This window comes from Aphis gossypii, chromosome X, assembly GCF_020184175.1.
Source record: "Aphis gossypii isolate Hap1 chromosome X, ASM2018417v2, whole genome shotgun sequence".
Lineage (NCBI taxonomy): Eukaryota > Metazoa > Arthropoda > Insecta > Hemiptera > Aphididae > Aphis > Aphis gossypii.
In genome coordinates this window covers 34,429,949-34,502,037 of record NC_065533.1, presented here as the reverse complement: position 1 = coordinate 34,502,037, position 72,089 = coordinate 34,429,949, and the positions used below count along the sequence as shown (strand labels likewise).

At 27.9% G+C, this 72,089-nt stretch overlaps 3 protein-coding genes across 8 annotated transcripts in view; 2 read left to right on the top strand and 1 right to left on the bottom strand.

Annotated features, from left to right (window-relative positions):
* The window catches only part of LOC114126521 (pyridoxine/pyridoxamine 5'-phosphate oxidase-like), an 11,166-nt gene extending 6,231 nt beyond the window's left edge, over positions 1–4,935 (top strand). For both annotated transcript variants that reach the window (XM_027990497.2, XM_027990489.2), the window contains 3 exons: positions 221–320; positions 1,640–1,917; positions 4,630–4,935. In XM_027990497.2, the coding sequence (XP_027846298.1) occupies positions 221–320; positions 1,640–1,917; positions 4,630–4,753 (502 nt within the window). In that variant the 3' untranslated portion in view covers positions 4,754–4,935. The remainder of the gene's footprint in view (positions 1–220; positions 321–1,639; positions 1,918–4,629) is intronic.
* Positions 4,936–11,653: 6,718 nt separating this feature from the next.
* LOC114126410 (talin-1-like) lies at positions 11,654–33,892 on the top strand. Of its 2 annotated transcripts, XM_027990355.2 has the most exons (32): positions 11,657–12,140; positions 12,237–12,372; positions 13,510–13,607; positions 17,040–17,169; positions 17,262–17,432; positions 17,609–17,751; positions 17,830–17,957; positions 18,017–18,185; positions 18,273–18,530; positions 18,594–18,670; positions 18,816–18,907; positions 23,316–23,404; positions 23,488–23,631; positions 23,700–23,808; positions 23,884–24,071; positions 24,146–24,406; positions 24,485–24,696; positions 24,784–24,944; positions 25,034–25,179; positions 25,262–25,484; positions 25,749–25,873; positions 27,114–27,239; positions 27,315–27,431; positions 27,652–27,837; positions 27,912–28,128; positions 28,190–28,317; positions 28,424–28,552; positions 28,688–28,933; positions 29,149–29,285; positions 29,369–29,524; positions 29,934–30,109; positions 31,440–33,892. In XM_027990355.2, the coding sequence occupies exons 2-32, from the start codon at positions 12,237–12,239 to the stop codon at positions 31,571–31,573; spliced, it is 4,812 nt and encodes a 1,603-aa protein (XP_027846156.2). In that variant the 5' UTR covers positions 11,657–12,140; the 3' UTR covers positions 31,574–33,892. The 2 variants fall into 2 exon arrangements, with proteins under 2 accessions (XP_050064019.1, XP_027846156.2); XM_050208062.1 differs by lacking the exon at positions 29,934–30,109 and having other exon boundaries at positions 11,654–12,140.
* LOC114126430 (protein quiver) lies at positions 33,877–69,220 on the bottom strand. 4 transcript variants are annotated; one of them, XM_050208064.1, is made up of 5 exons: positions 69,006–69,219; positions 61,000–61,149; positions 51,612–51,659; positions 46,481–46,627; positions 33,877–34,498 (listed from the first exon to the last, which is right to left on the bottom strand). In XM_050208064.1, exons 2-5 carry the CDS (start codon positions 61,016–61,018, stop codon positions 34,287–34,289), a joined length of 426 nt encoding a protein of 141 aa, XP_050064021.1. In that variant the 5' UTR covers positions 61,019–61,149; positions 69,006–69,219; the 3' UTR covers positions 33,877–34,286. The 4 variants fall into 4 exon arrangements, with proteins under 4 accessions (XP_050064021.1, XP_050064022.1, XP_050064020.1 ...); XM_050208065.1 differs by lacking the exon at positions 51,612–51,659 and having other exon boundaries at positions 69,006–69,220; XM_050208063.1 differs by lacking the exons at positions 61,000–61,149; positions 69,006–69,219 and adding an exon at positions 51,929–52,112.
* Between the last annotated feature and the right edge of the window lie 2,869 nt (positions 69,221–72,089).

Sequence of the window (72,089 nt, the reverse complement as noted above, 5' to 3'; positions counted from 1 at the left end):
GTATTTGAAATACTAAATAGGCATATAAATCTTGTTTTTTTGTCTAGTTTAATAATATTTCCATAACGTAATAAAACAGATAAGAAATAATTAATTTAGTTTAAAATTTAAATTAAGATTCAAAAAAATTACTGACTAGCTACTATAAATATTTTAATGCGAAACGTGCACGACGTTCTTAAAATGAGCAATAATAATTTATTTTCATCTTGGGTTTCAGCACTGGAAAGGTATCATGCCGTAGTTTAATATTACGACGCTTAGATGAAGATGGATTTGTGATGATGACGGATGGAAGAAGTAGAAAATCAAAGGATTTGGTAATTTAATACCAAATATAATATTTTATTCACCACACACGTAGTTTTATTAACGAATTGATAAGGTTATGAGAAAACTATCTAATTTATATAGTTATAAGAAAATATAAAGGTACAACTTATGAGACGAATTTTAAATAAAATAAAAATAATGATAAATGAATGTTGTAAATAATCGTGTCAGAGAAAAGTATTGTTATATAACATAGATAGTATAGATACCTATGTTCAACTATTTTGTTTTAATAGTAAATAATGATTATTAATATTATTAATATTAATACTCAAACTCATAATATTATTATGTTATGTAATGCCGTAATGGCATGATATACATATACTATATTACATAACATAACCTTCAGTTTCAAAATATTTCTAGAAAATACATTATGCAAAATACAAGTAAAATTGGTAGATATGGTTTACAATATTCAATAAAAAAAATACTAATCAGAACTATTTAAAATTAAAGCGGAAATTATTTTCAGGTTTTACAAAGAATCAAATTCGAGGTATAAAAAAAAAAATAAATAAATAACCTTATTACCTACCCATATTGGCCAAATTCTACAAGTATAAAATAGTTAATATAATATTTTATTATGTTGTATAATACATTTCACATAAGTGTTATACGTATATTGTATATACTATATACTTCTAATATAAATATCAAATATCTTATAGGTACTAACATTTCTACATCAATGATTTAGTATTAATGGAAATTTATCAGTTTTGAAACCTATAACATCATTTAATTTTATCGTTACCTATTTTTTTAGCTTACAATAACCCATTATAATTTATCTATCGGATAGTTCAGAAAGTTTTATCAGTTTAACCTACGAGTGGCGGTCCCTTTTTATTAAGGTTACGACTAACTATTTTGCTTTTCGGTAATAAATTAATAATGAATTGTGCACAAATCTTTTTCTTGTAAAAAAATTAAATTATCATATTAAAAGTGAAAACTCAATTGCCTAATAAACACAAAAAGTCGTTTAGTATAATTTCAAATAAAATTTAAAAATAATAAAAGTAATAAAAATCATACTTAGCATTTAAAAAAAATCTGTTAAGTGTTCAAAAGTGTCGTCAAAAACATGGTTCTTAAAAAAGGGTTTATTTTTATGTACTTATTATACGTATTATTATGCATACATTATACATATAGGTATTACGAATATACCTACTATTATATTACAATATCGATTTCAACTTGTTACATTTGAAATATATACTATACTTTAAGTCTATAAATTCAGTTTGTTTTAAATATTATGTAATAATGCCAAAATGTTTTTTGTGTATAGGAGGAAAATCCGCAGGCTTCCATGGTGTTCTTGTGGTTGGATCAAACGTCAGACAACTTGCCCCAGACCAGGCAAGTGCGTATCGAAGGTACCGTAAACAAGCTGACCACGGATAACATGAAAGAGCTGTACGACATTGAACCGCTGTTTTGTAAGATTCGTGCGCAGATCTGTGAACAAGGAAAGGTGGTAGAGTGGGAGCAACTAAAGCGCGATCACGATCAGTTGTTCGATAAAGTGACCAAGTACAATGTCCAGCTCCCTAAGCCCGACCATGTGTAAGTACCCGTATTTTTAAAATAAATTGACTATACGTAGAATAATATTAATGAAAGGTTTACCGAAAGAGTGCATGACTCTAAGCATATATAAGCCACCCAGAACATAGAGAGGTAGATTGGACAGAAACGCATGAATTTAAACATAGTAGTTTTATGGAAAATTTAAATATTTAAGCAATACTTATACTAAACATTTTTTTAACTAAACATGTAGTAGATACTTATTATATTTTATCTTTAAAGAATTTTAAAGTTATAAAAAAAAATTCCACAATTTTATTACTTACATTTTAACAATGATATATTATGATAATATCTATAGAAATTAATACCTAACATAAACTATGAAGTATAGGAGTCTACTGTTTTTTTAAAGTTTAACTCACACTTCACAGGGTGTGGATTGCACAATAAAATTGGAGACTGAAGTAATTTTTGTAGAAAATATCACATATATAATATAATAATAATTATTATTATATTTTGTTATTACCTATTAATTCAGTCAATATTACTATACATTTAGGTACCTTAGAAAAATATAATTTCTTATTGCATTAATTTAAATATTTAAATATTTAAAACACTTATAAAAAATAATTATATATACAAATATGTTTATATACTACAAAATACAAATATATAACATTTATAAAAAAAATCGTAACTAGGTCACCAAGGTATTTTCGATATTTTTTAATTTTTATAAGCATAACTTATATCAGGAAACTTGTATTATATTTTTAAACTTTTATACTTATAAACAAAAATTGTATTACTCAGGTATATAAATAATAAATAGAAAAAACTCAAAAAATTCAAATATTTATAAAAAACAAGAACTAAATATTTTTATATTTAGATCAATTATATCCTAGATCTATCAAAACTAGTTTTGCGTACAAATTCTATTTATCATTATTTTTTTTATCTATGTTTGACTTGATTATTTTTAAAAGTACTGAATTTTTTTAATGTTTGACTTCCAAGGTTCAAACAAAAACAATTTTTTATTAAAAACTACCCTCAATATTATATCATATTCAGTTTATTCAATTTTATTTAGAAAATCTGTATTCAGATACATACAAATACGCATTGTTGTAAAACCGTTCATAAAGATATTGAAAAAATAGAATTTATTCAAAATTTACTATGTTCTGTGATATTTTGAATGTTTATAATGTGAATATGTGATAGATTTATACAAGAGACTTCAATGTGTGAATAATAATTATCAGTTATCTTTAAATACCTACCTATAATGGTTAGTATTAATTTGAAATTGTTAATAACTTATAAATTCACAAAAAATACATAAAAAAAAATATTTCTTTTATTTAAAATTTTTGTAAAATAACGTTTTTAATAAATTATGCAACAAGTTATATGGGTATAAACATTTTTTATAATTTGAATAGTTATTGCCGTTATTGGTATAACTTATTGTAAAAGGTAGACTCCGAGACTCGTATTATCGAAGTACCATATCATAAATTTATTAACCGTGACTATGTCTATGTGATTAACTAATCATGTTATCATGATAATACACGCATCAAGATAAAGAATAAATGTCGACGAATATAAAAAAAAATATTTCTTTTATTTAAAATTTTTGTAAAATAACGTTTTTAATAAATTATGCAACAAGTTATATGGGTATAAATATTTTTTATAATTTAAATAGTTATTTCCGTTATTGGTATAACTTATTGCAAAAGGTAGACTCCTAGACTCGTATTATCGAAGTACCATATCATAAATTTATTAACCGTGACTATGTCTATGTGATTAACTAATCATGTTATCATGATAATACACGCATCAAGATAAAGAATAAATGTCGACGAATATAAAAAAAATTATTAGAAGCTTAAATATTATATACTTAAATATTCCTTAGGACTATAATTATTATAGAATGATTGAATGGGTTTTGCTTTGTTATACCTAATTAAGTTGTGTTTATTTAATAAGTAGGTACTAATTCTTTAAATTGTCAATACTGACATGTAGGTTTATAATAGGTAGGTATGAATGTATGATAGACGTGTAGCTGATCATAATATTATAATGGTTAATATAAAATATTTAATGTATATGTCTTTTTTAAGAGAGACATTCATCAATCGTTAATATTAAAAGCGTCTCTAAATTATTTTTGGGTCCCTATTGATTTGATTGATGCTTAATTGCGTAAACAATAAAGGTATATTATACTTTAATACTTTATATTGTATAGGTACAAATGTTGTTTACACACTGTGTTTCTGCGTTTGCTAAGGTAATAAAGTGGTGGGACGAACCAATGGCCACTAATGTTGATTAGAGTGTTTATAACGATTAAAATTTATATTATGAATGGTACTATACTACTATACGGTACAAACTTTAATATAGTTGTCGATAAAGTAGTACACAAGTGTAACAGTAACTCTACAAACAATCTAAGAACTCTGGAGAAATAATTTGTCTCCTTGTTTGACTATTTACCAAATGCAATAACAATTATTTTCATAATAATAATGGATGCTATGAATATGAAATAAAACTAAATAATTTTACTCGAGTTATTGCTATATTATATTGTTAAAAATTATATACATATTTAAAATAATAAAAAAAGTTCACAAGGAATAACTATAAAGTTCCTAACGATAATTGACGTAAGTATTATTTATAAACACATATTTTTTTTAATTACAGTGTTGCTTACAAACTCGTGCCCGACGTGATTGAATTTTATGAAGCGATTGGCCAGAAAATCGGTGACAGATTATTGTTCACCAAAGATGGAATTTCATGGCAACCAAAACATATAGCTGCATAATAATAACATTAATAATAATACGTATTTTATTACAGGAAATGATTTAAAAAAAATTGATATGAGTGAATCACGCACCACGTTTGTTTAATTTTTGTACACTTCAGCTGGGGATATAGATTTTCTAAGGATATACAATACATTTTTTTTTTAATTTGAATATATTATTCACTTTTATAAACGAACTACCTATGTTTTTAATATCATTTGAAATTTAAGAACATCATATTTTGCAGGTTGTATGATAATTATAACTGCATGCTTGACAAATAATTGTTTTTAAATTATGCGGATTATAATAATGTATACACTTAGCATGATACCTAAAGTTATTTTTCAGTTTAAAATACATTACGCATTTACGATAATACACCACCGCACCTATGAATACGCAACATAATATATAAGTAAAAATGAATAGTGCCATACCCATATACCGTGCGAATACTATATGTAGGTACATTTTTATAAAAATATTTAAAGATTACGAATAGGTACCTACTGTTAATGTTTACGTCTGTAAAAAAAATTAACATGCTTCAGATACTCTCGTTATTCATTATACTATATATTTTGTTTATTTTTATTTTTTATATAGGTTTACACTGCAATAAAAATTGTAAACAGCAGATTTATTTTATTCTCCTGATGTTTTTAAATTGTTTTAAATTATAAAACAAGACGATATTGATTTAACATAACTATATAAATTGTTTCTATTATCGATTGGAAGTTAGATATATTTACTAATAAAATTGCAATAATACGTTGAATACATCAGAGTTGCGAAATTCTGAATAATTAAACAGCTATTATAATTAAAACATATTTTAAAAATAATTTTATATAAAAACTTGGTATCGATTTATTTTATTTTTAATAATAATACTAATAATAGTAATCAAATATTTAGATAGGTACCTATAATGTATTTAAGGTATGCAGGCACGGCACTAGAATTTTTTTCCAGGGGAGGCAGAGTGGGGCAAATATTTTTTTTACGTGGGCTAAAATTTTTCAACAAATACTGAGGTTATTTTAATGAAATATAAATATTTTCGTATCATATAACATAATATAGCTATTATCTATATAGTACATACGTTTTATATTGTATGCTCTAAGAGTCTAAACAGATAATATATACAAACTTTTGAATAGTTAAAAATGTTTTAAGAATAATGTCAAATATTTTTTTTTGTACCTTATGTAATAAAATGTCTAATCACAGACCTTCAACAACTATATTCATAATGATGACATGATACACAAAAATGATAAGTTCTTTATGACTTTAATATTACATACCTTTGTGAATGAATAATTATGTTTCTTTTACTTACCTACATTTCATAAATATAAATTAAAGTAATTGTGTTTAGTAATGAACAATTTGTTTCAATCATCTTTAATGCAATGATTTGGGATACGTTTATTTGTTCATTTTCATCTAGTAATTAGTACTCAATAAAGGTAATAAAAAATAAATAAAAGATTTTTTCTTATTTTACAAATTTCAAAACACATTTTATTGAAATTGTAGTAAATTTTTTCCTTATTAGACAAATAATAAATTTAATTTATTCCTCAATTTTTTTAGTTGTGACAAATATATTATATAAGCTAAATATTGATATTTTACACAATATCGTACATATTTTTTAGTGGGGGGGCTGGCGAAGGGGCTGATTTTCACTTTTTCACTTTAAAAAATAATTCATCCGAGTATTTTTTTATTATTATTATTATTATTTTTTTTTTGAATTCAATTACAATTTAAAGAAAACAAATGTCCTAAACTATTGATTAATCATTTTTATGCTAAATCATAAAATATTATTACAAGGCGAATTTGTAAGTTCCGTTTCCGGCATTATGCTATTTATTTTTCGCCTGTGAGCTTGCCAAAACACCGGAGTAACCTTACACTGCATGTTTATTTATTTCATAAGTCTAAAATAGGTAGACACTATTTTTTCCAGTTATAAATACGTAAACGAAATCTTAATATAGTTGTTATTATAGAGCTAGGTTTGATAGGTATATATTAACTATAGGACTATAGGTACCTATTAATTTATTATTTAATTATCCTAACCAATTATGATTGATTGTTTGAAATATAGCTACCTAACAATTATTTAAATATAACATTATCACCTAAAATCGTGGATCCGAATTATATTGTGTAAGAGAAATTCAAAATCGTGTATTTTTAAATTATGCCTTTACATACATTTTTAGATAAGACTGCATATTTAAAAGAATGCGAAGATAAATGCAATTTTGTTTTAGTACCCAGATAATGTGTATCCTGGTATCGGGGTATTAATGTAATGAAACATACAACTATTTATGAATAATAAATACTGATATCGTAGAGTAGTCTTACTCTATGACTGGTATTCAGCGGGATTGATAATACTGTACATTTTTGCATCATGAGATTGTGAAAATTGTCTATTAAAATTGTTTAATTTTATGTGTAAGATCTTCGTGGTATACGGTCACTGGTCAGTATATGATATAATTTAAAAGAAACTTCAAGTTCAAATAGGTAAGTATATCAAACTATACTAAAACAATAAAATGAAAATCACATTAATTTAACTATTATGTTGAATGGGGGGGGGACATTTATAACTATTAAAAATATCTTATAAATGAATATTCTTTACTAATAACTAGATATTTCTAGTTAGAAGTTTAGCACTACATACCATTATTTTTTATTGAGCAAACATTATAAATATAAAATAATACTTTATTATTACTATTCATATTATAAGAATATATTAGAATCCACTTTTATTAGTAACTGATAAAAGCGTTTTAACATTGACAAAAAGGGAATATTTACCTGAGAGAGACTACTTTTTGACAAAATTGATTTTGTTTTTTTTATTGTACTTATTCAGAAAGGAACAACCATAGGTGCATTCAATTTGTACCAAATATTTGTATTACATTTTCCATGTATATAATATATAGGACAATTATAGGTATTAGGTAATTACGAAAATTTACAAATTATCATACAGTACCTAATAATTATAAAACATCCAATAAACAAAATACATATCAAAGGCTATAGGTTAGGTTCAGTGGCGCAACCAGGAATTTTTCATGGGAGGGGTCTAACAAAATAAACCATCTTAATTTTTATAAAAAATACATGTTTATATTAACAATATATTTTTTAACTAGTATTATTATTTTAAATATGAAATAAGTACTAATATAGACATTTCTCAAAGAAAAACCAAAGTGGCGTTTTATTTATTAATTTATAATATAATAATTAATAATACGAGTCAAGAGGAAGGTCCGGACCCGGAGTCCACCCCTCTGGTTGCTCCACTGGTTAGGTTAAATGTATAAGAGGTTTCATATAAATTTATTTGAATAAATTTAAAGATATGAAGTATAAATAATCAATTTTTTTTTAGAAGAATTTGAATTTTGAATTTTAATATAATTTTATATTTAAACGAAAAATATCAATTTTTTTTAATATCTCTATATTTCAATAATTTGAAAGCTTTTAATCGTCGAGAATTGACATTTTTTGTTATAATATGTTTATGTAGATATATATATATATACTTGTATATTATTATTTTCTATGTTATACACAATGACATTTTCAAAATATTTTAACTAACTTAAAGCGTTTTATACAATTAATCTAATATGCAAATCATTGTACTTATTCTTCTTTCGATATATTGTATAATATACTATATACATTTTAATCACCGTGATTGATACTGGTATTTATGAATTATAAATAAATAATAATTATTAACACGTATATGGTTTATTAGTTACTGTGTTAAGTGTGTCAATTATTCAAAGATTAAATTTTTAATCTTAAGTAGGTATTTACTATTTAGTTTATAAGAACGACCAATGACCATTTCCAATTCTATATTACACGAACGCTTTATTTAAGCTGCAGCTTAACTTCAGTGTTTAAGCATTGTTTGTGGATATCTTATTATTTATTATCGATAATTGATTTGATACCATTGAAATGGTCTGAAAATAGTCTATAATATACAAATAATCTAAAAAGAATTTAACAGTTTGAAACCGGTCAAATCATACAGACACTTCGCACTTATTACATTTAATAATAATTTACTACAATATTATTTATTTATTTAATAATAATAACAACGGGCAGAGCTCAATTTGTACAAAGGCATGTTTTGAATGTATACATACAATTATGTTAATATGGTAATTTGTTTATAAGCAGGTATTTCAAAGGTAAATTATACACGTATGTTGTAATTTATAGTGTACCTACCTACTACCTATAAGTACATTATAAATTATAATATAAGTTTTTAAACTTATATACCTATACAAGTATAAAAATCAATATAAGGTATAATATTACAGACATTACAGTACCTAAATACCTAATACTGCTTATATAATGTGTTTAATTTTCATTACATACTTATGCCTACCATTCTACCAGCATAGTTTTCAATAATATAATAAGCAAAAAGTATCTTACTCGAGATGTAAAGTCGTAGATGCATGTAAAGAGCATTTTTTTTCAGAAATTTTAGACTTATAAACTTTAGTAGGTATATACTTACCTCCTATACAAAACCAAGCTTTTATAGGAAAATAAATTATAATAGCGTTATTATAATAATATATTAGAATAAAATTTAATAGTTCATTGAAGAAAAAGTGACAAATTTGAAAATTATAATAACACCCTAATTATAGGATGCAGTTAGGTTTATTTTGTAGTTTGAAAAAGTATTAGTTCGATATTTTTATAAGACATTATCCCGATTTCCGGATTCCGTTAAAAACTGAAGCTTATGTTTATTTCTTTACAATTTTTAAATTGAAATAATTACCTACTATATTTACTAGGTTTTGCAGGTATCTATATAGGTACTTATAAGTTTGATCTATGTTGAACTTCAGATTTATATAATGTTTTTTGAGTTTTCTATTAATACTTCTAAACTTGGGGAATAAGCTGTATATATATATATAACAATATATTATGTATATTTTTTCCTAGTTTTATAAGTATGAAATAAGTTACCGTCTATTTTTATGACATAATAGTACAAGTTACTATACTGGCTGCTGCCCGCTGGGCCGGTCATTTAGTAAGGTTTGCTTAAATTTGACTTAAATAATCGACGAACATCGTCAATTTGTATATAAAAAATCAAGTTTCGATTTAGTACATTATATAAAATACAAGATTTTGTATACACCTCGATACTATGTATTTAGAGCAAATACGCTCAATATAGGTATACTATTGCTATAATATTATAGTGGTTATGTTGACTGTTGACTATGCTGAGGTAAAAAATAACTTGCCCATAAATACTTATAGGTGAGGTCGGCCGGTTTGGGTACTATGGACGATCGGCATATTATTCTGTCAGTAAATACTTACAGAGTTATCACAATACTGGATATAATTTAATCAGTTTCATTATAATAATAGTAATAATAATTTTATTTAAACTTTAAGTCACGCTTTAGAACGTGGATCCCATGCCCCACTCAGAAATATTTGATGTATAAAAATAGTACTTAGTCACTTGGTTATGTTTTTATGGAATATACTAATATGTACAGATTAAACAAAGTTTTTTAGAGCCTACTCACTCTCGAATTAGTAGTTTTGAACCTTTAAGTATTAAACTGTTTTCGTAATTGATATATTATTATTATCTTTGTTAATTCGATCGGTACCTATGTACGATCAACACTAAAATTAAAATTGAAAATTTAACTGAAAATCTATTTGTTTCATCGATATTTAAAAACTTTGCAGATATGAGTTATAACTCGCATAGTCAGATATAATCGTGTAGAATGTATTAAAAATTAAATTTGCCATGTTTATTAAGTTTAACAACCGCTGAAGGTCAATAATTGTTCTTAATAGGCATTTTGTTTGATATTTACAGTATCTAATATAGTTAATTAATAGTTCGTTAGGACACGATTGATTATGACTTATACGCATGATTCTAATAAAAAATTAAGTAGGTATCGTTATTTTTCAATGCCCAAAAAGGTTATTTGATAAATAACTATATTGGCACGTAGGTAGGGATTCCTGTAGACTCTATAGCAGCCTATAGGTAACCTATATATATTCGAGTCGGCAAATATTTTAATTATTGTTTAAGTCTCTAGCCGCTGCAGGTGTCTAGGAACGGGGTTTTTTTTCCGATATTAAATAATGACCGTAAATTTGATGGAAAAAAAAACGCTTTCGAGATGACAATATTTTTTTCGTGATCTGCAGATCGCTTTTGCTATTTTCAGGTGCCTACCGCCTATCACACATCACCAGGTACCCACCTGATTTTTCAATAACTCTCCCACCTCCGCGATAATTACCGCATTTGTCAACGATGTACGTCATCGTAGAATATGTGTTTTTTTTTTTTCATTGAATTCGTAACGATAGTAATAAATATACTAATGCTCACGTTATAATAATATTACGTATAAGGTTATTCGTATTGCGCGTAGAGATGATCATTGCGCTATCGGTGGTCGTAACTATCGTTTGCCCGTGCAAATCGTGCCAATCCGATAAATATTAATAATAATAATAATAATAAGACGGCGACGTGTGTTATTGAAAAGACGGCCTCCGCCGGACGGGGCCACGCGTTCTATTTTTGGGCGCGCAAAGACGACGGTCGTCGTCGACAGATGTTCCGTTTCCGCGTCGTCGTCGTCGTCGTAGTCGGTACAACACGCGCGCGAACGGCGGCGCAACAACAATAATAATAATAATAGACGCCGTCGATCTGCTGCACGGTGGGACGGGACTCGCGGCGAACGGCGCGGGACGGATCGCGGTGTACCCGCCGAGTTCGGTGATAATACGCGCGCGAGTCGATGCTCAGTTCCGCCGCCGCCGCAGCTGTAGTTGTCGTGTTCCTCGACTTGACGTCGTACTACGACCGTAATCACTTGTGCGCGTTCGAGATCCGGTCCGCGGGCAGGAGGGGTAACGGGGTCGCCGCCGCCGCAGTAGTCGTCTGCAGCTCTGTCGTCATCGCTCTCTCGCTCGTCGTTATCATGCGCCGCCGCTGTGCGATCGTCGTTGCTGCCACCACTGCCACTGCTCGGACGACGACGACGACGGATTCCTGATCGATTCGTCATCGCCGCAGCCGTTGGCTTTTTGGCCCGCGAAAAAAAAAAAACGTTTACTTTTTTATTATTTTCACACGTCGTCCGCCGAGCGCGCCCGCACAAACGCGCACGCAGTGCCTGCCAACGCGTCGCCGCCGCCGTCGCCCGTAACGCCGTCAGCACACCCTGCCCGATCGGGTAGCAGTCCGCCGCGCCGGACGAGGACTTCACGGTGGGTACCCGCCTACCATCGGTGGTGTGGGTTTGTGGGGTCGCGCGTTTTAGTCGCAAAACGCTGATCTAGCCCGTGCACGTTTTACGCTTTCAGATGGCGACGCTATCGCTGAGGATATCCATCGTCGAACGAGATGTCACCAAAACGATGCAATTCGATCCCACCATATCGGTGTACAACGCGTGCCGACTGATCAGAGAAAAGATATCCGAGGCCAATCTAGATCAACGTGAGTTCCGTCTCAAAGTGGACGTTGTAATATTATATTCGCCTATTAGATAAGCTTATCACAAACGCAGAAGTTAACTCTACGTCCCCTCCGTTACTCTGCAAGTGTGTTTCATTCAAAATATGTGTCTACCTATCCCTTAAACCTTTGGGATAATTGTAAACTGTCGGATCAATGTTACCAAAGTTTCCATCTCGAAACCACAAACTCTAGATCTTAACTAATAACCATGTACCTACCTGTAAACCTATGTATTGAAGTTATTGTAAAATTATGGTGAAACTCTGATAAAATGATTTTTTTCTTTTTCAATCTCATTAGATCTCTATTCCTCCTCTAATAATCATGGATATCTCAGATTTGACCCGCTGTAAAGAAAATGGTTGAAGATCCCCGCTCTGGAGAATACCTATGGCCAAACATTAAATATCATGTTCAATATTTTAATCGATTTCTTATTTTCATGTTTAATTTGGACCTTTGATATTATAACCGGCTTTATTTATAATTGTCATGTTTGTATAGGTAATTTCAGGGGTAATTTCATTACCTATTTTATATTTTACTTAGTAAAAATGATAGTTTATTACCATATCAAGACTATAATTTCTATGCTTAAAAATGTATTAATAAAAATGATTTTGATGTAAATTATGTAGGTGAAATAGAAATAACTAAAATTTTAGTACATATTTTTAGTAGGTATGTTGAATAATTTTACAATTAAATTATTAAATACAATATTTGCATACTTTTTTTTTGAGTTTTTAGATTATTACTTTTTTATTCAAGCCCTAAAAACTTTCAGTACATTCAATTTTGTTATTTACCTAATTATAAAATACAGTTAAGTAAGCACTTAAATTAGTATAATTAATAAGTAACAATTTGTTTACAATAAAATTCATTGATTTGGACTCCGCCCATACTTGTAGTAGGTACCTAATATGAATGTCATAAGGAAATTATATTATTACGTTTTTTATTAAGTTTAGATTATATAAAATATTGGCTTACTCAGCATTATGAAACAAATGTTTCTTATATGTTTTTTTTTAAATTTAATATGTGCTAATTGAAAATGTAAAATGCATTATTGTGAGATGTAATTGTTTTATTTATTTTTTACTGTTTCAGCAAAAGATTATGGATTGTTTCTCGCTGACGAAGATATAAAGAAAGGAGTTTGGTTGGAACCTGGACGTAATTTAGAATATTATATCCTGAGAAATGGGGTAAGTCAGTATTTTTTTTTTTATAGTTTTGTTTAATATACAGCTTTTATCAGTTAGGTATTATATATTTTATAAAAATGTAAATGCTTTATGAATTTAAAAAAATGAACTATCTATTTTGGTAAGCTTATAATAATTAATAGTAGATATATGACCTATACAGTTATTATAATTATAATAACATATTAGGTTCTTTTAACACAAAATAGTAAATCATTACTATTTAAAACTCTTAAATTTGCTTAGTCAATTCAATAATAAACCTATAGGCTGTGCTTATAGAAAACTGTAAATACCAGAAACTCTCAAAAAATTAATACGCCATATTACATCCTTATAATATAATACATGTATAATTTTTTTGATATTGTCAGGTTTTACAATCAAAATTATTAGTCATATATATATAATTTATGTATACACAGATAGTATAGTTCTCAGAATAAATAATCAATAGTGACTATGGTCTTGGGTTTAATTATCAAAATTAATACTTGTATTTTCTGAAATTGTATACTCTATGAAAAGAATTATTAATCATTTTAATCTTCTTGATTGTAATACCGATGGAAACGCCTTACAGAGAAGCAAATTCTAATTTCACCAACTAGAACTGAAGTAAAAGTTAATATTTCGAACCAAAATAATGTTTGGTGCATTCTGGTCTTTTTTGAGTACTACCTACTGGATTAAAGATTCTATTTGTGATATTTTAGTTGTCATTATGATTAAAGCATTTAAACTGTTAAAAGTGCGATTCAGAAGTTTAAAAACAATGGAAAATGTATGGTGTATTTGATATTTATAGTCTTATGGACTACGTTAAATCAATATAATATTATGTAAAATAACATATGTCATGTCTTTAAAACTTTCAATTTTTTACAAGGAAACTCTTTGATGTAGTGCTCTGTATTAATTGAAGAAAATATTTTAAAGAAACTTTATTTTATTCTAGGTACATTAAAGATATGTACCATATTATATATTCATTACAAGGATGATACTACTGAAGCTCAAAAAAAATTATAGGCTTGCAATAATATACTCATAAGAGCTTCAGTTTATTTTTACCATATAATAATGAATAGTGATTAACATTTCAGAAGAATAAATAATTTAATTGTCTTATGATCTTAGATTATTAAGTATAAAAAAAATTTAGTTCAGGTTTAAATTTCCAATTTTTTTCATAAGATTTTATCACTGTTTTATTATTAATTGTATTATTATTATTGTGTTTTCTCAAACTAATGACTTAAAATATTCAAGATTTAGTTATATATATAAAGTATTACAAGAATAATCAATCAATTTTATTTCATAATATTTTTTAAGTTGTACTTATATTTACAAAATTGTATAGATTTTTTTTCATTTTTCTTGTGTTATTTCCTCAAAGTTTAATCTTATTAAAAATTATATAAGTAATATTTCATAATACCTCAAAAGATTGACTTATGACTGCTTACAACCAATTATATTTTAAATATTTAAATACTACATACACGTATAATTTACATTAATAGACAATAATATAGAAAAAATCCTTGAAAAAAAATTATACGTCCAAAGAAAAATAGCTGACAGAAAATTAGTACAACAAAAAAAGCCAAAATAGAATAAGATAGTAATCATTATTAAAAAAATAAAAATAAATTGTCTAATCAATGAAATTTTATTAAAATTTTCATGAGTTATTTCGATGACCAATAATATAATGCGAGATATAATGTATTATTATCCACATAAATTTCAATGATATGTAGGACAGGAAATAATAGCTATTAATCACTATTTGAAATGGACTAGTAGACAATTATCTGTTAAATTTCCTCCTTCATTTTTTAGTATCAATAACTGAATATCACAAAACAGTGATTGTCCAACCAACCAAACTAAAGTTGAAACCATTGATTTTCAAAAATTTCAGACAATCAATCATATGCTATAGAATTTAATATTAAAAAAATCAATTTTGGATATTACATTAATAGAGTGACAAACAAACTTATAATTATGCAAAGTAATATTATACAACTTTCCTCCTTAAATATATATATGTATTATATATGTATAGAAATTGATTATATAGAGTATATTGAGTATAACAATAACCAAAAACCAAGCCAAAAACATTTTTAAAACTTTAAAATTAAAAAAAAATATATTTTTGTAAATAAATATTGTATTATATTATTATTAATAATTATTAATTAAGATACTTATACTTTTATCTAAATTAATACTTGTTTTCTCTTTCAAAAAAAAAAAATTAATTTAATATTATTTTAAAATATTAAAAGAGCATCATTAAAAATTATTATATCTACCTAATATTTTATTTTAATTATCCAAAAATCCCTAATAAGTTTCATTAACTAAAAAAAAATCATTTTTAAAGTTATATAATAAAATAATACACATAAGTTATTAAATTTATTATTCATACCTATGGTATTAGAATATCTTTGTTTATTTATTAAAATTTTTTTTTATATATAATATATATTAATGTATCCAAAAATATATTAATATAAACTATAATATTTTTCTTTTATTGGATTATGATTGAAATATTGTACAATCAAAATAACATAAGTATTTGGAAACTAATTAAGTCAATTAGGTATCTATATTTTTTTTAGTAATTATTTTAGTAATAAACGGATTTTTATTAACCTGAATATAATTATGTGCATATAATATACTATATTTGTATATCTAATGAATAAAAAATATATTAATCATTTTATTTTGATTTTTGGTTTTATTATTTATGTACACAAAAACTATGTAAGATAATAAATTGGAAGTGGTAAATTGTTTACTTTGTTGTTTATCATATGTACAATATAACATGACTAGTGTTATTAGCTTTTTCATAATTACTTAAAATAAATTAAAAAATTTTAGAAACAGATTTCAGTAATTTGAGTTAGTTCAACTTCTTACATATTTTATTATTTTTATCTCATATAAGTCATACCAAGAAAAATGTTTAATTTGATTTATTCAATACACAATTTAGTATATGCAAAAAAAAAAATATATCTAAATTAATTAATAAAAATATAAGGGATTTGATTTAAATTTTAACACAAATTTAAATTTGCTTTTAGAATCTTTATTGGTATAAATTCTTTAATCTCAAATGAAGATGAATAGTCACCACAATATATCACCACTTTAATTTTTCCTTTATTAAATTTACCTTCAAATTTTTTTTATACATTATGGGGATATTTTTTAAAGTTTTTTTTGTGTATCTATCAGTTTGTTTATACATTATTATTTAACAACCATGTATAGGACGAAAACAGTTTTATTTATATATTATTTAAATATTTTTGTATAAAATAGATAAAATAAACTTCTAAATGTAACTAACTCTGTCTCATTTGTGGTTTATTATTTTTTTTTATGGTTTAGGACCTGTTGGAATATCGAAAAAAGATGAGAACGTTAAAAGTACACATGCTTGATGGAACATTAAAAACCCTTCTTGTTGATGACAGTCAACCAGTAGCAAATCTAATGGTTGTTATTTGCACAAAAATTGGTATGAGTTAAACAATTTTTATGTGTTAATAAGTTATGTTATTTTATTTTGACTTAAACATAATACTATGATGGAATTAAATATATATTTAGGAATCACCAACCATGATGAATATAGTCTTGTGAGAGAAACTCTAGAAGAAGAAGTTGAGAATAAAGCTAATTTTGGAACATTGACTTTAAAAAGACGAAAAGAAGACCGAGAACGTGAAAAAGATGCTAAAATGGAACAATTGAGAAAAAAATTAAAAACAGATGATGAAGGTGATATTAATATTTATATAACTATATAATTATAATATTTAATAATAAATCATAATTATTCATTATTACAATTTTTTTTATACAGTTTAATATGTATATTTGCATTGCCACTATTAATTTATTTCAATCTTCAACTGAATAGTTTTATTAATGTAAGTATTATATTATTATTTCAGTCAACTGGGTTGATCCATCTAAAACTCTAAGAGAACAAGGCATTGATGAGGGTGAACCTGTATTGTTAAGGAGAAAATTTTTCTTTTCTGATGGTAACATTGATTCCCATGATCCAGTACAATTAAATTTATTATATGTTCAGGTAATTGACTTAACTGTATATTATATTAGTATAATATTATAAATAATAATTAATATTGTTTTGTTTCTTAATTTGTAGGCTAGAGACGCAATTTTAGATGGAACACACCCAGTAACAGAAGAACTTGCTTTACAACTTGCTGGTATTCAAACACATATCCAATTTGGAAATTACTGTGAAACCAAGCACCGTCCTCCATTTTTAGAGTATAGTTTATTATTTATATTAATTGATGAAATAGAAATAAATATGTATATTTTTTTAGTTTGAAGGAATTTTTACCTCAATCTTACACAAAAATAAAAGGTATAGAAAAGAAAATATTTTCTGAGCACAAAAATCATATTGGTTTATCTGAATTGGATGCAAAAGTTCTTTATACAAAAACTGCAAGATCATTACCTACCTATGGAGTAACATTTTTCTTAGTTAAAGTATGTTAAATGTCTTTATTTCAATGTTGTTACTTTATTAAACATAATCTTGTTTATATTTTCTTAAATAATAAATTTTGTTCTTAGGAGAAAATGAAAGGAAAAAATAAACTAGTTCCTCGTCTTTTGGGAGTGACAAAGGATTCAGTTTTACGTTTAGATGAAAGAACCAAAGAGATATTAAAAACTTGGCCTTTAACAACAGTAAGGAGATGGGGAGCCTCTCCAAATACATTCACATTAGACTTTGGGGATTATTCTGATCAATATTATTCTGTACAAACTACGGAAGCTGAACAAATACTTCAATTAATTTCTGGTTATATCGACATTATCCTGAAAAAAGTGAATGAATACATGATTATTGTTTACTAAAAACATTCTTTATTTATAATTTTCTTTTTACAGAAAAAGTCTAAAGATCATTTTGGTATTGAAGGAGATGAAGGTTCAACTATGGTAGAAGATAGCATTTCACCACTTAAGTAAGTCTTTGTATGATTCATTTATTATTAGAATAATTATTATCTAATTTACTAAATAAAGTTTTGTAATTTATATTATATACAATTTTATTGTTATTTAGTTCTTTCTTTAAATTAAATAATGTAAAAACCATTATTGTTCTAGGGCTACAATTTTACAACATGAAAGTAGTCAGTTTGGAAAAGTAAATACTGAATCAGTGGCAAAGCCTGCAGTAATGCGAGCTGGGGCTGAAGGTGAGTTAATTTTGAACATTTATGTCAGAAATAAAATTAATATTACTACAATTGCACCAGGACTAATGTTAATAATCACATTTCAAACATTATTTAGAAGCTTATAAATAGTTTACAATATAAGCTTTTATTATGCTTTTTATGAAAATTATACTAGTTTCATAAATTTGCAGACAATATAAAATGTAATATAACAAAGATTTGTGAAATATAATATTTTAATTTACATCTATAGTATTTAACTAACACCTAATATTTGAAATTTAATCATTAATAAAATATCTAATATTTTATAAGTTAATATTTACACAATATTACACTTAACATGCTCGCTTTTATTTTAATAATAATAATTCAAATAAATTCTGCTTTATTCTTGATCATATCCAATAGATCGTATTTAATTTTTATTCAGCCAAATTTGATTAAATTTACAAGTTATACTATTATAATTAGTTCTAAATGTACGGAAGATGATGCATATTTAAAAATCGATTATTGTTTAAAATAATTGGTATTTATGAAAACAAAAATTGAACAGTTATAAAAGATAAAATATATATATTATAAATGTCGTAAATCATAATAAATAATGTATATTATATAGCAAGATAATCTGAGTGAAAGTATTTTTCCTGTTGTATATAATCTATTGTTGTCATTACTATGTTATTGTTTGGATGAATAAAACATATTTTAGAGTTTAGTCTTGTCAACTCAAAGTATATCTAATATCATGTCAGGCATATTAATAAATTTATGATTGGGAAATAATTAAATTATTTTATGAAGGTTTATACTGTTTTTTTTTCTTGTATTATGCAAGTGTTGAATATTATTTTCTAATGCTGCTTGTAATATTTTGATTTAAATTTCAAATTTCACAAAATTTATTTAACAGTAAAAATAATTTGAATTTATTAGTTGCATATATTAAATAAAGTACATCTTATTCAATTATAATAAATTAATGAGTATTTCATCTTCTTTTAGAGATATAAAGTTAGTTGATCTATTTGTTTATTCCTAACATTTTTCCAAGTATTATTTAAAAACATTCACATTACTTAATAATTAATATTTATACTGATTTGTATTTAAATTATTTTTTGAAATAAATTCATCACCCGACATTTTGTGATTAGTCGTATCAGGATGAAATTATATACTCCTCTTAATATTATAATTCTGTTATAAGTGCTTATCCATTCAGTCCATAATATGTTGAATGTTAGTGTAGACACAATATCAAAATATTCACATATGATTATTTATATGCCATATGACTGGGCCATCAATACCAGATTTATTTGAATATGTAAATACTTTGCATAGCATTAGATTAATAATAAATATTTTTAGATGATGGTATAGAAAAGAAAATTTTGCATCAAATTAATTTAATATATTAGCTGCATTAAACATATCATATTGTTATGTACATTTAAAAAATATATATCAATTATTATTTTATTTAAATAAAATTAATTAATTGTAGTCAATTTTTTAAAAGAACATTGTAAACAAATATCATAGTTAGAAGTTTCAACATTTTCAGTTTGCGCGATGAAATTAATTTTATATAAGTAACTATTAACATTAATATGTTAGTGACAATTAATGATAAAAAAAGATAAATTACTATTGAAACCACAACATTTTTACAGTATTTTTAAAATAATTACACTTCCCATTGCATTGTAATTTATCCACCACAATTTTAAATACCCCAAAATCTATTACCAACCGACTTAAATTAAAATAGTTAATGTATTGCGTAATACTAATATTTGTAATTATATACCTTTATATTTTTTATTGAATTCAAGTAATGCATTGAATTACAATCACAGTAGATATTATTTATTTATGTACACAACAGTTTATCAACTATAGAGTTTATAATAATTAGCTTTATAGAATGATCAGTAACTAATTTTTATAAATTAAATTTTTAAAAATTAAAAGTTTATACTTATTTTTGCCAAAATTTTTCTTCTGTTTTCTGTTAAAATTGATCACACAAGTAAAAAGAGTTTTATTTTAAACTTAATTATCTTCTATTTTCTTATTATATGCATTTATATTACTATACGAGTACAAGTAAAAATTTTATTTTATTTGTTTGAAGTATTTAATTTTCATTAAAATTAAATTTTTTTTCTTGAAAATTTATTAGAGTATTAGAAATCATTGTTTAATATGTTTCTGTTCAATTATTATTGAAATATTATGTATATAAACACATGAGTAATTGCTGGTTTAGTTTATATGCACGATTATTAAACGGTGTAACTCTTAAAACCACACACAAAAAAAAAATAATCATACAACAGATGAAAAATGAGAATATTTAAAGTAAACTTGCTGAATTTAATGTATTTACAAATAATAAAAAATAATAGGTACATTGTTCAAAACTTTGGTGTTATGTAGGAGTATATACATCATTATTTTTGCTCACTAAACATTAAATACAATTTAGAAAAAAACATGTTTTATTCAGGAATATAAGGAATATAGAATTCATGGCACCGTGTTAAAAATATACACCGTAATGCAGACAATCTGGAGCTTTAAAAGGTAATATTGATTGATTATCAATCAATGAATGTATATTTTACCATTTCCTCATTGTTATTCATTTGCCCTCTTCAGTTGTCCATTGTTATGTGATCATAATATTCTTGTAGGTTTCTTCAGAACTTTTTTTCTTAAAGTTGTTGATTGTTTATCATCCATTGCATATATATTCATTATACATATATCTGTAGCTTAGTGTAAATACTGTATTTTATATTTGTAATAATATTCACAAATACGTCAAACCATTGATTATAAATATTAGTATTTAAAATCAATTGTAAAAATAGTTTGACATAACAGTATGTTTCGAGAATGTGAGATCTATTGAATTAATGAATATTTTTATTGTAAGATTTTTATATGTGAGCTATTTAATACTTACATGTTATACATTTTAATACAACCAAATATGAACATTTAAAAAGTTAAATAAATAGCTGTATAAATATATACATTATATAGATTAAGGATTTAGGAAACATACTGTATTCTCGAGTTTAAATTCTTAGCATATTCTAAGTTCATTTTTTAACATAAATATTTTATTAACGATGCTTAAGGTGTAATCAATCGCATGGTTTTTTTTTTAAATATTTTAAACCAATTTAGTGCATGTTTTATACTTATTAGTTTAGTAACCAATTTTAAATTTTTATCCATGTTGTGATTATGTGATTTTGATTGTTTAATCTTTATTTATTATTGTATTTATGTGATAAACTTTTAAAAATAAAAATTTTGTTTTAAAAATGCTTTTAAACAAAGTAATTAAGTATTACATTGTATAACCTCAACTAAGTAGCCTCTTGTCTACTAGATTTTAAAGAACACTTTAAAAGCAATTTTATATGCATTATTTCATTGGTCATACAGTTATAAATGGTTATAGTTATTATGGTTATGGTTATTAATTGTAAATGGTCATTACTCTTTAGTATAGATATAGTAAGTGTAAGATGACTATTTTATTTATTCTTATTTAAATGTCAACTATTCATTTTGTGACCACAAAAAATATTGTACTTTTCACTTAAATTGAAATGACCAAAGAATAATCAAAGAATTTTTTTTTAGTTAATTAAATATTTTTAAACCCTATTAAACGATATGTACATTTTATAAAAATTCAAACAATGAATTTTATAAATTAAAAGTTTTTGACTTAAAATACAATGTATATGAGGCCCTTTAATATAATTTGATACATGCATTTTTGTTATTTTTTTTAAATTGTTTAGTAATATATTTATGTATACTGTCAACAGTGGCGTATTTACGGGGGTGGTTTTCGGGTTCATACCCCCCCCCCCCCCGAACAAAAAAAAGTTACTTAATGTTAGATAAATATTTTATTACGGGTTTTTTTAATAATTTAACTATGTAGATAAGATGTAGACTGTCTTTATAACTATCTAAGACAGGTTAGTTGGGTTATTTTGGTGTGAAATATCGCTGCGTTATCTTAATTGCAATTTGTGTTACCCAGATAAGATTTTTAAAATTTGAACCCCCCAAGAAATTATTGAAAATACGCCACTGACTGACAAATTATTGATTTTTTTTAAAAAATCAGTGTAAAAGTATAAATTTAATCTCTTTGAAGAGTTACTATATTTTATGCATAATACTTAAACACATTTTTTTATGTCATTTCACTATTTTACTATTGTTGACTATATAAATATTTTCTTATTAAGGAGAGTAGTAAATTGTGTTATTATTAGCTTACTATTATGTGTTGTATTCTCATTAAAAATTTGTAATTTTTTAGTTGTGTGATTTATTTTTAATTATTATTCTGAATAATTTATTTTGGGTATAGGTGCTCGTCCCTATGGAATGGGACACGTGGGAAATGCTCAGTATACAACAGTCAGTGGACGAATAAATGTATCCCATACACCATCAGTGGTATGTTTGATTTGTATTATTACTTAATATTAGGCTGAAATTTTACAAATTTTAAAATGGTGTGTTTGTGTATGTGTATGCAGGGACCACAAAATAAACAAATTAAGGTACTGAGTGCTCCACAAAAAGCATTGTGTATGACAATATCAAATAGTCAAGAAATTATAACTACTATTGAAAAAGAGTTGATATCAAAAGCCGTTATTCCTGAGTTTGGTAACGATGCAGTAAGTAATAATGTAATAATTTTCTATTACGTTTGACGATATGAAAAATTAATTTTTTATGTTCATAGGCTTCAACTAAACTGAAAGAAACTACAATAGACTCTAATAAACAAAATATCAGTTCCCAGATTGCAGCCATGAATGCTGCTACAGCTCAAGTAGTCACTTTGACTTCAGGTAATTATTACATGTTTCTTTAGTTCATTTTATTAAAATAACCTGTTTCTATTTTTTTTTTTTTAACAATTTTAGGAGATATTGACTATTCTAGCGTTGAACAAGCTATTACATCTATTACTACCAATTTACCAGAAATGAGTCAGGGTGTTCGTGTTTTGGCTGCTTTAACCCCTTCTGGTGATCATTTGTTAGATGCAGCCCGTAAATTATGTTCTGCTTTTACTGACCTTTTGAAAGCTGTCCAACCTGATTCAAATACTGTATGTTAAGATTTATCCCAAGCAGTATATTAGCGCTATGAATTTTATTTTTAATAGCTATATAAATGTTTTAGGGACGCCAAAATCTACTGAATGCTGCTAGTAAAGTCGGTGAAGCTTCTCAACAAGTATTGACACAGATTGGTGATGATGGAGCTGATGAATCTCGTGATATTTTATTAAGCTTGGCTAAGGCAGTAGCTAATACAACAGCTGCTCTTGTTGTTAAAGCCAAAAATGTCGCAGCAACTGTTGAACCACAACATCAGTCAAATGTTATTAGTGCTGCAACTACGTGTGCACTTACAACTTCACAGCTAGTAGCTTGTACAAAAGTATATTTCATGATAATATTTTAATTACTTCAGTTATTGTCATTATTTATATTTATTATAATTTGGTTGGTTATTTAGGTTGTTGCTGGTACTGTGGAAAATCCAAGTTGCAAAGAACAGTTGATGGCAGCTGCTAGAGAAGTGGTTAATGCGGTAGAAGACCTAGTTTCGGTGTGTAATTTAACTCAACATGAAAATAATAAACATTTATTACAAGAACTTTCGGATGCAGCGTATCAAGTTACTACTACATTAAATCAATTACTCAATAGACTTACAAGCGCATCTAGGTAAATATATTTTGTCTTAGACATTGACCATACACAAAACTCATAGACATTACATGGCTAAATATTTAATTATTAACAATTATACAGAGCTGTTGGCGAAAGTTTGAGTAATTTGGTAGACGTGTGCACATCTCCTGTCTCAAAAGAAAAGAGATTCAACACTGAAAAAACTTTTCAAGTTCAAGAGTATTCAAATTCATCCAACGACACTGGCTTTATTGACCAAACCAATTCATCGATTAATAATAGTAATTTAGATTCAAAATATTGTATTCTTTATTAAAATATTTTTCTACAATATATTTGATACAAATTATCATATTTTAAATTATTATAGGTGATAATTTGTTAGATATTTCAACGTTGACTAAACGCTATGATTATAACCATGACACACAGATAAATAATCAAAATTATGGATATCACAAGTCGACACATGATTACCAGCTGCAGAACACAATGACAGAAATTGAAAAGCAACAAGTATGTTACTTATTGTTTATATTAGTTACCTACTTATATTTTGTTTTTCATTAATATTTTATTAAATAACCTGTACAAATAGATATTACACAAATTATCAACTACTGGAACTCGCGGTACTCAAGCTTGTGTTAATGCAGCTAGTACAGTATCTGGTATTATTGGGGATCTAGATACAACAATACTTTTTGCTACAGCTGGAACTCTCCACGCTGAAAATGAAAATGAAACTTTTTCTGATCACCGAGAGAATATTTTAAAAACTGCTAAGGCATTAGTAGAAGATACTAAAACTTTGGTTACTGGTTAGTATTAATTTAGAAAAGTTATTAATTTTTTAATTTTAATTTAATTTTTCTTGAGTATTTAAGATGATTAAAAATATACATCATGATTCTTGTCATGTGTTCAAAAAATGAATTGCTTTAATTGTCTTTGAAACATCAATAATTCAAAACTATAATTTAGTATCGTATTTTTTAATAATTTTAATAGTTGGTAAATTATTATCATTTTATTTAATGAACTTAATAAATATTATATATAATTAAAATTGTAAATATTTTTAGGTGCGGCTTCCTCACAGGAACAACTAGCAGTTGCTGCTCAGAATGCTGTTTCTACTATAATACAATTGGCTGACGTAGTAAAGTTTGGTGCAGCATCTTTGGGAGCTAACAACCCTGAAGCTCAAGTGGGTGTATAATATATGAATACATACAGTCGTTTATAATAGTTAACGTGACCATAATTTTTTTTTCTTTAAAGCGGAACACCTGTACACTTTAATAAAAAAAAAAAACCATATAATTTTGAGTAAAATAACATGTTTATATATATAATATATTTCTATATTTTTTGGATCCACATAATCTGCCTTAAAATAGCCTATTTGGTTTTTATGTGTGAATGAAACACTTGACATGATTTTTTTGATTGTGATTTATGATCAATAACTTACCACAAGTCGACTTTTTTTTAAGCGGGACATGTTTAGGTTCTTTGGGGACAACGGGACACTTAGTTCGAAAGCGGGATTGTCCTGCCCAAAGCAGGACGTATGGTCACATTAATAATAGTTAATAATAACATGAACATATTATGTTAAATAATAATATATTCTAGTTTTAGCAACAATAGAAACATATTTAAGACAATGTAAGCTAACTATTTGTTATCCTATTCTGATTTATGTGCAATGTAGCAAATTTCCTTTTAGCAGAATCAAATTTGTGTTGTTAACCTTAAGATTATAGTGAATTGATCTATCATCAAACTTTAAGTTGAAAACTTTATTTGAATTTGTATGTTAGATTTTTTAAGCAAGATATGTAAATATTGTAAATATTACAAATTAAAAGTTCTCATATCTAGCTTCAAGATTTAAATATTAAAAATGTTAACTTAGATAATGTTCTTACCTTTAACTTTGATAATAAACTAAATCATTCTTGTATTATAGCTATCAACACAAAATTGTTTCTACTGTACGCCTATATGCCTGTATGGAGACAACACATGTGATTTAGTGTCCTTTTAATAAATATTGAAGTTTAGCTAAGTTATTAAAAATATTATAAATACATTATTGTGAAGTGTATATTACCTTATATATAAAATTAATAAAATAAACCTATACAGTAAATAATTACTAATAACTAATGAGTAACAACTTATTATCATTGTTTTAGTAGTCATTGTCTTGGGTGGTTACTTACATAAGTTATATAAGTTCACATAAGTTTTAACAATTTTAAATATTAATTTGGATAGTTGAATTAATATTGATAGTTACCTAGATTTTGATTAAAGCAGAGATTAAATTAAAAACTAAAAATTAATATCCTTTTTTTTTAAATTTTATAGATGACTTATATTATAGTATAATTAAATTTAATCATTCTTATTTTACATAATGTTTAATGTGTTAATAGGTTATGTTAATCAATGCTGTAAAAGATGTGGCCACCGCATTAGGGGATCTAATTCAAGCAACAAAAGCTGCTTCTGGTAAAAATATCAACGACCCATCAATGAATGAACTAAAAGAAAGTGCTAAAGTAAATTGAAAAATTAAAATTAATATCAATTAAGAATACTAAACCTAAAAAAATTTCCATTTTGTAAATTATCAGGTAATGGTGACGAATGTAACTTCGCTTTTAAAAACTGTAAAGGCTGTAGAAGACGAACACACACGTGGAACGAGAGCTCTTGAATCTACTATTGAAGTTATTGGCCAAGAAATTCGGGTACATTTAATAATATTTTAATAGAAGGAGAATAGTATTAAAAAGTTTTAAAACAAATAATGGTCATCATTTTTACAAATAATCAGAAAAAGACGTGATCTATAGTTATTTTATATGTACTTTGTGCTCAATCCCTTGAAGTTAAAATAAATAAACCACTTTTTGTGAATCATATTGCTATTACATTAGATATTTTGAATAAATTTAAATTAAATTTTAGGCTTTAAATTCGACTGAAACATTCAAATCAACAGCTACTGTTGAAGAGTTGATACGTTGTACAAAACCAATTACAATGGCAACAGCAAAAGCTGTTTCGGCTGGTAACAGTGGTAAACAAGAAGATGTCATTGTTGCCGCAAACATGGGACGTAAAGCCATATCGGATTTATTGACTGTTTGCAGGGTAATAAAATTTCAATTAAGATTTTTAGAAGCATTATTACTATACATATTTCTTTTTTATAACTTGTTATTCAGGGATGCAGTAATACTATTGAAAATGCTGATTTGAAAGAAAGAACATTACAAGCTGGGCATAATATTTCCCAAGAATACAGAAAGTTGTTACAGACTGTATTATTTATAATTTCTAAACCAAATTCAAGTTCTGATTCTAAGCACATGTTACAAACAATTTCCCGTATGATTGCACAATATGTTACTGAATTGATATCTGTAACCGAAACCATCAAAGGTAATGTATTACATTATTTTGATATTTAATACAATATTATAAAATATGTGAAAATGCTTAGGTAATGATTGGGTCAGTCCTGAAGATCCTACTATAATTGCGGAAAACGAACTATTGGGTGCTGCAGAATCTATTGATGCTGCTGCCAAAAAACTTGCGAGTTTACGCCCCAGAAAATCTGTCAATGTGGTAAGTTAACTGAGAATTTATTATTTATAAAACTACATGTGTACTGAAATGCTAAAAATTTTATAATAAATTATTTTATAACAATATATTTGTGATTCATGTTCAGGAAGCTGCAGATGCTTCATGGAACTTTGATGAAGTGATTTTGGAAGCAGCTAAATCCATTGCTGCTGCCACATCAGCACTAGTGAAAGCAGCATCAGCTGCACAACGTGAACTAATTGATTCTGGAAAAGTAAGATACTTACACAATATACTTGGGTAGAGTTAAAATAATAATAACATTAAGAATATATTTTCATTTATAATGTGTATTTGGTATTATGTATATAAGACAAACAATTATAACATTCACATTTAATGTAAACAGGTCAGTCGCAGACCTCTAACCAGTTCAGACGATGGCCAATGGTCAGAAGGCCTGATATCAGCTTCCCGTTTAGTGGCTGCTGCCACTCATAGTCTAGTAGAATCAGCAAATGCATTAGTGCAAGGGATATCTAGTGAAGAAAAGCTGATTTCATCTGCAAAACAAGTGGCTTCGTCGACTGCACAGTTGCTAGTGTCGTGCAAGGTTAAAGCCGATCCTGATAGTGCTTCCACAAAAAGATTATTGGTAAAAATACTGATTTTTTTAAACTGACATTATTTTCTTAGGACACTTAATCTCAAAACTTAGCATTTTCCAAAAAACAGTGATGATCTAAAAATAACATAATTTTAAGTTAATAATCAGTAAAAGCATTTTAAATTCCTCTTAAGAATTATTATTATATACATCTCATCTGATAATAAGTGTTTGTGTTCAACTTATTTATTATTTTTGATTAGGCGGCTGGAAACGCTGTAAAACGTGCGACAGATAACCTGGTTAAAGCAGCCCAACAGGCCATTCAAAATGACGAAGAACGAAGTCTAGTTCTTAGCAAACGAATGGTGGGAGGAATCGCTCAAGAAATCAATGCCAGGTATTTACTTGATAGTGAATTTCATTTTCATTGCACAAGACATGTGTTTATAATAATAAGTGCATTTGTCTGTATTTTAACAGATCAGAAGTATTGAGGATCGAACGTGAGTTAGAGGAAGCCCGTCAACGGTTGGTTGTTATAAGGCAAGCCAAATACAAAGCTAAAGGCGATGACTCGAGTCCTACAGAATTGTTAGAAAACGATTCGTCATTTGAACATCAGTTAAATGGCAGCAGGTAAATTTGAATAATAACCTGTTACAAAAGTTTTAATTGTACTTCCATATTATTTTTTTGTCAATGTTAGCTATTGTATTTTGATTGTTATTATTATTGTCGTCCTTAAATGCTGTAGTACCATTGTTTAGAAATATTTAGACTGTACTGTGTGTAAAAAATATGACTAATACTTGATTCAATCAAAATATAGCATCACTTGGGTTCATGATAGAAGAGCAGGGGTGCTTATGATACAGTATAATATACTATTATTACTTAGGAGTTAGGATGTATAATGTGTATATTTTTTTACCACATTGTCTGTATTCTAAAAAGAATAAATACATTGAAAAGACATGAGTCTGCAGCAAACCACTTGAGCGCGATGAATATTTTATTGGTAAAATATCGGTGCTATATTTTATAGAACCTCCACTGATAACTACGCCAACAGTAGTTTGGACGAAAATGGAGACAACATTCAGGCAAATGCCTACAACGTGTACAAGCTCCTCAATAATTCGAATGATCAAACTAGTCTGAACACTTTTAATGAAACGTTCCACTCAGGCACGAATAAATTGTATAATTACAATTCAGCAGGTATACCACATACAAATAAATATACTTCATTTGGTGGATATGGGTAATAACTTGGTGAATTCTTCTCTCATTACTGAGACTGTTTTAATAATTTTTTAAAAGCTCGAACACTGGTTTCCATCGCTTGCTTTATCTTATTGTGTTACTGCCACTGCTTACTAACCTCTAATGATCTTAAGTTACTGATTTATTAGTTACTCTAGGTAAAGAAACCGGATAATAATAATGATCAAAAAGAAAAAAAAATTTGCAAACTACAAAATAATATCTAAAAATTAATATATATTTAAATCGTAGTATCTATTACATTTAGGGTGGTATGAGGTAGACTCATTTGAGGTTACGCCTTGACCTCTTAATCTACTATTCTAATATAATGTTGAAGTTATGGGTACTTAGAAGTTATGGGACCATAATATTAATTTGTCGACGCCCATTATTCCTTTCGTTGCTAGGTTAGGTTATAATATGATCTTTGAAATAAGTTCAATTTCACTTTTATTAATTTTTGAATTTTTGTACTTATAATATATTATATAATAATATTGTGTTATAAGTTTATCTTTGGGTTAGATGGTTTGAAAAATAATATCTTTTATTATGCCAATAACACAGATAAACTTTTAATGGTGCTTTTATGCAGTGTATGTCTTCCTCAGCTTCTTACATCGTTAGTTGTTTTATCTCTAGTTCTAGCAGTAGCTGTAGAAAGGATAGTAATGCCCACCATTAATGTGCATTTAATTAGTGTACTATGTACATAAATAATTAACTGGCCTTGGCGAGTATAAATTCATAGAATTTCTTTTAGTTATTTCCCTAAAAATGTTCTCAGTGAAAAACTAAAAATAAGCGTGACTGATTTTTTATTAAATATAATTAAAAATTTGCTTTGTTAATTGTTCTATGTTTATAAAGCGGAAATAATCACACAATAAGATATAATTACTCATAATTATCTTCTTAAGATATGACTGAAAGTAGTAGTCCTCTTTAAGACCTAGTAAGTTTTTATGTGTCACTGGTGTATAATATGGTGTTAAGAGGGCCCTTGAAAGCAGAAAACTTGGAAAGGTTCAGTCACTCTTGTTACAAAGTTTGAAAATACTCTTTTAAATACATTTAATTATACAAATATTGTAATTTTTTCATAACTTGGTATATATTTATATACCTACATAATATGTTAATTACAAAACAGCCGTTTTCTAGGAAGCTCTATTTTTTAACCATTTTTCAAAAATCATTAGTGCACTCATAATAACTTTAGTATTAACTTGTAATACCTAATATATTTGTTTAGTTATTGATAAAATTTTTTATTTTTCAGGCTTGAGCCCCAAAAATGTGTTTAACAAATCCTCTTCGTTGACCACAAAGAACAATACAGTAAAGTATAATTGTTCATCCACTATCAGCAACAATACAACAACGACGACCAAATCATATACTGTCAACGAATGAAAGCATTAGAGTTATTGTCACTATCTTGCAGTCACATCTATCCGTGTATAATCTTTTGCTTTTAAAATGTTTTGCTCTCCTTCACCTTACACATATGCACTTATTAATTTACGCAAACACATAAAAAACTAATTGTCCAGAGCCAATAATGCAAATTTTATTATATTTATATAAAGGAGCACTAACAGCCTTGTTTGTAATTGATTTAATTTATTATTATCTAAACAATTTTATTTTGTAACTTAATGAGACATCAGAATATGCACAAAATGTTTAAACTCGTTTTATTTTATAACGTATTCGGTGAAATTATTCATAATGGTATCTTATTTTTAACATGTTAGTTCCTAACAAATATATTATTATAAATTTTTTTATTTGAAAATTTTATTGACACAAAGTATTTGTAGTAACGAATCAAAATAATAATAATAATAATTATAATCATTACTTAATATAATATATGTGTGTGTGTGTATCACAGTTAGAACAATAATAATCTCACTTTCTAAAATAAAATTCTAGTCAATTAAATCATTCGATTAGTAATTATTATAAGTTTTACTATTTTATCTCAGTATAAACATATCATTATATTTCTGAAATTCAAACTAGTTAGTTTTTAAAAATCAATCTACGTAAAAAATTAATAACCATGCTTATGTACCTTTAGATAATCGCTAACTTGGAGAGAGGTGTTTGTGCTAACTTTTTATATAAATAAAATATATAATTAATACCCCAATAGCATTATCAAATTGTAAATATTATCCTATAAGTATTTACAACAACAAAAACATCGAATTTTAACGCTCTGTAGACATAAATAGTATTATGATAAATTTATAGAAGATAATATATATTTGTTAATTAAGGGCTGTCTTTACTAATTAAAGTTTTAACAAAACCAACCACAATACTTCATGAAATACATTTAATTTGTTATAGTTATTGATGTAATTAATTTAAATATATTGATAAAACTTTATTCTTTAATTTCACAACTTAATTATTAATAGTTTAATACATGATATGACTATATCATGATTTTTTTTTTTTTATATAAAATTAGTTAATCTATTTTGAACAAATGTGATGTGTTTAAGTAAATTATATCTAATTTAAATCTTCTGTTCCAATAATACTTAAAAGGTTAATCGTGGTAACTATTCATTTTTTGCTTAGTTATGAAATTTTAGTTAATTTTTTTTTCAACTGATTTTTAATAATATATGCAGAGCACTATGAAATATGTGTCCTCACATACCTTTTCATATCACAACTTCCCAATAATAATGGTTGTATTAAGAATTAAGATTGTTGGGAAACTTTGTTGGTTATGTTAATAGAGTTAGTAGAGACACCTAATAAAATGTTTCTACTCAATACTGTTAAAACTATAAATTATTGTTCATTTTTTTTTTTTTTTATGTAAATTTAGATTGATTGAAATATTTAATATTTGTTTCATACCAAATATGAATTATATTTATTTTTGTATTTTATTTTAACGAATTAAATATATTTTTACTATTAAAATTTAAAATGTTGACTGCCTCTTAAATCTATAGTTAATGCACGACAAAACGTTGAATAATCATTATAATGACAATTTGGTTTTTTATTATATTTTATGTTAAGTAATAATGCTATAATCAAATTGTCACATTAAACAATGTTTTATCACCGTGCAACATATTTTGCCATTTAACTGTGCCGTAGTAAAGTAAATTTTTAGTATTTTTTTTTTTTTTTTGCATAAATCATTGTAATGGCATAATATATGAACATTTTTTTTTATATAACTTAAGTGTTTATAATAATATATTTATTTTTTCAATGACTAGCTAACTGTTTTATTGGTTAACATTAACTTTTATAGTACTTACCTTACTAATTAAAATTTTATATAAAGGAGTGTAATTATATTTATTTACTTATTTATTTACTATTAATTATTACAATTATAATTTTTTTCATTGTGAATATTAACATTGTTATTAATTATTTATTATACACATATATATATATAATATACAATATGTGTATAATAATATATTATATAAAAATAAATGTATGTATTTTGATTTAACTTAAAACAAAAGCTTAATGTTTACCGAAGAACGGATTCATTGTTATCATATTATATTCTCACAGATTAGAGAATGTAAGAATAATAAGAATGATTACTGTAATATTGTTTATACTAGGTAAAACACACATAATTTATATGCACAATAACGATAAATGTTTTGATTTCATTGTATCATTATTATATTAATTATTAAAAAAAAAAACTGTACTGACAGTCTGTACAAATATTGTTTATCTGTTAAAAAATCGGCACACTGATATCATGACTGGCTTGCTATATTTTAGTTTTTTGACGGTGGCAAATAATAGTTATTTGTGATAAATAATAATAATAATAATAAAAACTGTACATTCACGACAAAGGCGAGACATAGTTATTATTCCGTCCATCAGTAGTGCTCTTGTAAATTACTGTTAGCCAACTCTGACGAATGGCATTTTTATTGTTTTGATATTATATAATATTATATTGGGTTGATGGAACTATGTGAAATTATATAATGATAAAAAAAATAAAATAAAATAAAAATTTACAAACGTAGGTATGAGGGGGGGGGAATAAAAGTCGATAAATTAAACTTGGGATGAAATCACTCTGCTAGACCACATCTGCAGCAGTCTACCGGTGCAACAGCAATCGCAGAATGGCGAAAGCCGCTGCACCGGACACTAACACCGATGACCGCGCCAGTCCGGTGGCCGCGTTGCAGTTGTCTTCCTCGCAGAAGCACATGTGTCCCGTGCCCGTTCCCTCCATCATGCATACGTGGTCCACCATGAACAGGTTGATTTGAAGTTGCGACGTGCACGTCCTCTTGATGCTCTCGTATGCTGTGCGAGACAACCATGAAACACACGAATACGATAATCGCAATGAGAAAATTATTTTGACAAATAAATATTATTATTTATAGACCCAAACGTGTAAAATAGGTATACTATGTATCCCGGGTCCTACGGGGGTAGGATTTAGTGGAGGGCCGAGTGGGCTGCAACTCGGGGGTCCTTATGGCCTTATGATTTTACGATATTTTCCCTACGGTTTTGGGCATGTGCGGAAAACTAGCATTAAAAATTAAAAAAAAATACAGCGGATTCCGCCTAATATGACGTGATGTCGATAATATAATTTGATCGATACCTTCGTTGTATTTGTACATAGGTGTGTACCTACCTGCCTAAAAAATCAAGTCAGCTTTTCAACGGTTTAATACATTTTATTTATTGTTATTATATTTATTTATGGATTCTTTGTACCTGTATGAGCTTATAGCACAGTCGGCATAAATATTATCGTTATTATTTTATCATAATATTGAATTGTGCCAAAATAAAATAAATGCAAAATATCATTGACACGGGCAATTATAGGCTATACAATTTATGGGTTGGTTCAAATTTTGAACACGGTTTAGACGTGTTTTCATAGCAGCAATAGTGAATATTCTTTAGCCAATTAACATAATATTGGACACGATTTTTAATCGTTCGAACGCCATTTTTATCAAATATTAGAATGACTACAACAGTACAATGTGCATAATATGAGCGTTATAATGTTATTAATTATTATAATACGTCTACTTAAATACTTTATATTATGATTAGTGATTACGTTAGAGTCGTTAGACTGATGATGGTTTTTATTTAACTCGTATTGTTTAATTTATAAGCTAATAAATCGATTTATAACAGACGTCAGACGGCAGTTATTATAAGTAGGTATAATATTATTTTATTTGCGAGTTCCGACCTTCATCTGTGTAGGAAATATTTTATTATAACCTAACCTATCAGTATTATTTTTAAAATTTATAGAGTTTCGATAAATTAAAACAAGAAGACCGCGAACTCAAAATATAGCTAGGTAATAAATAAAATAATACCTGTATAATAATCTGTAAAATATACCTGTTAATATTTGTATAAATTTGGACTATGAAAATAAAAACAATAAATATTGACAGTCGATAAATACTTCGCAATATAAACGGTTAAGTTATATAATATTATAATAATGTTAAATCTATATAGTTTAGTAAAGATTGGCGTGACGTAAAATTTCAAATTTGATGATCGTAAAGATTTGGTCCGGGGTCCCGATTTTTTAAATTTTCTCTTTCTTATCACAACTTTAAACGTTGTACATTAATAACTAACGTAAAACGTTTTAAAATCACCAAGTCCGCTTAACCCATAAATGGAACTTAATATTATCTTATTCAAACCCATTATAATGGAGCGTTTATCTTTAATAAATCATTCAATTTTCATCTCACACTTTTGAGACTTATTCCATAATTCATTATTAGACTCGGAATTATTTAACTTGACAAATGTATACCCACCTAATATTACTTCATACGAGATATTTCCATTGTGTAATTTGCTAAATCTAAAAAAACCTTATTTTTTAGGTTTATAAAATTACAAAAAAAAAATCTTATTTTAAATCATAATAAGTAGGTACGACCAATGACCGTGCGCCATAGCCCAATCATTGTACATCGTCTAATTATTATAAATTACATTATCAATTAGGAACTGTATACATTTGATTGAAAATTGTTTGATTAATTGCAGATATTATGTGGCTTATTATACCAGTTACTATAGTATTACTACTTTATGTAAAACATTTCCATTTTGTAATTTGCTGAACCTAAAAAACCTTTTTTAATATCATAATAACAGCGAAAATATAACAACTTCAATTTTGAGTCGTTAATAAAACATTCGATTGTGATCTCACACGTTTGGAACTAGCACCATTAGTTTTAGGATTTTATTTAAATAATATTGTGAAGAAAATACGAGTTTCTCATATTGATTTGTTAACAAATCAGGAAATCACTATACTACACACAAATTATGGAAGCCCTTGCCAGTAGATTTAACATTAAATTTAAATAATTGTAATCGTGCACACATTACACGTTTTTTTTCCACCACTACAGACGTCGGAGGTACCCGTACTCCACCCGAATGATAATACCTCAGAATAGATTAAATGATAATAATATCATTAGCCGGACACCGTAGTCCGGTAAATCCATAGATAATAAAGATATCTTTATTATCTATGGGTAAATCACTGTGGTTTCGTAAGTCTCCGTGCGGCGTGCTCTGAGTTTTTATCTCGGCCGACTTGGACGGTGACGACCACGATTTAAGATAGTATGGTTGCCCGACGAATCATGTAAAGTGTCTACTGAAATCACTATTAAAAACAGCTGGAAAATCCACCACTAGCGCTTGAATGTAATAGTGGCAACATCCTATAAGCTTAAATACCGGTATACCGCGCTGACGGTAGGCGGTAAATTCTGCTTCTATATCGATACACATCACGTCGCAAGCGCTAGTGGTCAATGTTCCAGCTGTTCTAGTTATTTAATTTGGTTGCCAGTTTAAAACGATCTTATCATAGGTCGTCGGGCAACCATACTATCTTAAATCGTGGTGACGACTAATCGTAACTGCGTCTTATCTATCCAGTGCCGACATCGACAGACATCGCCACTTAAATACCGCGAATACCAGCTGACCAATGTCCCACGGACGTCGGCCCGTAAAATTGTTTGTGCGTCACTGCGTCCCGCCAAAATACGATAGCGCGTGACACTTATGGGTTAAGGTTGCACATGTTAAATAATAATATGATGACGCCATCTTGTACGATATTGCCGAATTTTATAACACGATAGTATACGTCATTTTTTTAGATAATTAAACTATTAAACGTCGTAATTATATCATTTTTTTTATCGTAATTTTGAATTTTCCGCTCATACACAATAATATTGTACTAAGCACTCACACGCACGTAGTCGAGTTACCTACCTACTATTAACTCGCTAATAAAATAATGTCGGTTATCATCATGGAGCCAATAAACGAAGTACGTACCATTACGTCGCAAAGAAAAACAACTTTGCTCGTGGTGAACGATTTTAAATATCGCTTTATTAAGAAAACAAAAGATAGTTTGATGAGCTGGAGATGTACCAGAAAAACGTGTAAAGCTTCTTTACTAATGGAATCGAATTATACTGTTCTATCAACAAAAGGCAATCACGAACATCCAAAAGAAAACAAAATTGAGCTACAGGTATTTAACAATTTTTATAATTATTTTTCGTTCACACATGACCTTTTCCTTTATTATTTAGGATCTCAGAGAACGTTGCAAGCAGAAAGCTTTAGAATCTTTATCTACAAAACCCTCAAATCTCCTAAGAGCTGAATTATTAAAATCTCCTATAGCAACTAATTATAAAAATATTAGGTCCATAAGAAAAGCAATATACAATGAACGAAGAAAATTGTTTTCTACATTTTCAAAATCTATAGATCAAGTATTTTTACAGTTAAAGAAAATGAAATATAATTCATGTTATATGTATAAAAATAAAGATTTCGTTTATATTCCGAATACTGATGATTTTATCTGTTTAACGACTCAGGAAAATTTGAATTTTATGGTAAATAATTGCGATGAGTATTTTACCGAAGGGAATATTGATTATGCTCCAAAATTTTTTTTACAAATGTACACCATTTATAGTATGAAAAATGGTTTTTATTTACCTTTGGTATATTTTTTTTTAAAAAACAAAACCAAAAACACTTATGAAATCATTTGGAAGTTTTTAAATAAATTATGCGTTGAATTGTGTTCAATTCCTTTAACTGTACAAAAATTGTACTTGGATTTTGATAAGAATGTGCACGGAGCAGCTATCAATGTATTTCCAGGAGTTGCATTAATTGGTTGTCATTTTCATTACCATCAATGTTTATGGCATAAAGTAAGTTCAAAATACAAATAAAATTAATTTATTATTATTAAATGTGTATTAACTAATAAAATAAAATAGGTATTGTATATAATTATATAAAAATCTTAATAAAATTAATGAAAATTTTTTTTACTCCATCATAAAAATCATAAATGTGTGGATTCTTAAGTCTATCTTTGAGAATCATCTGCAGTTATACTTATAATTGATAAGTTTTTTTTTAATTGAATCAGTGACTAAATAAATGTTTTTATTCAATACAAGGTGGATATATTGAGGTGTAAACATATTTTCTTATCTTGTATCATTATGATAGTTGGCCGAAAGAAGTACACTACTTGTAAACTGCCACCGGGAGCACTGACTACCTGATGAAGGCTCAAACATAATATTAAAGTTTGTATGGCACATAATACATTTCAGAAATTATTTTTACTTAAACTTAGTAGGTATATTTAGTAATTACAAGGGTTATGGACTTGCCCTAATATAATTAATATTTTAAATTTTAAATAGTGTTACTTTAAACATATTATTTACATATTTTAACTATCTAAATAATAATATTAATATAAATAAATCTTCATCAAATCGTTTTATATTTGAATTGTAAACTTAAGTAGCTAATTTATATTTAATATAATTATTACTATATTGTATTTTTGTAAAAAATTAAATTTCAAACCACGTTTGTTCAGATATTATGTTGTGTAGGTAGCCAGGTAGGTATCTACTTAAATGAATAACTTCAAAAGAGTACACTAGGGTAATATGATGTAAATACTGTTATTATACACATAAATTTGATAGATATTTTCATTGAATATAATAATATTTTAAATATAATACATAGTAATACCTACCTAGTATTTTAAATATATATTATAGTAATAGGTACATACAATTTTCAATATTATGCCATTCATGATTCATAGAACAACTACAATAATGTTTTAAAAAAAAATAAACATATGACAATGAGATTAAGGAGAGGTAGCAAATCGAGGAAATTATAAATTTACCATTACTTTAACTTATATTTCATATGACAATAGTTACAATAAATAGTAGTTTTTAATTATAACACATATAGGCAGCATGTCTATATCTACCCCACAAATTCTTCTCAAAAATTGCGGGTAATTATCAGTAATTGTATTATTAAAAATAGATTTATGTTAATTAAAATTAATTTATGTTATTCATTGCTTAAATTTAATTGATATATTAGGTATACTTTTATGGCTTTGCAAGCATCGTGCATTGTATTTTTGTATAGAAATATGAACATTTTGAGCCTTCATTGGGTAGGCAGCGCTTCCGGTGGAAATCACAAGTGGTATACATTTTTCAATCAATTTATAATCAAAGTGTTTTACCTATATATCCACCTTGATTCAATATTTTGATTTCCAAGTGAGATATGAGGATTTATATGAGATTTGTGATTTTTCACATTAATATTCTTACCTAAAAGTTTTATAATTTAGATAAATGAACATTCGCAATTAAGATACCCATACATGAAGAATGATGATGACTTTGGAAAATGGATTAAAATGTTCTATGGATTAACTTTTTTACCTCCAAATGAAATTGAGGACGCCTTCATAGAATTAATTAGTATTTGTCCCAATCACAAAAATGGAATAATTTTTTCTGATTACATTTTGGAAACGTTTGTTTCACCCAATAGTATATTTCCTCCAAATGTGTGGGCTAGTGAACCATCACTAAATTCTAGGTAAGATTATATACTTTGTGAATGAAGATTTATTTATTATATTTATTATTTATATTTTCACTTTTAGTTTAAGAACTATAAATGGTCCGGAAAGTTTTCACCGTACTTTTGATGGACAGTTTTATGCGCGCCGTCCTCAAGTTCCAAAAGTAATTTCTATTTTAATTCAAACACAAGCCAAAACGTCCACAAAACTGCATTCAATCGCTCAAGAAGGTTCTGTCAATAAAATGACAAAAGAAGATACACTACTCTATGATAAAATTATCAGTTTATACAACAATTATAAGAATAACAAAACACCTGACACATTAATTAGTTATTTAATTGAACTTAGCCAGCTTTATAAACAGGGGCGTATTTAGGATTTTCTGTCCTGGGTAAACATTTTTTTTTTTTTACAACTGTTTAAATCGGTTTAAAAATAAAACCTGTGTGCTAAAATGCTGCCTGGGGCAATTTCCTCCTTTGCCCCCCCCCTAAATACACCACTGTTTATAAACCTAAAAATTTGTATTGACTGTATATTTATATACTTTAAATTTTTGTATATTTTCTATTGAGTTTTTATGTTTTAATTTGTACAAATTTAGACTAAATTATTAATTACTCTTAACCAGAGCCAAATTAAAAAACTTTGTTTTTTTTAGTATGTGATGTATTTATTAATACTAACTGTTTACAATTAAATTAAACATTTATGAGTTAAAAATTAAATGGTTCCATTATGTCTAATCTGCCAATGTCGCAGCAAATTTTATGCTCAAGGGTGTTTATATCTTATCAAAAATATATGTTCTATTGTCTCATTAAACAAGTGCATTCATATTATTAAAAAGGTAAAATGCGTGCAATAGTATTTCACCCACGTAGACCTTATTATCTATATTAAACATTTAGGTTTAAAAGCGTTCGACAATTTTTATTTGTACTATTTGTTGAATTATTATTCTAACTCAAGTAATTCAAGTATAGCACCGTCATAACTTATTATGTGAATATTGTGAATGTTTATCGTGTTAACTCAAATCATAATTCTTAAGAATCATCACATCTCTGAGAGCCGATACTTGAGGACAACATTTTATTCTTCAAAACCATAAACTATTTGTTTTGAATCTTTGTATGTAACTTTCTATGCAACTACTTTGGATGTGTTCAGTATTTAATTTTGTGTTAGGATGGTCGGTAGGTATAAAACATATTAAAGAATAGGTATATGTATAGAACATTGGTGTGGTGATCCTAAATCAAAAGTGACCATTGATTACTAGTCTACTTTATAATATACAAAAAAGGTAACTGCACATGAAGTTCAATGTTTTTAAAATAAAATTTTGCATTAGCATAAATGTTCTATATTAAATAATAAATAATACTTACAATTGAAAATGACTTAAATTCCATTCCTTATAAAAAATTCAATTTACATTTAATCAATTTGCATCTAACACAACTAGTTTCATTAATTTCTTTAAACTTAGGAAGTTCATTTATTTTATTTCAAAACTTTAAAAAAATAAAAAACTTAATTTTATATATAGTTATATACAATTTCAATTAAAATTGTTAATAAAACACTCAATATTGATCTCACACATTTAGAACTGTTATCATTAGTTTCAGAATTTACTTAAACAATTCTATAGTATTACTTTATATGAAACATTTCCATTGTGTAATTAGCCAAGTCTAAAATATCTTATTTTATATCATAATAACAGCAAAAATAAACAATTTAAAATTTCTATTTTAAATCGTTAATAAAACGCTTATCGTGTTTTGAATCGTTATTATGTACAAAGACACATGGCGTAAAAGCTCAAAAACTTCGATCGTTTCCATGTATGTTTTCAAACATGTCAAAAATGTACGAAAAAAAAAGATAAAAATATGACGTAGAAAACTGAATATATCGTTTGAAACACGGGGGTTATTCGTATATCGTCAGATTTACTCTTTTTAGAGCAAACAGGTAGTATAACCAACTCGTGCATTTGTAAATACGATATTTTACTAGATTTAAAACTTTCGAATACATACATATAAGATTTCGATGAACTGCTGCATCATCACATTGTTATTTGTTAATGAAAAAAAATTAAAGGAGGTTGAGCAAGTTTGATAAATCACTCGACGTACCTACAGTAGTCAGTAAGTAGTTCAGCCATCACTCGCACAGTCGGTGCTTCGCGTATTATTGTAATATGGCTTGTAACGGAAACCGATTTTGGCAAATTAAATAGTATTGTGCACGCGTCAAAAGATTATGAAACACTGGTGTCGCGATGATTTTTTTCTTTATAGATATGAACCTATCCGTTGTCCGTTCGATATTATATTATTTTCGCTAGTGTATAATATTATTATACTGCGGGTACATGATATTATATAGGTACCTACACGCATTGAACAAACTGTAAGCTTATAATATTATTGTAGAAAACATAACAATAAACCTAATCACGAAAAAACACGCTGTGGAATCTATTCGCAGAGCATATACTATTATTGTATTTATTATTATTTTTCCCAACAGCTGTAAACCTGAATACCTCTACGTGATCCACACAAGAAAGTTTTCGTCTGTCTCGTGATTTGTACGAAACACATTTATACACAAGACGATCAATTGCCATCGACAGACTCTGTTACTTGTATATATCTATATCTGTATACGATCCGCTTTGAGATTCGTCGTTGAATACTTGAATATTGTTCGGATGTAAAAAGTTTATTCCGTCTTATATATATAATGTAATTCAATATCTCTTTCATCTCACATCCATCTCCACGCACGTATCACCACGGAAGACGACATTTCGGTTTGTTCGGCCACGTGAAAAATTACAAACTCGAAATATTTGTCGATCGATACAATTAATTTTTTTTTTTTTGTTCACTAATAAAATGCCATACACGTGTCAATAATTTCTCACTTATTATTATAGTGTATACAATTCACTTGTATTTAATAAACAAAATTGATAATAATAATAAAAAAAAAATCTATATTTATTGGTTATTACTACCTATACGTTGTTTGTAACGGTTACGTTTGCGTATCATAAATGTACCTAATATATTATTTAGTAATTACTATCGAATAGTTAAATTTTTTTTTTTTTGTTAATTTATTTAAAAAAAAAAATTATATTCGCGATTTTATCTAAGCGGCTTGTTAAACGATCAAACGTTTACGATACCTACGTGTCTCGTTAACAATTAATATACCTATTATTTATTAAAATAATAAATATGCACAAAAAATTCTGCTGACGCGTCGTCGTTTTTAAGTGGTGGTGTAAAGGCATTACCTACTTTCGTTTCATGCACGTACAAGTCATCGTGTTTGTTTCCATTATCAGTAGGCAGTAGCAGTGGCTTAATTGAAATTTATTAAAAGGTATGTATATTACACATTTATGTATATTCTATCGTACGCAATAATTATGTTACATACTTGGAATTTACGTATAAATTCATCGGGACTCGTAATTTTTTTTTCGTGGAGGGAGGAATGGAGATGTGCATTCACGTTTGTTTTTAATGCCTTTTTTGGTTTATCGATAAAAAAATATACATAATAACTGTTGAATAAGGTATATTATGTTAACAACAATAAAATCATAAAAATTAAAAAAAGTCCGATCAAAATTTCAAAAAGGAAAAAAATGACATTCCTGGTTGTTCATATTTTCAATCGCCGGCCTATACAGTGTTAAGTATACATGTTTAATGTACTGCTTTAACCTATATAGTTAGTATATATAATGATTTAAAAATGACCTGCAAACGTTTTGGCACCAACGACTGAAATGACTCGCCCATATACATATATACTCACTAAGTACTAACTATAATGTCATTAACGGACTATAAGCTTCTTCACAATGTACAGCCTTATATTATACGCTTTACGAATCGTGTTCGTAAAATAAGCTACTTATTCCCATAGATGAAAAAAATTAAAGTTTTTTTTTGTTGTCTATGATTTATATCCATAAGCCATATGTATCAAAGTGCATTTTACATGCCTATGCATGGCTGCATACCATAATTTATTAACAAAAACAAAAATACGATATGGCTCGAGAAGGATAGGTATTCGCAAACACTTTACCTTGTCAGTAGTTGATTTCTGTGGATTAAAAAATAACTACCTATATCTACTTAGTGAAAAAAATTCCCAATTGAAAAAGTTGGCACACTATATACATTTGTTTAAAACATCTTTATATATTATAATACATATACCTATCGTATATACTGTATATTCAATGTGATAAAACTATTAATGTATCTAAATATCTTTTAACACGCCGAGAGATATGAAATATAAAAACTACTCGGTCGAAGTGTCGAACTCATTGATAGCGTCTAATTCGCGAGGTTTAACCGATTTTGTTAAAAAGCACTAGATCGAATGCTATTATACCACCAATAGCTCTGAGTATACTTCATTAAAATTTATAAGGTTTTATTTAATTAATTATCGTGATGAAGTAATGATAATAATTTATATTATAAGCCGTTATAATTGTATATACCTATAATTGAGATATGTTCTATATGATGGTTTGAGCAGGGGGGGAGGGCGCCTATCTGTTAATTTCCCTTTTGGTCTTTTGTACCTAAAATACAGTTGTCTGTTATTATATAAACTAACCAATAAAATATTCATTGGTGTTTGTGGATTGTGTACACAGAGTCACCTGTCACCACCTTCCAAACAAGCATAATTTCCCCAACCATACATAACCCACATTAGATACTCGTGTAATTTTTGCAGTACAATATTAAAATATTCAAAACTAATTTATGGATGTAAAATAAAGTTATAGTCTATATAGACGTGGGCAAAAATGCAAGTACCTACTTCTAGAGGTTCGATTTTGAACACAAAAATACATTAACGATTTTATTATGGCCGTGTCGGAGAACTTTTTCAATTTTCAACAAATTGTTTATACGGAAAGTAAAACATTTAAAATTATTTTTCGACACGGAAAATAAGCTTTGACCGACGCAGAGTACCTAAACTTGTTTATAAGTTTCAACGCTTATTTGAATTTTTATAATCAAACTATCTCAACTACCGGAAGAAACCTATAAATTGTTGTCCGACGTTTAGACGGTCTATACATGAAAAAAGGGCGTCAATTTAATTAGCCATCATTCGGTCCATTTCCTGCATGTGCGTGACTAATTTGATCGTACGGCGACAATGTACTATGGTCATGTGCGTACCATATTATATACATATAATATCATTTAGTCACCGATACAATTTAGTGTTTGACTGCGTGGAAACACATCTGAGAAAAAAATATTCGTTCGTAGTTTCGTACTTCATTCTCTATTGGTCGTTTCAAAAATACTTTGCATTTCGATACCTACATAATATATAATATTATGTACCTACTAACGTATATATAAATTACGTATTACGTATCATAAATATATAATCGCACCTATCGATTGTGGGATTTAAAGCCACTTAACACTTCATCGTGATAACGTGAACTGTGTTAATATCCGAAAAAAAAATAACTTTTTGAAAGTAAGGTAATTTTTTAACGCGGTAAAGGACCTATTTTATTGGTAAGCGGTAACCGATCAACATATGGAGGACTTGACTGGGGGTCAAGTTTTGTAAAAACAGCTGTACTGTAAGTGTGGGTCGGCGTTCTATCAAAATAGTGAAACCAGTGAAATGGACGCTCTATACACATCAACCCTATCCGCCGAACGAAAACAGAAATCATAAATAGATTATAAGATTATGATTAGCTTGTGGAATATCGGGTATAAATACAATCGATAAATGTACGACGGAAAAACACGTGCCGATTAATTGCCGTCCCCAAGACTGAAATAAAACATACAAAAAAAATTTTTTTTGGTAGTTAGGTAAACGGAATACGTAATCGAGTGCAGCAATTCAGCAAAAACCAAATCACGATACCCATTAGGCGCGGATCCAGAACACAATATTTACGGGGAGGGAGGCACCTTGAACAAAATTTCGGTAAAATGTTATCCGTAAAACAATGCGTTTTATTCAATTCTCCAGAGTCTACTAGGGGGGCATGGCCCCTTGCCCCCCTCTATTGGACCCGCAGCTGATACCAATATTATGTTATTAATTGTAAATACGATACAAATATTATCGTAGCAAATTTATATGTGTTGTACTGTTGTACATTGGACAAATCGTTTTGAAAAAAAATAATGAAAGAGTAATAGATAGAGTTTAATACTTACACGTTCGCACGTACCGCACCATTTTAACGCAACATCCGTTGCAGCTGACCAGTGGCGGTTGATCTTGAGGCATGGCCGTGTAGTTGAACGGATCTTTGCATCGCGGGTCCTTGGCGCTGTCGCACTCGTAACAGTAAATGGACCGAGCTGAAGGCGTCGCAGAAAATCGCATGACAAAACAAAACCAATATCAATATAAACGGGTTTAAACGGGACGGCGAAATGAACGATTTTAATTTAATTTTTTTTTTTAGATTTTTAACTGTAATATCACCGCACTCAGTATTTTGTTATGATATTATTGTGTGACATTCATCAGTTACCAGCGAATATCATTCTAGAAAATATTTTGCGGAAAACGATCAACCGTGCACACCGCAAAGATTATTGTTTTAGCCAATAAGCACAAATTTATTGTGGTTTACTGAATTACTTGAAACGATCGTTTAAAATGTTGACTAAAGTCCTCTAATTTGCGCCTAACGTCAGTTGGTTAAGGTTGAAAATATTGTGCAAAAGGTTCATTTGCTGTGGTATTATAGCTAAAAATATGTATATTGTTCGTCTTGTTCGTGAAAGAAATGTCTGAAACATTTCGGTATCCAATTAAAACAAACATTTAAACGAAATAATAATTAAATATGAAAAATATATTTTCAGATGTCGTCCTTACCGACGTTAAGTAGGATTTTGATTTTAATGTAGTAAGAATACCTACATAATTGAATTTATTAAATGTGTTCATTCATTTTACTGATACATCAAAAATTAAATGTATATTAATTAATTTAAAAAGAGAAAAATATTCATATTGAAAATTAAAATTGAATTGTCTGTAAATCTTTAGCAATACAAATTGAAACTCGTACACCACATTAGATTGAACGTAAAGAATAGAAAATTAAATATTTTTTTCTTCAAAATATTTTATTATATTAAAAAAATATTTATATTGTGAACAGTCTAAAAAAGAGTATACATACATTTAATATGTACTTAGTAAATACTATTATCATTTTGAAGTATTTAATTATTAAGAGTGAAAATAAAAAGATAGGTAAATGGGTATACCGTTACGTTATACTAAAGGTGCGGATGGATTACTATGATGGAAATATTAAATTTAAATTCAACGATATATTATAATAAACAAAAAATGATTCTGAGCGGAGATAGTCTATAATAGTTTTGAAAATTATAATATTATATTGTGTAAAAAACAATCATGTAAACAATCGGTGAAAATGTTTGGGTACCTATATACGTTTGTTTTCAAGTTACAAAAAAAAAAAAAATCGATTTTGTCGAAAAAATGTTTTGTCTGTTTGCTTGATTACTTTGAAAATACTGAGCATTTCTAATTTTTACCTAAAGAACGACAACAATAAAAAAAACAAACGTAATTGTATAATTACTATATAATCAATATAATATTGATTGTTCCACTCAGGATTTACTAGGAACCTATTCAAACTGAAAATATTCCTAAAATATATTCGCTGGTATGCAAAGGTTTAATGGACATCAATATAGTCAAACTTATTAATATTATTATTTTATTTTAAAAAGAGGACGTATTATAAATAATAATAATTAATATTATAGTATTGACAAGACAAGTAAGTTGTATACAGTATGAGTATGCTTGCTATATTATATGAACGAATTTGTGAAAATTTACAAGTAGATGATAAAGAGAGTTATGATTAAATTGATTTACGTTCTTTTATAAAATATCCAAGAAGTAGAAAAAGAATCAAACATAATCAACCAACGATTTTAGTTTTCAATTAAAGAAATTGGTAGCTGTAAAATTAATAATTATGATGATTATAGAGCTCGAACTTTGTTAAATCAAAATTATTTTATTTTTTAGGTTTTTAGATTTATTGCTATATGGTTAAGTTATATAAATTAATTTCAAGACTTTATAGTTTATGAATGAATTAAATATCAAAAGTTAGTTAGTAGGTACATAATCGAGGATTAATACAAATTTTAGCAGGTATTAGTATGATTGAAAACTTCATAAACTAAAAATAAATAAGACGACTATGGGAACTTATAAAATTTCGTGGTCATATCTTAAATCTACGATGGATAATGAACATACTAATACAGTAGTACATACGTATTTGATAAAATAATTCATATTAACATACCTAAAGGCTAAGTTAGGCCAATTCAAAATTAATTTATTTTAGGTAATTTTAAAACTAATACACTTAAATAACTAATAAATGCGTATATGTTTGTATGTATAAATTTGATTTTTTTTATAGCATATACATTATACATACTGAGGCCCGGATTATTAAAAGGACTATCGTCGAGGACTTGAGGACTGCTTGATAGTGGGCATCTAGTATATAGCTAGTACGCGCTACGTATTAGATTAAAAATGTTGTGTTTTTTTTCTGAATAGTACCTACTAGTATGTACCTTTTATTGTATAATATAAATTAATTTAAGAATACTTTACTACGTATAGTTGACCGACGTCAAGAAGCATCTATGACCTATGATTTAATGAAGCGCTTGAATTTTGGGACAATACTGTCAATACTACTGTTTTTATTTTAGAAATGCGGTGTAGGTACATTACAATACATATATGACGAAGAAATAAATCAAATTTGACCCGAAAAAAGAAATATAAATTTCAACAGAAAAACTGAGTAGCCTCTTATATATATATTACATATTTCAGATATAGTACACAAATTGCATACCATTGTTTGGTATTACCATTTGTTTACCATCATTGGTAATGTGTAAGGGTGATAATTGCAAAACTTCGGTTAATAATCTTTCCTTGATCACACCACCAAAAATTGCATGTACACCGATGAACAAAATAGAATAATAAAAACAAAGATAACTGGTATTAATCACATCACATATAGTGATAGTTATACGACAAATGTAGAGTGCTGAGATCAAGTAATAATCGTCCAAATCAGAATAGGACTCAATCTTTTATCATCACTAAAAAACAAGCTCTAACGTGTGGAACGTACAAGAAAAATCTTACAATCAATCATATTGTGATAAAATGCCTAAAATAAACTGAAGCACAAAAAATCTTTATTAAACCAACCTTATTGCAACATACATTTAACGAAGAAAATGTGGAAGTAACATAATTATTTATCTATCATAAAAACTTTACTCTCAAGTTAATATTTTTAAATAATTGTAAATAATATTATTTATGCGTCTAATTACCAATTTAGTTATTGAAGCGTTAACAGAAAATAATAAAAACAATTTATAGAGTAGAGACTAGCTGTGTAGGTAGGTAGTAATTGATTGTTTTTGTTCAGAATTAGATAAATTCATTGAAACTTAAAAGTTTTTAAAAATTATTTTTTTCTCTTTAACCTATTTAAGTGTTATTTTAATATTCAAGATACTTACGAAGAAGACGATATTTTTAAAAGTCCAAACAATTTTATTTTGTTTTATAAAAAAAAAAAATCTTAATAATTGTAAGATTATATAGGTAGGTAATTGAAAAAGATATTATGGGCACTGAAAAACCCTATTCATATTATATATAACAAAACGAAAGATTACGTGATGATACTTGGAAAATTTTCAATGAAAAAAAATTTATTACCCATTCTATTTTCCTAATTTTTATACTTCAATTAAAATATATTTAACTATATCCGATTTTGCCTTTGTTAGAGTTTTCTTTAGCTCGTATATAAAAAAAAAACAAGTACAAGGCAAAAAGTTTACAGAAAAGATTCGCCGATTTGATGGTTATGTATTCTGATATTTTTGATGTGATCGATACCAGTTATGACATCGAGTAACAAAAAAATTAACACAAAAAAAAAATGTACAGGTTACCCATGTAATTATTATTTCGTTATGGTTATGGGTCTCCAAAATAATCGTTTGTTCCCGGGTCCAAATACGTATGCGTTAATCCGGGCCGTGTGTACTGTCGCACGCTCGATCGTATAGTACCTACCCATATGTTTTCAAAGCATTTTAAAGTTCGAGCCCTATAAAAAACTTCAGTGTAATGTTATTATGACGATTCAAATGGTTGTTTTGTGATGCAATATTATTATTAAACAATCGTATACCTCCGTACAGTGTTTTTTATGTCATAGTGCACCGGAGAAGATGGCATAACCCTGTGCTATATATTATTTACCTTTTTAGGTATTTCGTATTAGCTATATTAGGCAATAAATGTATGTGTACTTGACGTGCTTGTATACTATCGCGGTAATTATTTTTCGTACGTTATTATATTAAAATTGTGCTCAATACGTTATAAAAATATTAAACTATATATGCCTAAAGGTCAGCGGCACTCAGCACGGCATACGTTTTTATTTTTATTCACACGATATTATTATATTGTTGTTGTTGTTGTTGTTATTATTATTACATTATATTATAAAATATTATATTATTATTATAATTCGGTTGCACTACGTCGCACACCTACCTTGATACGCTGAGCATTCCGTACTAGTACCGACGACTCCGGGCGTGATAATAACGAGTAAGACAGTAATTATTCTAAGGTCCTTCATTCGGGTCGATATCGTAGTAATATTATTATGTGTAGTATATTATAATATTTTTACGTACGCGTTACATTGTACACGCCACGGGTACAATATATTGACATAGCGGCGGAAAAAATGAAAAAATAATAATAAAAAAAAAAAAAAAGAATAATTTTATACTGTGGCCGGAGTTTTTTTTTTTAATGAAAACGATATATAATTATGTCGTCTGGAACAGAAATCGAGTAAAACGGCGCGTATGACAATGTATTGTATTACAATATATTTGTACGGCGTTTAAGTGAAGACAGAGTATATAATATTATTATTTTGATTTGCGAAGAACGATTTGTGAAAAAAAAAAAAAAACAATAAAAAAGTAAAATAAAGTCCGCCCGTAACCGACGAATATATCGATGTGTACAGTACGTGTTTTACAATAACATTATTATTACTATCGTGTATATAGCGACGTGATACCGTTGTGTCCGCCGTACCGGTTAATAATAAAAATATAATATAGTGTATTGAATCATTTTCAATATAAAAATATATAATATATATTATAATAATATGTTTTGTTTGTTACTCACGGGGAAAACATTCCTCGCGGGACAGCGATATATTAACCAACACGACAACTGAAATACAAAAGAAACACACACAAGTTTAAGTAGGTAGATATTATGTTATAGGTACGCGGATTTTTGAGCGCAAACAATACTTCATAATAATAATAATAACAAAAGTGAGTAGGTAAGTATATAACTACCGCGGAGGTACGCAGCGTCATCAAATAAACGTAGGTACATTAAAGCATCGTGATTATTGTTATTATTATTATTATTATTGTTGTCGGTATTGTTTACGCGTACATGTATATAATATGATAATAATAATATTTTAATACTTTGTCGGTAAAATAAAAAAAAAAAAAATAAATAAAATAAAAATAAAGCTCCGAAACGACGCGACACGAAACGCGAAATGGCCAAATGCGCCTCGTGCACGGGCTCTGCGTCGGTTTTTCGCCGTTCACAGTTATATAAGTTTGAATTAGGTACGGAATCGATTACCATAATACGTATTATTATTATTACTATTATTATTATAACGTCGTCGCGTGTTTTGCCGATTCTTTTCGCGTGTATTTGTGTGTGTACGCGCGTATAATATTGTACACGGTGTGCCCTCAGAACACAACACGCGCGCACGTAGAGGTACCTATTATAATAATACTCATAGAGCGTAGTCGTACACAGGTATATATGCGTAATGTAATAATGTATACTATAATATTATAACGCATACAGGGTGAATCACCTGCAGGCACCCCTCGACCGCATATTTTTTCCTGTGGGTAATTTATTGAAATCTTGCACAATTTTACTGCGGAAATTTTTAAACGATATATAGGTAGCACTTGAAGAGAGATCTTGTACGTATTTCACCAAACAATTCTCGACGTTTTCATACTACCTACTTAAAAGCTTAAGTAGCGTCCAGTGACGATATAAACTTCTATTTTTTTTTTTTTTGTTTTTTGTAATCTTTCTTTCACCCTTTTTTACTAGTTTTTTTCGATCGAGTAGTTTTTTCGCAGTTATTAATGTGCGCGCGTCAAGAATAATACGGTCATTGAATGTGGTTATATAAAAATAAAAAATATGTGTTATATTGGATTTATCATTGGATCAGTTGTATAATTTATAAAAACGATTACGATAGAGATGTATGACGTTAACTACCAACGTTTTCAAATCACCATCTGTACCACATATTCTAAATCCATTTATCTAGTTATTATTCTTAGTACATTATTTTAAGGAGACCTCACGCGTTCCAATGTACTGACTTGCAGATTTTTACACCGATATAACAAATTAAGAAGAAAACGTGGCGAGTATGCATGCCGAATCACTCTGTATATACCCGCGTGTGTGATTTATATACACAAATATGTGTACACGTTTCTTTCAAAATTAATGACGTGATTTCACCCGTGTACAATGTCTAATGTGATATTTGATGGGTACCTTTATATTAAAAAAAAATAGTCATAGTATTATTCTTTCCGAATGAGCATTTGTCACAAAAGTCATTGATTTCGTCGTGACGGCACGGTCGAGGGTCCTTTTCAAAATAACATTATACCCTTTTTTCTATAATCTAACCGAGTAAAACAATAATATTTGAAATTACAAAATAATGTACATATAAGTATTTGAGTTTAGTACCTTTACGGTTTTACGTATGCATTATCGTTAAATAGTATTTAAATGTAATTATCGAATGAAATATTGATCACTTGATACGGAATACGAATTACGAACACTCAAATATATGACTCAAATAGGAGAGAAAATCCTCATCTGGGAGGGACCCCCTTGGTCCACTGTCGCATAATATGTATTAATAATTTGATAACCTAGGTAAGCTTACATTCAGATACCATCTATGCAACCGGCCTTTCCGAATTTAAATATCAAATTGTTAATCATGTTATATACAGTAAGGAAAGTGCACGTAATTATAATTCATATAGTCAACAAATAGTTAATTTATAAAAGTTTAAAGTTTCATGGACATAAATGTTGACTTAATAGAATTAAGAAATAAAAAAATAAACGATTAACTACCACAAGTACTAAACTTATAATAAATGCATGAGTGTTTTTAAATTTTTTTAAATAGTATAGGAAATTCACCGTATTAGGTATTATTTATAATCAATCAAAATCGATTTTTTTTTATTTTATATATTTTATTGGTGTATGAATGTATGATGCACCAAGCACGCTGACCCACATTATTTCCTCAATGCATAAATTTAATTCTAATTTTTGAAATTTTTAAGTATACCTAACTCAAGAACACATTTTCAAATTAATATCATGGAAAATATAATTCATATAATGTTAATTTACTCCAAAACTTTTGGTTTAAATTTCAATATATACGCATCAATGTTTTTGACAAAAAAAGTTTATACCTGTCATCATAATACTCTTTAAATTGCATCAGAAATCCATATGAAAATATGGACTTCATTTATTTTACTTAAAAACTCCTAAATTAAAATTTGTTTAAATTAAGTAAAACATTAGGGTGTCTAATGTCTATGCTTGGTGAATCACTCTGTAACATAGTATGTATAATCAGACGAAAACTCTTTGTATAAGTTGTGTTTTTCTTAGTATGTCAAAAATTGCAATATCGATTTTACTGAAGTCCGAAGTCTTAAAAATACGATAAATAATACAGAATGATGCATCAATAAATACAAATTAGGTATCAAATTGTTTCACAGATTGTCTTATGCACAACATGTAGGTATTACGAGTTCTTTAAATGTAGATGTACCTACTCATAATGTAGCGAAGAAAAAAACTAACATTACGAGAACCCTTCTTTTCTATTCTAAATTATTTAGAGAATACATTTTCTGAACATTTTGACATGTCAGAATCAATATTTGGACGAATGTTTTTAATCAAAATAACTTTGTAAACTTTGTGTACTAAAGATAATTATAAGTCAATACTCAATGATATTGAATTTAAATGATATGGCTACTTGGTGATTTGAAAATTTTAAAGGCTAATAATAGTAATAATAATATAAGGCTAATATTAATTTATCAAAAAATAATGTTTTGTAAAAATGGTCAAGAATAATATATACTAGGTCCAACATTATATTACATTCCTATATGTTTATTGTGCATTTGTGCGTACATGAAAATTGAGAAATCAAGATTTCCTTGGAGTAGATAGTTATAAATCAAAAAGCATAAAGCTATACGTTTTTCATATTATGTACCTAATTAATGTATATTTAATACACTTGTTAACGTTTGTTCAGAATCGATGAGATTTTCCAGCCCAACCCACAAAAAAATTGCGTCATATTTCTGCATATAACAAGATAGTAATCTTATATGTGTAATGATTTTTATTTTTAGATTCTGAGCGGAGTGAAGATAATGTATTGATTTTAAAACGTTGTGTATATTTTTTATGTAATAGGCACTTTGTAGTAGACGTAACTAGTAGTACCAAAAAATCTTAATAATGTATATAAACACAATTATTTTTTATAAACATGCGAAGTTCAGATTTTCTGTAAATTACATATTTAAACGATGAATAATGATGTTAATTATTTTGTTGTAATTTAAAAACATTATTCTAGGGCACTTAAACCTTTTACGTAAATTATGAACTTTACTATACGCGCAATAACATTATAAAAATGTGTAGGTTAATTTATAGATATTCACATTGGTTTACTGCTATATAATATTAACCCAAAATCGTATACCTAACAATAATATTATAATATGTTAAAAATGTATATTTTTATTATAATATTAAATACTATAATGATATAATAAATGCAATGTTTTGCATTAAGTCAGGCTACCATGATAATATAATAAAAATTTGTAAGAACATTATCGTCATAATATAGTCATGTAGAATTGTGGACTGTTAAAGTATTATATCATCTCTGCTCAGAATCATTTTTCGTAAATACGAGTATCATTGAATTCCAATTTTATATATCAATGGCAATGGCAATGACTCACTCACTCACTTGACACTTACTGTATAACAATGTTATCCGGTTTTTTAAAATTAACTTTGCTTATTGTTTATGTTTACATTATAAGTACTTTATAGTATTTATACATATCACATCTAATATTTACAAAGGACAAAATACTGTTGAATGTTTATATTTTTTTAAAGCTTGCAAAAATCCTTTTAGATAGAAAGAATATTTAATAATTTATAATGCACCAAGGGGGGAGGGGGTAAATTTGATTCGTAAATTGCGTTTTTAATATTATTATAAAATGTATAATATTCTACAAACACACATGAAAACAGTTAATACAATATTTATTTATAATGTAATTTAATTTTTATTTAAATTGTTTAATCAATATTAGTTTTAAAAAAAAATTTAAATTTAATGAGATGATGATATTATTTTCTACATAGTATGAGAAGTTAATTCTAATTCTAATTAATTGGGTATATTTATGCAAATTATACACATAGCCACATAGGGGGTACCTACAATAAAATAAATATCTAAAATTATGAACTATATCGTACATTGTAAAGCTGCATAATGTATTAACTATTAACATATGATATAGGTATAACTGTGAAGTATATTATATCAATGGCATAACCAGAAAAGCTGAGGAGGCTACGTTTCTCAAAATTTTGGGGAAATTTAAAAATTCTCTACGAGCTCAGTGTTCTTTGAATATATTATGCAATTTTTTTGACAGTAGAAAGTCCAAACCAAAACAACTTTAGGAATAAAAAAAAACCAATTGTTAGACAATATTCATTAAAAATTGTTGGAACTATGTTCCTTATCGCGGGTTGGCTAGGGGATCTAGCCTAAGATTGCTTTATGTCACGGTACACCTGAACAGGTCACCAGTTTATGACTTCGGTGCCAGTCGTCCCATTAGACCTTCCAAAATTTCCGGTTAAGACTTATCCGTTAAGTGTAAATAAAATGACTACTAAAAATTATAAATTATAGGTACCTATTTTTAAATTTATATTTTACAACCTATAATAGTATAATTTCACATCGGTCACTCCACTTAAATGAAAAGATTATCTTTACTGATAGTTAAATGATAATTACAGTTTATTACTTTCAATTGTCGACGGCCCGTCGGTCAACTTTCATGTATTAGTTCAAACCTAACCAACGTGTTGGATGTCTGTATTCTCGTTTATTGTGCATTTTGTATATTTGTATGACGTATAACTAGTGACTAGTTTTTATAATTCACGAATAGTCAAAAATGCCAAAAAGAAAGTGTATATTATAGTATTATACTACATTATGTTCTAAATTTTATAATTAAAAATAATTAAAAAAAGTTTGTTGAAATTATTTTCGTAAATGTCCCGGTCAGTACTTGAACTTTTATGGCTATATCGGCGCGCCACTGATATGGCGCGTATGAACTTGATCAATGTAAACTAAAAATGCGTGCGTACGATACGCGTCCATGTGAAACGGCCTAAGTCCTAGCTGAGAAAAAAATGTAACGCGTAATGAAAACGCGTAACGAAGAACCGTAAGATAAAGACTGATAACTAGGTGTTCATTTTTAGTGTTGGTAAATATCGTACATCTATAGTGTAGCAAAGAGATTAGATATTAATTATTTTTATAATTATTTCCCGAAATATCTATTTCAAAAAATTATGAATTATATTTTATATTGTTTACTGTTACCAAGTTAAGTTAATAATAATAATATTGTAATATAACTACATAATTATTATTATATTAATATATAATATTATTAAACTATCGGAGAAAAAAACTTATAGCATAATAAAAGAAAATCATTATTAATGTGTGTTATTTTAATATAAAAAAACTATGGAAAGTGATGCGAGTGACAGTGATATGAAATAAATACCGGAAATGTAATAGTACATTTTTATTTTCAATAATTATTGGAAGTATAATATAAATTAATTTTTCATGATAAATATTATAATTTAATGTTATTATCAATTCATAATTTTAGTACTGAAAATGAATCAAATGTACAGTAAAAAAAAATCTTTATCTTAATTTTATTTTTTACGGTTTTTGATTAATTATACCAAACCTGCATACGAAGAGGACTTTGTTCTAAACGCGTGTCCTGCTATATTATGTTCACTTTTGTTTTATATAAATAACGTTAAATTTATAAATGTTGACGTTTCATTATATAATATAAAAGCAAATTTATGATTTCTTCCATTATTTCTTATTAAGTTAAGTGATTGATTTTTTTACAATACATAAAATATTATATTTGCATACCTATCTATTATAAAATCAATGGTTTAAAGGGCTGTTAATAGTCGATTAATTATGCAACTTAGTACAAGTAAAATTATGTGTTGAGAACAAAATTAAAAATAATGTTCCCACGGCATAGTACTATGTACTTATGACGGACACTAATATATTTTAATCGTCCACTATATAAAACATAAACAGCCCTCTTTAATTATGCAAAATCTTGGGTATGTCACTGATGTTATTTCATGTTATAGTATTGTTAATATACGCGCTGTGGAATAAAATATTGTTACCTATACTATATTATAAGAAAATATTTATTAAAGTTATACCTACATGTAGTTTTTGATTTTAAACCAAAGTTATTTTGTTGTATACATATTTCTTTTTTTTAAAGTGAATAAATATGAAAAATTCAAATTCAAACCATAATAGCTTATAAGTGATTTGTGAAATAAATTACCAAGAAAAATTGGTCTCCCAATTATGTAGAATTATGTATACATAATGATTTATAATATTATAGTTCTAAGTGGTCGTTGTAGTGAGTAAATATATAATATAAAGGCATATGTGTGTGCAGACTCTAAGTATGCTGATTAAGCTTAAGATAATAATGCCCCAATTCTTATTGACGGTGCCTTTTGTTATTATTTTTTAAAAAATGTATCAACTCGTTCGAATTTGATTAAAATATGTCTGATTCTGAGAATGTATTCACTAAACAGTCGAAATAAGGAGGTTCTCATTTAAAAAACAAATGTTTATATCCCCAAGGGAAACTTCTTAAATAGTACGAAAAAAGCTGAGAATTAAAAAAAAATATACGGTCATTATTAGGAAACGGATTTAAATGCTCTAAAAAACAAGAAAAGTACCTTAAAAAATAAAACTTAGTGCACTAATACAGAATTTTTTTTTAAATGCACTTAAAATGATCTTAAAATTATTTTTAATTTAAAAAAAATATGTTTAAAATGCACTAAGCATGTAAAAAACTGCGAATCAAAAGTAACGTTTTTTAATTCCTTGATGTATAAAATGAACTTTGTGCTTGGAAAGCAATGTTTTCGGAAAAAAATGCAATTCGCATTCAAATCCGTTACCTAGTCATTATGTATGTTTAAAAAATTCAAATTAATCGAACAAAGTCTTAATTAAAGGAAAACGGGGCTGATCACGCTCGGGGTACATCTCTTTGTAGAGTATAGTAAATTCCATACAGGTAATAATATCATAATATACATAACACATAGTATTCATCACACCTAGCTGGCCTGCAGATTTCGAATAACTGCGCGGTATTTTATAAACAAACTGCAAAGGGTGGTGAGCGTGCCTGGCAAATCACAAAATTTATAGACCGAAGTGTAAGTATTACAGTATTTTAAACTATACACAATAATAATAACAATAATAATAATATTAATACTAGTTCGTATAATTGGAATTGTTTCGCACGTACCTACTGGTCGGCGTTATCGGTATACGTTTCGGAGGTCGTGATGCGTGATAAAAACATTATTATAATATTATATACGGTCGTTCGCAAATCTCGCAAACTTTTGAAAACCGCTCGGCGGCGGCGGAGTTGTAATGCTCAATTTGTAATGTTATATATCGTTATCATTTACAATGTACTATATTGACAGACGGACGGACACTATATCGTCGCCGCTGGGCCCGGACGAGTCACTGCGTAATGTTTACCATGCCGCCGCCGATCGTCGGATACAATATTATTATAAACATTAATATACACCGTCATGTGTGTGTTTGTATGTATGTGTGTGTGTATGTGTGTGTGTGTGTGTGTGTGTGTGTGTGTGTGTGTGACCGTATAGCGTATACAAGTCTGTCAAAGTGTATCTGTTCGGCCGCCGAGCCAGAAATAAACGCCCGTCCGGGGAGACTGAAGTTTTTGAGCTGGCGCCAAGCCACGCCGCGCACCTCTCTCTCGGCGATACAAGTCTTTTTTATAACACATAATATTAAAAATCTCTGTGCGTTGGTCGTCCCGCGTCTGCACGTGGAGGTCGCCGGGGCGGTTGGTGGTGTGGCGATTGGGTGGTAGGGGGGACTCAAATTTTTTCTCGTACATCGCTTTTTGAAATTGGCTAAAAACCGCGTTATATACACGTATGATGTTTTTCCAACAACAAGACGCGAACACTGCCTACGAAATGCTCTTGGCGGATTTCGATGCGTACGGTCTACAAACTGTTGCCAACAACTTACCCTCCTATCTATCATGACAGCGACTATATACTTACGCTCGCCTCGAGACTACGCAGCACTGCCGTGTAATATTCAACATAATACGTCATACATAGTATAAAAATATATACGTGTGTATAATATACGTTTAGCGCTGTCCAATGCCGAGTACAAAGTGAGTAGCCCACAAAAAGTGCGTTCTATGTCTATGACGTATATGCGAGTATGATGATATTATTATAAAATATATGATTACATATATTATTGTGAGAACGAAATTAATTTGTAAACTGGCTTAAAATACTCCGTTCCCATCGCCTCTGATCGCCTATTTAACCTCAATTAAAATATCGTGTATAGCAGGCACATCGCCTATATCGCCATAATATTTTCCCTGCAATATTGTTTCGGTTAGGTTTTGAAAATTCGGTAATAGATCTGCTATCACATATATAATGCTGTGTTATTATATGTTCATACGAACGTCTCTCTTTATTAAAGCATTAAATATTTATAATATTAACATATATTATACAAAAACGACGCACACTGTTATATATATGTTACTTATGCGTATATTGAGTTATAACAGTTATATATTTATAATATATATATACACACGTGTAATTTATTATATATATATACCTATATGAACGTAATCCGATTTACGGCGCGTCCTGTACGATGAAGTGAAATAGAGAGGGAACGATTCGAGAGTGTTGACGAGGTTATATAATGTAATAATATTATGATATACGATCAGCACACATCTAAATGATATTAAAGTCGCTGAACTATATCCCCGTTATCGTAATATCATTATGACATAATATATTGTACATGCGAATACGTGTATAATACTGGATTAGGCGTCGGGTTAAGCAATTATTTTAATGTACTCGAGACGTTTTTTACCTGCAATTGTCCACCGCATTTTCCACTCGGGATAGTATTGCTGCGGCGGGCAGATGATTTGGCGGTGACAGTGGCGGCGGTGGTGGCGGCGGTGACGGCGGTGGCGATGACGGTGGTGGCAGGATGACGCCCCTTCTTCAACGGGTCCGGCTATAAAAAGGATAATCGCATCCTAAGTACACTCAAAAGCGCCGTAGAGATCCGCTGCTGCGTAGACCTATGTTCCCAGTGCCAAAACCATCCCACTCTCATCCTTCAATGTATACGCGTGTGTGCGTGTAGTATAATATACAGGGTGATTCACCGATCATGCTCATCCCCCCATTTTTTCCTTTAATAATTAATTCGTTCAAATCCTGGTTTTTAGAATATTTACCATAGATACTTGAGCAGTGAGTGTGGGCGCTCATAAGTAACATTTTATGGCGGATCAAAATAAAAAAATTCTCAAATGTAAGGTAATTAAGATAATAATAATATTATGGTAATATTTATTGAACTACAAGTTTTAAATATTTTTTGTCCAGGGGAGCAAGTACCCTATATTGCCCCTACCAATGGGCGTCCATGGCAGTGAGCACCATAGTTTTGAATCCTTAGATTTTGTATGCTTAACCTTTAGTTGAGTCCTATGGCAAAATAAACTTTTTTTTCAAATAAAAACCGCCTCTTAATATGTAACTGATGTGTTATACATTTATAATATTTAAAAATAAATTCGAAACGTTACAAGAAAAAATTGTTAATCAATAATGAAAACACTAAACAGTGGATATTATGGACCACAAAGCAGTGAATTATATATGATGATCGATGGAGGAGTGCTTATTATTTAATCCCTCTATTGATATACGAAGCCATATACGTAATGTATCATACGAAATGTATACCATCATAGAATACTGTATTTAATATTTAAAGGATTTAAAAACGTATCACTCCTATCATAAAAAAAATCGTTTTAGTACAATAAAACATCTAGACAAAAAAATATTTCTTCAATATATATAATATATTTATTTATTTACTTTTTTGCGTAAATTAAATTTAAATAAAATATATATTTTATCAATTTTTATCAAATAGAAATTTAAAATTTAAGTGTGTCAATAGTTAAAATTTTAGAAAAAAATTGAATTACGTTACATACCTACATCTACCAACAGCTTTCGGCTTTACGATTTATTCATAAATAAAATGATGATGTCTTATCTGAATATATATATATATATATTTTTTGTACGTCATATTAATATGAAATTATGAAATAGTTTTTAGATTTTAATGCGTATTTTACGGTTTTATGAGCATATTATAGTGTTATGTTAACTACATTAAAATTGTAAGTGAATATTTTAATGATTTTTAGTGCTATAGCCTATAACTCTGAATTTATGTTTATTATGATTTATTTATACTTAATAGTAATGTACGCTCGAGACGGATAGAATTATATAATATAAGGTAGGTATATATGATATGATTTATACTTTATCACGTGTTGGATGCGTGAACTTAATTATTTCATATATATATATATATTATCAGGCTATATATAATGTTATTTATAGTTATGCCCTGGTTCGGATTCACAAAAACTGCACCTCGTTGTCTAATAGAGAAAAAGCACCACCCTTACTCCCTAGAACATAGATGGATTAAGAGTTGATAATTACAACAGTGGTATCCGAAGTAAATTTTACTTTTTTAATATATTCGATTCAATGTTCATTACAGTAAATGAATTTTTAATCTTACTAAAGCCTATATACATAAGAACAAGAACCATATATATATTATATAACCTTAAATTAGTAAAAATTTGGATGAAAAGTAAATGTTTAATAATTTTTATAAGATACCATTACGTATTTTTTATGTTTAAAAATGTCCATTACAATGAATATTGAACTTATAACTTTACAAACGTATAAATTATATCAAACACTAATGCAGTTGTTAAAATAGGTAATAAATAGTAATAAATAATAACAAATCGTTTATTGAGTGACCAATTTTTGGGCCTCGAAAGGCTGTATAGAAATGTATAGTATTGTTTAATTCAAAAGCATTTTGAAGTCGACCTCGAAAAACATATTGATATTTTGTTACGATACCTAGTATAGGTACTAGAATAGTCAAAATAAGACATATTTCAGATTTTTTTTTTTATTGATTTTTAGGTAAACATTTTTTGTTTTCGTTAATGTTTAAAAATTTAAATTAGCTCTGTGCAAAAAACCGTAAACTTGTAAATGAATCAAAATCCGTTTTAAAAATTGAAATCCGTTTTACTTTTTAATAGGTTTTAGTGCCGTTTTAAATGTTTTATATAAGTTATATAAATATTATCGTATTGCCTGACACGTACCTACTGTCTGTGCACGGAAGTGCACTGATTAAAATTAAACCATTCGTACGCATTATAGTGGGCGATAACATTTGCAAATTAGACTCACGTCCCATACCAATTACGTTAATTTACTTGTCACACACTGCGACGACTGACACGACATCAAAATACCGTTATATATACCAATTATTTGTGCACGTATACTTTATACACGACTGACTGCAGTAATAATAATTAAATCTCGGTCGCTCGCCGTGACTTATCGTCTATCCGGTGCACGTGTGCGGGGGAAGAACGATGATTATAATATTATGTCGACGATACTGCGAATCGAGGGCGTAAGTTTGGCGAGACGGGTGAGAGGAGAAAGGGTAACTGAAATCGCTAAGATGTTATTGGGTAACTATATAATATACACTGTTAAAATAATATTGTATTGTTATAATATATATCTGCATTGTGTTTGTGACTTATTAGTTATTTTTGCTATGTATAAACAACTGACTTTGAAAATCACGATAAATGTAATATTAACAGTGTTTAAGCTGTCACTGCAGCAGTGGTTGTGACTATAATATAGATACCGATATTATTGCATAGTACACGCTCACGATGTTTTATTATTATTATTAAATACGAGCGAGGAGTAACGATGTCTTTTACTCTCGATTTCGAATCAAAGTACCTAAGTATAAATTTGGCGCAACTGCAGCGGGGGCGACATAAACTCTATCTGTATATTGCACACACACACACGCGTTATATTATTATCTCGTGTACAGGACACGTCTGATGAGATGTTTTGGGGCGTCTAAAGTCGACTAACGTTTTATCGTCTGTGCGGTGTTTGTATACCCTTTTTAATTAAACTACATAATATATATTATTATGTACAATACAGATATGGGCTACGGCGTGGAGGGCATTATTGTACTATTGCGGTAAACGTCGGGTACGACTATAGCAGTGGGCGAGCTATATTGTACTCGACGTATAAAATATACATTAAAACCTTTATAATATGTGTTGCGCAGTGATAGCGGTAAACAATACAATAGCGGTGGAATTGTGATGTTATTAGTGTGTGTGTGTGGTGTGTACATTACAATGATTGTAATACTCGCGTGTGCGCTTGTCGGTGTTAATAGTACCTGTACATTATATAATGTGCAGATGTCGTACAATCGCAATATCCTCGCGACGACGTCAATCGTAACTCGTATAATATGCGACCGAGAGTGTATACATTATTATTCGTGTACAGAACGAATTTTCTCGTACTCGGCACCATATATTATATACACGTAATATAATATAAGGCTGTGATTACTATTGCAGTGTTCGTGCGATGCGCAATCAAAACGTCTGGAGATGCATACATCATTATCGGACCGATTATCGTGTAATATATCCGATTGAAAAAAATAATTATCGATCTGTCGGCTAATATTAGGCTAATTCGTTGTCACCGCGAAATGTATATATTTTTATAAAAAATGAAAAACAGAAAAAAGGTAATTTTTCCTAAAAATACTCAATGACGTTTCGTTTCCAAAAACAACCACGAAGTGGCTTACAATATTATAACGGTCGGTTTTAAACTATTGTAAGAAAAACGTGTGAGAGAAACCTCGCATTAAATTTTCAAACTTTATTGCAGGCGTTAAAATAAAAAATATTAAAACTTGGAAATCTACAGATGGCCAGTAGTTAACATATATATTCAACTGACATGATACAAACAACTGCCTCGACATCCACGAATGTTAATAATTAATATTTTAGTGTACCCACTTTATTCAATTCTCTAAACTATTAGATTACTAATTATAGTTGGAAAAACGCAGAGAGAGAGAGAAATACAATAATATGACTAATATAACTTAAAAACATATTGCTAAACAATAAATGTGGTCTTTCGAAAATATGATTTATGTAATTTTTTTTTCTAAATATGCAGTATAGTCTAAGTATGGATATAAGACGAACTTTAACTCTCCTTTAACTTTATATTTTAAACTATAACTTTTTAGGTTTTCTCGTTTTTTTATAGTCAAATTAAAAACACGTGTGAAATATTAAATTAATATTAATATTATAATTAAATTAAATTAATTTAATTTGTATGTTATAATGTAATAATTATATGAATACGTGAATTGGGTAAACGAGTAATTATATTAGAGTCGATCAAAAAAGTAGATTAAATAATTTAATTAAAAAATATATTGTTATTTATAATAAATTGTTTAACTTTGTGTTTTCTATGATAAATTGATCTTAAAACCATCGATTATATTTTGTATGATAAAATAATATACGTTAAAAATAAACCATATCTCATTTTTAGTAAAAATATAGGAAAAATTAATCCTCAAACGGCTCAAACGTATATATTACTCACTACCCAGTATCAGTGGAAATAATATACATATATATACTATCCCGTATCCGACTAGGTTTCCGCCAATCATACTCTACTACGTTCACAAAAAATATATTTTAGAAATATGACGTATACATTTCCCAGTTCTTTAAGAGAAAAATCTTATTGTACTCGTGTCCTGTTTGACATATCACACACGTCCAGTTGTAGTCGCTCGCCCGATGCTTTTTTAAAATTGAAAACTATTGTTTGCTGTTATGGCTGTTACGTCGAATTTTTTACAACATTTTTTATTAAAATACATACTTCGTATCATCGCCACAATACCTATATTATAGTCTACGTATCTCGAAGTGTTTATCGAATTTTCGAGAATTCCCGTAATCGAATGGCAAATTAAAAACCGTACAGATTATACGCTTACACTACTCGTGAATTCCAGATAATCGTCCCATTCAATATAGAAATGATAAGTATTTATACACTGGCAATATTATATACTTTTACGCTAACGCCGGCGATGCATATTACTGTATAACAGGGGCGGCCACTAACCTTAATTTTGGGAGCCGTAAATTTATAAAGTTAATTCGAGGTGAGCCACATTGTAAAGCAATGTTTATAAAATAAAGACACATTTTTCATTTTAAATCAAATGAAGGAACATTTATTTACATTGAATTTTAGTCTAAGTTTGGTTCAAGAGCCGCACAAAATTGATTTAAGAGCCGCGTGCGGCTCGCGAGCTTCGTTATGGCCACCCCTACTGTATAATATTTCGGGTAAATCGGGAAGTTAATAAACGGAAACATTTCGCCGACAAGAGATGGCCGACGAGAGTCGTTTTACTAGAAACGCGTCAATCTACAAATATTATCATCGGAAGCTGTAACTGAAACGATTATAATATTATTGTTATTTAATATTTATTACACAAGTTTTTGCAACTATTTCACATTTTCACGCACTGTTTTAAGTAAATAATAATACGTAGACGGGTCAGTTATCAGGAACTGCTTATTGCGATTTGCAAATAATATTTTATAAACATTTACGTATTTATTTTATAAAATACAACCAAGTGTATTTACATATTAGAATATTACGCTATGAGTAATAAAATATATTATTATGTTCCATGTTTTGTCCGTACCTACGTATTTACGTCGCATCGTCGGGTCGCTTTTCTTCGTGCCCGCCGGGACTTAATACCAAGAAAAACGGTGTCGCAGACGGACGTTTTTCCCGGAAAACCCATCTTTTCAAAATCATGAGTACATAGCATCAAATTAAATTTAACATGAAATAAAAACATCGTCCTCCTTTAACTTACCAGAAAAATTATATAATATATTGTTGTATACGGTTCTAAACAACTTTAAAAGGGCCACAATAATATTGTATAATTATTACATTAGGTTTTATCGACCAATCAGTCGTTAACCAGTTGAATTAATTTTGCTTTGCAAATATAATTTCACAGGATTCAAACGTACAGGGTAGGTTTTTTTAAATGCTTATCAATTAAATACTTATATTAATACTTATATTCCATTATAATTTTTCGAGGAGGACTTCTAAGAATAATTTCTATTGGATAAGGTTTTTATGTCAATAGAGCTATTATATAATTATTTTTAGTTTATTTTTTACTATATTTAAGTGAAAAATGAAAATAAAATCGGAAGTGACATAATCAATAATAGTTCTATTGGTATACAAATTATGTGTGTTATAAGTCAGAATTTAGAGGTAATGCATATAAGGGGTATACATTCGTTGTTGGGAAATCAAAAATTAATGAGTATAAATTATAATAATATTATTATTCAGTTTGCCTGCTAACTTAATGAAAAAAACTGGTATGGGTGAAATGCGTTTCATTTTCTTATAACTAATAGTGATTTGCATCCTCGTAATAGGAAGATTTTATCAACCAGATTTAGGTACGTGTATACTGCATAATGTATGATTATTTTAATTATAATTTCACATCATTAGTTGTTACCATTTTTATATCGACTATATCGTTATTTTTTATTCAGCTATTCCGCTTGAAAAAATTTTGATGGTTTTGATGAAATATTTTCTTTAACATTTATTTTAAGAGTAAGTATTGCTATTTTTTTTTTTATCGATTTAATAGTTTATAGTTTGTCTTTGAGTGGTTATATTTTTATAAGATTTATCTATTATATAATAATTATTTTCAAACTTGAAATTAGACTTACACGATTTTAAAGCACAGCTCCAACGATGTACATCATCTGATAAAAGTTCATAGAATCGAAACTTAAATAAGTGGTCATTAAAAAATATTTTTATTTTTTTCACTTACCTATTAATAAATCTATTTTTGAACTAAAAAAACAAGTTGTATACGTACACCTTATAATAACGAGTTAAAACGACGACTGAAAAACTAAATCATAGACGATGATAATCATAAAAACGTAATCTTGGACAGATCTAGAATCCGAAGAGGTATTAATAAAATAATGGGAAATAGGTACCCTAACAAAGTATCGATAAAAATATTAGAAACGTAGATAATTCGCCAAGCAAATAGTAGCAATGAAATATAACTGGGACGTAGTGCATCTATAATACCATCTAGCTATAATACCAATTTTTATTTTCTCGAACGTAATTCACCGAATCCGAATCGAAATACGCAAACTATATGTCTAATAAGGTACAATTTGTGTTCAATTTTCAATTCAACGGTACGTGCAGGGGGTATTTAACTTTTATTGTGCTTTTTTTTTTTTACAATGAAAAATACGTGTGAAAAGACATCTAGCCGAAAGCGACATAATTTAATATACCTCTCACGATACCACTTCCTCCCCTATCATCATTGCTAAAACTATTTTCAAATAGTGCTGATACAGCCTACAACGGTCTCTAGTAAAATCTTAGATTATAAATAAATTAACATAGAAAAATATTAATAGTTACCGACGTCTCGCCGATAATTTTCGGATTAAACTATAGATACTAATACATACATATGATGCTTTTTTAAAAATATTATATGAATGAAATGTTTGAAAAATTAAAATACTCGAATTTAGAATTTACTTTTAAAATAATAATAATTTGTAATAATACCAATTTGTTGGTAAGTATTTAAATATCTTTAAAAATGTTCAAAATTAAAATTTTGTTTTAAATTTTCAATATCAAACGGTTAACACTTCAAAAAATACCGGGGAGACGTCCCATGTTAGGCACATACGACTTTTCACCAAACGTTATTTTTACCAGATATAATATTATATTATATGTCTGACCGCCGTTGTGCGAAAACTCTACATCTCGTCGAAATGTATATGATATACATTGATCGATAATATCGAACCTAACCGAATTCAACCACGAATATACCTTTCGCGTTCGCGGGGAGAATTGGACAACAAACTTAGTGAGTACGACGAGTACGCGATGACTACGGTAAAAAAACTGACGACGAGTAATGTTATATTATGGTAACACATCATATTATATCCGTTGTAAAGTGTGTGTGTGCATGGTATATTGGAGTAATATTGTTATTGTGTGAGCATCACAATATGATGACTGTGTACGCAATTTTATTCTATTAGCTCATGACGGAAGGGAAGGGACGCTGTCGGGTGTCCTTAATTTTTGTTTTTTTTTTTTTTAATTCGTCCTCTTCGTGACCGACAAATCGTCAATATATCATAATAAAAAATAATGTACTACGCATAATACAAACATCATTATATTAGTGTTACATTCCATTTGATATATAATAGAACCATATTATATGTATATATATATATATTATATATATATAATAAATTATATACATTATATAGATATTATAATGTAATATTATACCTAGATTATACATAGATAATATGCCTATGGTATAAAACTAAAAAATGATAAAAAATGATAATAATATTCATGAATATTATATTCTCTTATTTTACCAGAAAATGTATACTACACAGAGTCGTGAAAGTTAAAATTCGGTGTTCAAATTTTCCCAAAAAACTTTCTATGAATCAATAAAAAACTATGTCCGAAACTCAAAAAAGATATCAACTGAACATTGTCTGTATTGTTACTCGGGCAGTGGCGTTGCTAGAATTTCGGGTTGAGAAGAGATGGAACAAAATAGTTTTTCTCAATCAAAAAGCTTGACAAATTAATACGTCAAACTCCTTTTTACACACGTTATTATAGCAAATAAAATGAGATTTTTTAAATCTTTTGATAAATTAAAAAAATAACTAAAACAATTTAAAAACGTCAAATACCTGTAAAATAGCTTAAAATGTATCTAAAACCTAAATATTTTGAAAGTTTCGCTAAAGTTTCATACAACATTATAATAGATATATAATTATCAATAGTGGAATATTTCAAGTTTTTACAGTAAATAATTTTTTTATTATGACGTGAAAAAAATGGTTTGAAGAGAAATCATTATTTTACATGTGAAAATTCAATTTCGTTTACAAATTAAAAAAATTATAAGTAAAACTTTTTTTTAGGTTTTAATAAAAAAGACTTATGCAAAATTTAGTATCGAAATTTCAACTCGTGTAGGTATGAAGATTGAAAATTAATATTTTGAATCTTAATTACAAAATATCTATATATTTTTGTAACAATTACATACAAATTTGAACTTAAATACTTATAAAAAATAGTGCTATTTATTGTTTTTTAAATTCATCTCAAGGAAAAACCTTGTAAAATATTTAAGCTTTTTTACTCATCATAAAAAAATATTTTATCAAACATCAAAATATTTTGAAATTTTAATTGTATATAGATAACGCTAATATAAATATGTGGTGAAAATTTCAAGTATTTTAAGTGTTTACTTTTTGAGTTATAACTATATAAAAAATCGATTTTGTCGAAAACATGTTTTGCGTAAAAATTCCCGTTTTCCTTCACTTTTTATTTGTTTTCTCGATTTTTTTGAAAGCTGTTGTAAAATGTTTACTTTTAACCTCTATAATGCAAGAAGAATATTCACTTTGCCTTCGGAAACCATCCCCAAAGTTTGAAATTGAAGCATTATTTTGACAAAAGTTATGCTATACAATGTATATATAGACACAAAAACAAAAAAAGTGGGCAAGTGAGTACCGCTCTGCTGTACATTAGGTGCCGTATGGATCATTATTATATATTATAGGAGTGTTAAATTTGAATCCAATGATAGTTATCATTGTATACGAAAAACGATTCTGAACGAAGATGATTTGTCAGCCTAGGATATAATTTCTAGTGGTTGGTGAAAAAGGTGGTTTAAAAAAACCAGCTTATATTAAAAAATATTTTGAAAATTAAATCACGTAAGAAAACGCGAATCTTAATAACTGGTAAAATTTTCAAGTATCTACGACTTATACTTTTTGAATAATAACAATATTTAAAATCGTTTGAGGATAAATCGTTATCGTTACGCTATTTCGTTAAAATTTAAAATTCAAACGCACTTAAAATTTTTCCTATAATGATGCTTCGAGTTTTCTCTATAGATACTTGAAGGTAAACTTATGGAAAACTTAGTGTTGTATTTTTAATCCTTAGTTATAAACACAAAAAATTTTATGATTTTTCAACTTCAAATATTTCGCAAATATTCATAATTTTGACGAATTTTCGTCAAAATTTGAACTTCAAATGCTAATAAAAAAAAATTGTGCCTATGTATTCTTATAATTTTTTAATCACTATAAGAATAACATATGAGGAACTTTGTATTAAATTTTCAAGTATTTTGATAGGGCCAAAAAAATTTTATCGACACTTAAAAAATATTTTTTCAGAAAAATTGAAAATTTCAGTTGTCTATAAATAGCTCAAAAAAAGTCAAAATTTTTTGAAAATTTAACTATATACGGATATCACTGACATTAACATTTGGTGAAAATTTCAAGTATTTTCAGTGATTAGTTTTTGAATTACAACCATAAAAAAAAATCGATTTGGTCGAAAACTGGTTTTGCGTAAAAATTGCCGTTTTTCCGTCATTTTTTTTTTGTTTTTCTCGATTTTTTTGAAAACTGTTGGAAAATGTTAACTTTTTACCTCTATAATGCACCAAGGATATTCACTTTTACATCGGAAACCACCCCCATAGTTTGAAATTGGAGCATTATTTCGACTAGTTATGCTGTACACAGACACAAAAAAAAAAAAAACAAAAAAAAAAAAAACATACATCATTGTAAAATCAATACATTCATCACTTCGTTCAGAATCTAAAAACTCACATCATTGTAAAATCAATATATTCATCACTTTGTTCAGAATCTAAAAAAGGTGTTTGAATTGCATTGTAATCGTTTAACGTTC

Excerpts from the sequence above, each read along its gene's own strand:
- LOC114126410 (XM_027990355.2), top strand. The coding sequence starts at position 12,237 with ATGGCGACGCTATCGCTGAGGATATCCATCGTCGAACGAGATGTCACC. Across the intron at positions 17,752-17,829 it reads TAAATTTATTATATGTTCAG|GCTAGAGACGCAATTTTAGA; the intron begins GTAATTGACTTA and ends CTTAATTTGTAG. Across the intron at positions 18,671-18,815 it reads GATAGCATTTCACCACTTAA|GGCTACAATTTTACAACATG; the intron begins GTAAGTCTTTGT and ends TTATTGTTCTAG.
- LOC114126430 (XM_050208063.1), bottom strand. The coding sequence starts at position 52,097 with ATGGTAATCGATTCCGTACCTAATTCAAACTTATATAACTGTGAACGG. Across the intron at positions 46,628-51,611 it reads CCGCGAGGAATGTTTTCCCC|CTCGGTCCATTTACTGTTAC; the intron begins GTGAGTAACAAA and ends CGACGCCTTCAG. Across the intron at positions 34,499-46,480 it reads GGTGCGGTACGTGCGAACGT|CATACGAGAGCATCAAGAGG; the intron begins GTAAGTATTAAA and ends TGTCTCGCACAG.